General features: G+C 46.3%; 4 protein-coding genes across 4 annotated transcripts; 1 reads left to right on the top strand and 3 right to left on the bottom strand.

Annotated features, from left to right (window-relative positions):
• Window positions 1-6,780: 6,780 nt before the first annotated feature.
• LOC104303198 (tubulin beta-1 chain) lies at window positions 6,781-9,675 on the top strand. The gene is made up of 4 exons (XM_054164349.1): window positions 6,781-6,879; window positions 7,414-7,522; window positions 7,644-7,754; window positions 8,165-9,675. Exons 1-4 carry the CDS (start codon window positions 6,823-6,825, stop codon window positions 9,223-9,225), a joined length of 1,338 nt encoding a protein of 445 aa, XP_054020324.1. The 5' UTR covers window positions 6,781-6,822; the 3' UTR covers window positions 9,226-9,675.
• Window positions 9,674-29,090, bottom strand: BPHL (biphenyl hydrolase like). Its single transcript, XM_054164350.1, has 7 exons — window positions 28,971-29,090; window positions 26,124-26,227; window positions 23,677-23,843; window positions 20,703-20,856; window positions 17,054-17,185; window positions 11,756-11,879; window positions 9,674-9,782 (listed from the first exon to the last, which is right to left on the bottom strand). The coding sequence occupies exons 1-7, from the start codon at window positions 29,057-29,059 to the stop codon at window positions 9,695-9,697; spliced, it is 858 nt and encodes a 285-aa protein (XP_054020325.1). The 5' UTR covers window positions 29,060-29,090; the 3' UTR covers window positions 9,674-9,694.
• Window positions 29,091-35,168: 6,078 nt separating this feature from the next.
• Window positions 35,169-55,438, bottom strand: RIPK1 (receptor interacting serine/threonine kinase 1). Its single transcript, XM_009903803.2, has 11 exons — window positions 55,247-55,438; window positions 52,981-53,134; window positions 51,563-51,700; window positions 50,277-50,505; window positions 48,533-48,682; window positions 47,209-47,285; window positions 44,266-44,356; window positions 40,856-41,416; window positions 38,603-38,674; window positions 36,922-37,074; window positions 35,169-35,766 (listed from the first exon to the last, which is right to left on the bottom strand). The coding sequence occupies exons 1-11, from the start codon at window positions 55,396-55,398 to the stop codon at window positions 35,480-35,482; spliced, it is 2,064 nt and encodes a 687-aa protein (XP_009902105.2). The 5' UTR covers window positions 55,399-55,438; the 3' UTR covers window positions 35,169-35,479.
• A 6,137-nt stretch (window positions 55,439-61,575) lies between these two features.
• Window positions 61,576-66,549, bottom strand: NQO2 (N-ribosyldihydronicotinamide:quinone reductase 2). The gene is given in 6 exon segments (XM_009903804.2): window positions 61,576-61,954; window positions 63,131-63,232; window positions 64,076-64,189; window positions 65,162-65,292; window positions 66,406-66,525; window positions 66,528-66,549. Coding segments are annotated over 6 exon segments (663 nt in total). The 3' UTR covers window positions 61,576-61,780.
• Between the last annotated feature and the right edge of the window lie 3,539 nt (window positions 66,550-70,088).

A 70,088-nucleotide genomic window follows, 5' to 3' on the forward strand; every position in this document is an offset into this window, starting at 1 on the left:
AGGTACTGAGAGCTGGTGGAATGTCTTGGATGTAGTGAAGGAGTAGAACTGTGACTGTTTCCAGGGCTTTCAGTTGACCTACTTTACTGGGCAGTGGCATGGTTTCTGGAGTGGGCACCCTCCCCATCAGTGTGATCCAGGCTGGGCTACTCTGACCACATCAGGAACACCTCCAGCATCATGCCTTCTCAATCTCACCCTGCTTTATCCAGCTTCTTAGACATTTCCACAGAGCAAAGCTCATCACTCTTTTGATGTGTTGTAAGTACAAGGGGTAAGCCAAGTAAGATTGGTAGGCTTTTTTTTCCCCCCCTGTTCTTAAACTTGGAGTAAACATTTGTCAATAAGTGTGGCAAGCTGATCTTGAATGTGACTAAATGATTTGGGTTTTTTTGAGAGAGAGTTTTCCTGCTTCCAATGTAGAATTCCTTCATGCCAAGCTCATGCCTTTGTACTCTGGCAGTCACCTGTCCTGCTTCTTTAGTTAAGATGGGAAAGAGCTGACTATTTGAGCTCAGATAACCACCACCTAATATGGAAGTATCTTTGACTTGCCCACATGGAAATTCAGAATGGAAGCTTTTGGTCACAGGAAGCTGCCTGAGGCCATGGTACATGTGGAAAGAGACATTTCCTGGCCCTGACTCTGCTGGATGCTTGTCCAGCTGGAACCCTCTAAGCATTTGAAGCCAGGGCACAGGGAAGATATCAGGAGGAGCTATGACAGCCATTCTGCTGGCCAAGGACACTGTGCAGGTGAGGATTCTTACCTCTCCCATAGAGGTTTAACAAGACCTATTTCAAGCATTTTGTTTGTGAATGTCAGAAAAAAATGTCTCTTTAAATTGTGTTCAAAGGAGGTTATTTATAGTATCTAAGCAAAACAAAACCAAACAAAATAATAACTTCAGAGTAGGTCATTCCCTCCCCTCTACTCAAAGTCATTTTCCCCTTCCAGGCAGAATTCCACTCGCAAGGGAGGAAATCAAGTCAGCTTTGTTAAATTCTTTTTTATTAATGCTTAATTCTTGCAGGGTGGAGCTTTTCTAGCTGGTCTCAATTTCTCCACAGACAGATAATCAAATGATTTTTCTCACTTGGCTGCCTTGGTAAGCTTAAGGCACATTTTGCTTCTCCATCATTGCAAAAAGAAATGTTAATAATAATCCACCTTAAGCAGAGCATGCAAACACTTGCTGCAGAGGATGACATGGCCATCCTGAGACGTGGTGTAGCTAGTTCAGTAAATGCTTCTCTGTTGTTTTGCTTTAGTGTGGTAGAGAGATGCTGCCTGCCCTCGGAGTGAATAATTAAACAGGGTTCTCAAGCTGAATTCTAATGGTCTCCCAACAAGCTTTACAAGCATTAAATGAAATACAAGCACTGACTTCTTATTGTCTGCTGCTTCTCATGCAGCATTGTGCTGCTCTTAGGGTTAATAAATTAATTATATGACCAGTTTGAGGAATTTCAGCTCCACCCTAGCAGGAAGGAGAGAGAGCAAGCCTGGATTAGAGATTTCCAGGGCACTAAGAAAACTGCCACTGGCAGAAGTGGGGTAGCTCTGTAGACAGGGCTGGTTCAGTATCCTCTAGCTGCTAAGAATGAATGGTCCTGTTCCTCATGCCCTGCTTCAGGTTTGGCCTTTTTGTTTTTTCTTTTAAGCAGCTCCAGGGTAAGTCTGACCCTTCCACCAGCTCCTGAACTCCACAGTAATGGATAGCAAACTGTGGGTGAGAATGTAGGGTTTCCTTGGATTAGGGAGTGTACTGGAGGGAGAACTGGTGCAAAGGAGTAGGAAAAGGCAGAAGCAGGAGGGAGCAGAACAAGATGTTCAGTTGATTCAACCAGCTGAGACATCCTGAACCTTCCTGTGAGGAACCAGGCCAAATTTAAACACTGCTCATTGAATCCCACCACAAACTTCTGCATCTCTTAGCAGATGTCACAAGGTGAAGTTTAGAGGTTGCTGGGTGTCTGAGTTACTTCTAACTCTTGGGTTGCAAGTCACTCTGTCTTGTTCTCAATGACATGCAGGAAATAAGGCACCTTGGAAAATGTGATTGTTTCATTTGTTTATGCTGGAATCTTAATCCTGTCTTGACAGGAGGAACCAGTTCGTGGGGGCAGCAGCTGTATTGCGTCTCTTAAGCCATCTTAAAGGGTAGAATCATAGGACTGCCTTGGTTGGAAAAGATCTCTAAGATCATAAACTCCAACAGTTAGCCACTAATGCCCAAAACCTCATGCCCATTAAACCATGTCCCAAGTGGCATGTCTGCACCACCTGCCTGGGTAGCCTGTTCCAAGGCTTGACTGCTTTTCCAGTAAAGAAATTCTTCCTAACACCCAATTGAAACTTCCCCTCATGTGAAGAGTGGTGATCAATGGAGTTACACCCAGCTGGTGGCCAGTCACAAGTGGTGTTCCTCAGGGATCAATGTTGGGACCACTTCTGTTCAGGAGAAGTTATTGATGATCTTGATAAGGTTATAGAATGTATCATCAGTAAGTTCACAGATGACACCAAGTTAGGTGTGAGTGTTGATCTGCACAAGGGTAAGGGGGCCTCTACAGAGGGACTTGGATCTGCAGGCCAACATTAAATGCATGAGCTTCAACAATGGCAAGTGCCAGGTCCTGCCCTTGGGCTACACTACAGGCCTGGGGAAGTGTGGCTGGAAGGCTGTCTGGCAGAAAGGGACTGGTGGTTCTCTGCACTGCTCAGGCCACACCTTGAGCATTGTGTCCACTTTTGGGAACCTCAAGAAAGCTATTGAGGTGCTGGAGCAAGTGCAGAGGAGGGCAACGAAGCTGGTGAAGGGCCTGGAGAACAAAACTTATGAAGAGTGACTGAAGGGGCTGGGGCTGCTTAGTTGAAAAAAGAGAAGGCAAAGGGGAGACCTCGTTGCTCTCTACAACTACCTGAAAGGACATTGTGGAGAGGCTGGTGCTGGCCTCTTCTCACAGGTAATTAGTGATAGAACAAGAGGGAATGGGCTCAGACTGCAACAGGGCAGATTTAGACTCAACAGCAGGAAATTTATTTTGTTTTCACAGAAAGAATGGTCAGACTTTGGAATGTGCTGCCCAGGGAGGTGGTTGAGTCACCAACCCTGGATGTGTTTAAAGGTTGCTCATATGTGGTATTTGATAATATGGTTTAGAGGTGAACTTTGTAGAATAGGGTTGTGGCTGGATTTGTTGACCCCAGGGGTCTTTTCCAACCTGAGTGATTCTATAATTGAGGCCATTTCCTCATGTTCTATCACTTGATACCAGGGAGAAAAGACCAACACCTACTTCACTGCAACCTCCTTTCAGGTGCTGGTAGAGAGCAATAAGGTCTCCCAAGCCTTCTCTTCTCCATACTTGGTTCCAGTTTCCTCAGGCACTTCTCATAAGACTTGCTCTCCAGACCCTGATGCAGCCTGGCTGGGGGCAGGAGCCATCTGGCTGCTCCCCATCACATCTGCTGTGCCAAGCAGAAATAATGAGAGCCTGCATTGTCTTGTCTTTCTGCTCAGTAAATTGCTGCCTGATCTGCAGCAAATTTGTACCTTTCTGGAGTCATTTTTGTGACATGGTGTTTGTGATGGTAGCTTTGAGAGCCAAGCAAAGGGGGTTCTGCTTGCTTTGTCCTGTAAAACCAGTCACAGAAATCCCTGACTCATGGAGGTTATAATCTAAGCTGCCAAGAGAAACCATGGCCTATGGAAGAAATATGAGGTTCATAAGGAGCAGTTCTTTCCTCAAAAGGAGCAATGAGAGTTCTTTTAGAGCTGACAGTGCTCTAAACTGCTCTGTAAAATGATGTTCCCCCACGAGCTTGTCCTCTCCTTTTCTTGGCCAAACACTTGCACTGTCAGGCACAATAATCACAAGCTACTTTGAAACTGCTTTGGCTCATTCATAAAAGCCTGCTCAATGCTGTAGTATTTCATTGCTCCTTCTGCCTGCAGTGGGTAGTGATTCTGAAATAGAAATACACTTTCCTTGTTGGTGTGTTATCACTAGAATTAAACACACCTCCACAATGATTCCATCCTCTTGCTGGCATAAATATTCCTCTGTCTCAGTGCATGTGGCAAGTGCCTGAGCAGCAGTCTCCAAAGGTGACCTTGCACAGGTGGGAATATGGCAGTTACCAGGTCAAAGGCAAATGCTAAGCTAATGAGCAGAGCCTTCTCCTTTGAGTACCAAGAGAAAGGCTCCAGAAGTTGTGTAGCCTCTCTCCCACACACACTGATCAGTGCATGACATCACCCATCACCAATAAGAGAACAAAGCCACAGGCAGACATTTTGTGTGCTCAAGCAGCTTTTACATGTGTATGTTTGTGATTACGTTTCAAACAATGGGGATGGGGGAGAGGGAGGAAAATGGTGTGGGATCCCTCTTGATTCCCTTGTGCATCCATCACATGGGCTCTGCTGTTGCCTTGGAAACTGGGAAGGTAGGGATTGATGAAGGCAGGAGCAGAGTTTTGTCTGCTGAGGGCATTCCTGGGCACATGAGCTGTCTTTGTCTGGGTGGGGGAGATCTGATATAATTTGCAGTCTGAACACCAGGAAGTTCTAGAGCTCTATTAGAAAAGACATTGGGGAACAATTGAATCTATTTAAACAGCATTGATGGCTTTTGATTTGTTCAAGGGTTTGCCAAAATGGAGGGTTCTGAATTTACACTGAAATCATTGCTGTGTTTATGGATAGTCAGCACTGCTTTAGGTCAGGGAACTTGCATATGTGACCAGGTACCTCCTTTTAGGGTCAGCAGATTAAACAGAGTTACATCAGTTGGGAGTTTGCCTCCACTGCCTGCATGTGTTTTTGGGCCACCTGCTCTGGTGACACTTCTTTAGCAGGGGGCTTGAAGTAGACGATTGCCAGAGGTTCCTTTCAAACCCCACCATGCTTGGATACTGTTAATCTATGATTCCATGTCAGCCCTGTATGTTGCTGAAATTAGAGCCCCACATACACAGTTTGGTGCCACTATGCAAACCAGGGTCATGCTGCTTTGGAGTGACTGTAAACTCTGTCATCTTCACATGGATTTGCACAGGGACCCACAGGATGCCTGTGGATGACACAAGAAAGAGAGGCTCCCCTATGCTCTTGCCACGGGACAGATGGAGGGGACCTAAGAGACAAGGGGGAATGGAAACAAGTCCTTGCTCAGGGCAACATGTGAATCCCCTCCCAGCCTCCCTCACCTTCCCAGTTACCTTTACACAGCAGGTATGGGGCTTTGGCACTTGAGACAAATGATGATGCAGAGGAAGGCCCCTCCAGGGGGTTGCCTAGGGTGTGTCAGTCACCCCTACACATTTACAAATGCCTCCATGAAGGAAAAAAAGGAGAGTAACAGTCGTAGGAGATTCCCTTCTGAGGTGAACAGAAGGCTCAATATGCTGATCAGGTCCATTCCACAGGGAATTCTGCTGTCTCTCTGGGGCCTGGGTTAGGGACACCACTAGGAATATCCCTGGTGTGGTACAACCTTCTGATTATTACCTATTATTGGTTATGCAGGTTGTCAGTAATGAGGTTGTGAAAAGAAGTCTACAAGCGATTAAAAGAGACTTCAGGGCACTGGGGCAATTGGTTGAAGGATCAGGAGCATAGGCAGTGTTTTCCTCAATCCCTTCAGTTAACAGTGATGAATACTGAAAGGAACAGCAAAACACACCTGATTAACACCTGGCCAAGAGGCTGGTGGCATCAGTGGAATTTGTGGATTTTTGATCACGGGGAGATTTACACAGCATTGGGCCTGCTGGTGATAAGAAAGAGATTCTTTCGCATGAGCTCGCAGGGCTCTTTGAGAGGGCTTTAAAGTAGGTTTGAAGGGGGAAGGTGCTAAAACTGGGCTCACTAAAGATGAGCCTAGGGTGGCATGCCAGTGTTAGGGGGAAAATTGATAGCCTAGCTCAGGTGCTACATTTACACCAATGCACACAGTACAGGCAACAAACAGGAGCTAGAAGGCATTGTGCAGCAGGATAGCTATGACTTAGTTGTCATCACAGAAACGTGGTGGGATGACTGTTGTAACTCGAGTGGTACAATGGGATAGGCAATGAAGGAATGGTTGTGGGGTGGCTCTGTGTGTTAGGGAGCATTTGGATTGTATAGAGCTCACCAAAGGGAGGGATGAAGCAAAATGTGCACTCACAGAGGGAGAATCTCCCCACAGGTACCTCAAATACATACACTCATAAAAAAGAGAGTGACAAACTCCCAGTCTAAAGGAGACAATCCAGCTGCCAGGCTGCTTGCTGTGTGGAGACTCCCTCTCTCCAGTGTCTTCCTAGTGGGTTCCATTTATACCCTGTTGAGGGTGCACTAGGTTGCAATTTCTTAATGAGTTGAAGGCTGAGTCCTCCAAGCAACACAAAAGCAAGGTCAGGCGTGGGCCCTGAGGGCTAGTTAATGTCTGCCAGGAGTCAAGCAGATCTTCATCAGTTCCTAGCAAGCCTCGGCCCTTTGTCAAGCTTTTTGTGCCTGTCAGGGCGTTTATACGTGTCACAATGGTTTAACACCAGACTTGGCAGTTAGGCAGCACTTGGACCCGAGCACCCCAGAGGTCGGTCCCAGCCAAAACGAGTCCGTCCCGACAGACTCCACCCCGCCCCGCCCCACCGCGGCAGGACAATGCCGCAGCCCCGCCCCGCCCCCGCGCCCCCATTGGCCGGGCGCCGCTCCGGCGTGACGTCATGGCGGGGCGCGGCGCGGCGCCTCATTTAAGGGTGTTCGCGGGGCGCGGCTGCTGCAGCGGCGAGTGCGGGAGCCGGGGGAGAAAGCGGAGGCTGGAACCATGCGTGAGATCGTGCACATCCAGGCCGGGCAGTGCGGCAACCAGATCGGCGCCAAGGTACGGGCGAGGAGGGGGTTTCGAGGTTTGTAGGGCCCCAGGATGTCTCCCTGCGGGTAGCAGCAGCCCTGGCCCCTAGCTGAAAAGCGACTCCGGGTTCTCAAAGGCACCGCGGCGCTGGTTGCCGTGGCTGCCGGAGGTAGGATGTGGCCAGGCTACAGTTGCTGCCTCCCCACTATAGGAGGGAACGGGAGATGCTCAGCGTTGCGGGTAAGCCCTTCCGTGAATGTGCAACGGATGTTGCCATCTTCTTGTGGTGGATGGAGAACGGAGCTGTAGCTGGACAATGGAAGACGAGCCAGCAGAGATAGCCTGTGAATTCAAGCTAGGAAAGAATGACCAGCTGCTGCTCTGCCCGTTGTAAACTCAGATGCTAGGGCCAGAGAAGCCCTTGAGTACTGACCTGCCTCAACATGGGCAGCTGCCTTTCTGTACAAAGGAGAGGAGGAGACTATGGGATATAGAGACCTGCCTGCAGTGGTGTGTGTGACTGGCACTAGGTGGTAATTGCTATTCTCCAACAATTTCTTCTAGTTCTGGGAGGTGATCAGTGATGAGCATGGCATTGACCCCACTGGCAGCTCCCATGGGGACAGTGACCTGCAGCTGGAGAGGATCAATGTCTACTATAATGAAGCTGCTGGTAAGCTGCTCTGATTTCACAGTACTCGTGATGGAGAGAGCATTGTCTCTCCATGAAAACACAGGGAGATGGAAGAGCACACAACAGACCATATGTGACACTGCTCTGGTTCTTCTGGCAGGTAACAAGTACGTCCCCCGTGCCATCCTGGTGGATCTGGAGCCTGGCACAATGGACTCTGTGCGCTCTGGCCCCTTTGGACAAATCTTTCGGCCTGACAATTTTGTCTTTGGTGAGTAATTGTGCAATGGAAGAATCTAAAAGTGGGAGGGGTCATGTTCATGCTGGGCCAGGTCAATGCCAGACCATCTCAGTTGATGTCAGTTGAGACAGAAGGAAGAAATTGTTGATACTGAAGGTGGAGACATACTGGCCAAGGTTGCACAAAGAGGTGGTAGATACCCAATCCCTGAAAGCATTCCAGGTCAGGTTATGTGGGGCTCTGAGCAACCTACTGTAGTTGAAGATGCCCCTGCTTACTGCAGGGGATTAGACTTGAGGACCTTTCAAGGCCCCTTCCACCCCAAATCATTCTACAATTCATTCAATGCTTATATGAACCCTATGGGGCAGGAGATGTGGTATTTTCTCTGTTGTTCCTTGGCTGCTAACGTAGCATGCTGCTCGTGGTCTCTTCCCCAGGTCAGAGTGGGGCTGGCAACAACTGGGCCAAGGGGCACTACACGGAAGGTGCCGAGCTGGTGGACTCTGTCCTGGATGTGGTGAGGAAGGAATCGGAGAGCTGTGACTGCCTCCAGGGCTTCCAGTTGACCCACTCTCTGGGCGGTGGCACGGGCTCCGGGATGGGCACCCTGCTGATCAGCAAGATTCGGGAGGAGTACCCTGACCGCATCATGAACACCTTCAGCGTCATGCCCTCCCCCAAGGTGTCGGACACAGTGGTGGAGCCCTACAATGCCACCCTCTCCGTGCACCAGCTGGTGGAGAACACGGACGAGACCTACTGCATCGACAACGAGGCCCTGTATGACATTTGCTTCCGCACCCTGAAGCTGACCACTCCCACCTATGGGGACCTCAACCACCTGGTGTCGGCCACCATGAGTGGCGTGACCACCTGCCTCCGCTTCCCCGGCCAGCTGAACGCCGACCTGCGCAAGCTGGCGGTCAACATGGTGCCTTTCCCGCGGCTGCACTTCTTCATGCCGGGCTTTGCCCCGCTGACCAGCCGCGGCAGCCAGCAGTACCGCGCCCTGACGGTGCCCGAGCTGACGCAGCAGATGTTCGACTCCAAGAACATGATGGCCGCCTGCGACCCCCGCCACGGCCGCTACCTGACGGTGGCTGCCATCTTCCGGGGCCGCATGTCCATGAAGGAGGTGGACGAGCAGATGCTCAACGTGCAGAACAAGAACAGCAGCTACTTCGTGGAGTGGATCCCCAACAACGTCAAGACGGCCGTCTGCGACATCCCGCCACGCGGCCTCAAGATGTCCGCCACCTTTATCGGCAACAGCACGGCCATCCAGGAGCTCTTCAAGAGGATCTCGGAGCAGTTCACCGCCATGTTCCGGCGCAAGGCTTTCTTGCACTGGTACACGGGTGAGGGCATGGATGAAATGGAGTTCACAGAGGCCGAGAGCAACATGAACGACCTGGTCTCTGAATACCAGCAATACCAGGATGCCACTGCTGATGAGCAGGGCGAGTTTGAAGAGGAAGGAGAGGAGGATGAGGCTTAGGCCCCCTGATATCAAAGCAACTTCTGTAAAGCAGGCATGTGTACTGAATAACTTAATGGTGGTGAAGCATGTTCTCTAGAAGATGTGTCCCCAGTGATCTTAGAGCTTGTGACTTTGACAGGTTTCTTGGTGTAACAGCCCTTAATCCCTGTTATTACCATGGTTTTGTCCTTTAATGGTAAGAGAGCATAAAGGCATGTATTCTAGATCATGTTTTCTTTCTTAGCACTTTATTGAACAAAGAACATCTATCTGGCCCACATGTAAGAACCTTGAAGACACATAGATCTTGTAGCGCGATGTGGTGTACTTTGATCCACTGAGGTTTATGTATTTTCAGTGTATTTTTCTCATATAAATCAGTGTTATTTTATCTTATGGGATTCAAGCCTACGTGTAGCTTGAATGAAAATGGATAGCCAAATAAAGTTCCTGAGGACTAAACACCTCCAGCCTATTACAGTTCACATCAGCGTAGGAAATCTTCCACTTCCCTGTTGAAGTCCTCTGCAAAGCGTAGGTGTAGGTTGTGCTTTCCTTCTGGCATGAGAAGCAATCTTAAGAGAAAAAAGAATAATCCAATGGTGACTATAGATCTGTATGCTGTGAGCATAAGTGGTTATTTGTTGTCTTTCCCGTGATCTTGGCTCCCCAAATGCAGAGCATCTCCAAATGAAGTACAGAACTCTTGCTTTAAGCAAGTCCACTCTCTCCCTCTCTCTGTGGTTCAGAATGTGAGCCCCACAGCAAGAGTAATGAGCACGTTGCTTGCCCTGCTTTAGGGCTGGTTTCTAGGAATCTTTCTGGTAGTCTGCAATGAAAATAGGATTCCAGAGCTCTGCATCCTGGTGAAGTATGAGTGTTTTGCCTCTTTGAGAGGTTGCACTGGGTAGTGAAGACACTGGAGAGATCACTACAGAAGTGTAGATTTTGTCACTACCCAAACCTAGTTAGTGCTTGAACTTTGTCTAGTCTTCCTGGAAAAAGACAATCCCAAAGTAAATTAATTAATTAGTTTAAGGTAAAAGGGAAGGCAGGACTTCTTCAGCTTAGAAGTAGCACGTGGAGAAAGTTCAACCTTTAATAGTGACATGAGCGTGAGAAGCCCAAAACACTACTTGCCACTGCTTTCCACCTGGGAAGAACTTGACACACCAGGTATGTACTTCTAACACTTCTTTAACACTGTTAGTCTGATTTCTGATGAGGACACACATTGAGGAGCATGAGGATGTGCAGAGAATCACAATTTATTGCCTAACAACTCCTAACAGTGTTTCCTTAGGAGCTCTCTGATACTGATGCAGGTTTTGTGATTTGCCTTAGCAGCTGGAGGGTTTCATAGTTCAGTCAAACTTAACAATGATTGGTGTTCTGAGCAGGGCATGTGGCAGTACTAACCAGCAGACATGGAGTCAATTACCTGCATGTGATTGGGAAGGTTTCTTGTTCTCATCTTTCCTGTGGTGTAATTAATTCCTATGAACATCACTGAGTTTTTCAGAATAAAGCAGTTTGTATACTCTGCATTCATAGTAAGGAGGTTTGTGCTCCTAATTATTTCCTCCCATGTTAATCATCACAGCGTTGTTAAGCAATAATACCACTCTTGAATTTGTGTGTAAATCCATGAGGAAAATTCAGCTGATGAAGCCCCACCTTTTTATAGGAAGCATTTCTGGGCTTTTCCAAGGAAGCAGATGGTGGCTCGAGATTTTTCTTGGTGATAAAGTAGCATCTCTCAGCAGAGTTGTACATTTATTCTTATTCTCCTTTTATGGAGAACACTGAAAATTCATGGGACTGTTGGAAAACCAAAATCCTTGAGGCAGCTCACAGTGACCAGGCAGAGCAGACATCAGTATCCTCTGCTTCTCTAGTAACTGGGAACCTCTGTTCATAGCATTTAATTTCATTTTACTGCCTAGCTGAATGGGATAGATGGGAGGTCTTTTGCAGTAAAAGGAATGCAATGGCCATCATAGAAGTAGTTAGCCTGTTTTCATAGAATCAGTAAGGTTGGAAAAGACCTCAAAGATCATCAAGTCCAACCTGTCACCCAAGACCTCATGACTACTAAACCATGGCACCAAGTGCCGTGTCCAATCCCCTTTTGAACACCTCCAGGGATGGTGACTCCACTACCTCCCTGGGCAGCCCGTTCCAATGGTGAACGACTCTCAGTGAAGAACTTTCTCCTCACCTCGAGCCTAAACTTCCCCTGGTGCAGCTTGAGACTGTGTCCTCTTGTTCTGGTACTGGTTTTGATAAATATTAGGGTGTTGTTCTGTGTCAAGTAGAAAAAGGAAAAGGATCTAGGTGGACAAGGACTTCAAGAAGTTAATTAAAACATTATTATATGGCAAGAAAGATCCACCTATGCTGTTTGCACTGCAGCTTGCTCAGGAAGTTTAGAATACCTCTGTCTGTGGCACAGACACCTTGTCCACATCCTCTTGGTTTTTACATTGTGGGTTTGAACTGCTTCATTTCTTCATCAATGAGTGATAAAAACGCCACCATAACTTACCGAGAGCCTTTGATGTGCTTATGAATGTATTCTGCGTGAGGCTGTGGAACCAAAGGGTCTTTCACTCCATGAATTATAAATGTGGGACACTTAATATCTGGCAGCAGCTCTTGGCAGATACTACCTAGGGAGAAAAATGAAGGTCATGTTTTGTTTTCAAACAGTAGGAAACACAAACTGCTTCTGCAGAAGGCTGTGATCTCCACTGGGTCCTAGCTATTGCCTCTTCCTTGTGGACAGCATGAAATTGACACAACTGTGTAATTAGGACTATAATCAATATCTCTTTCTCCAAAATGTTTTTGCTGAAATTGGCTTCATTAATGGGTACTTGCACAAAGGGATAAAGCAAATGGAGAACTTCTGCCCCACATTCTATAGAATGATTTTCAGTTGGAAAAGACACCTAAGATCATGGAGTCCAACCATTGTCTAACCCTACCAAGGCTGATGCTGAATCATAGAACTCTTGAGGTTGGAAGAGACCTTTGAGATCAAGTCCAACTGCTTGCCTAGCTACTGCTGAGCTACTATCACTAAACTACATTCCTTAGTGCTACATCTGTGTGTCCTTTAAATACCTCCAGGGATGGTGAATCCACCACCTCCCTGGGCAACCTGTTCCAATGCCTGATAATTTGTTCTGTGAAGAAATGTTTTCCTACTATCCAATCTGAACCTCCCTTAGCACAGCTTGAGCTCATTTCCTCTTGCCACTTTTTGCATGTGAGAAGGGACTGACCCCCACCTAGCTCCAGCCTCCTTTGAGGTATTTGTAGAGGGTGATGAGGTCTCCCCTCAGCCTCCCAGTTACCTCAGTCCTTCCTCATAACTCTTGTGTTCAAGGCCCTTCACCAGCTTACTCGCTCTTCTTTGTACACATTCCAGCTCCTTAATGCTCTTGCAGTGGGGGGACCAAAACTGCACACAATATTCAAGGTGTGGTCTCACCATTGCCAAGTAGAGGGGAACAATCACATCCCTAGACCTGCTGGCCATGCTGTTCTTGATGCAAGCCAGGAAGCCATTGGCCTTCTTGGCCACCTGAGCATGTTGCTGGCCCTCAGTCAACTCAATTACATCATGCTCTGCCAAGCAGCTCTCCAGTCACTCTTCCCCAAGCCTGTAGTGCTGCATGGGGTTGTTGTGGCTCACGTACAGCATTCAACACTTGACCTTATTGGATCTCATACTGTTGGCCTCAGCTCATTTATCAGCCTGTCCAGATGTCTCTGCTGAGCCCTTCCAGCAGAAGACAACATGCCTGCCCAACTTGGTGGTGTCTGCAAACTTACTGAAGGTGCACTCAATCCCCTCATCCAAATCCTTGATAAAGATGTTAAAAAGAACTGGCTGCAGCTCTGAGCCCTGGGGAACACCACTTGTAACTGGCCACCAACTGGATTTAACTGCCTTCACCACAACTCTCTGGGCCCAACCATTCAGCCATTTTATCACCCAACATAGCATGAGTCTGTCTAAGCCACATGCAGTCATTTTCTCCAGGAGGATGCTGTGGGAAACTCTGTCAAAAGCCTTGCTAAAGCCCAGGTAGATAATGCTGACAACCTTTCCTTCATCCACCACGTGGGTCACCTTATCATAGAAGGAGATCTGATTTGTCAGTCAAGACTTGCCCTTCATAAACCCATGCTGACTGGGCCAAATCATCTTGTCCCATGTGTGAAGCATAATGTCACTCAAGATGATCTGCTCCATGACTTTCCCTGGCACAAAAATCAGACTGCCAGGCCTGTGGCTTCCCATACTCTCCTTCCAGCCCTTCTTGTAGATGGGCATGTCATTTGCTAACCTCCAGTCCGTTGGGACCTCACTGGTTAGCCAGACTGCTGAAAAATGATGGAAAGAGGTTTGGTGAGATCTGCAAACTCCTTTAGCATCCTTGTGTGGATTTCATCTGGTTCCATAGACCTGTGTGCATCTACATGCTGTAGAAGGTCTCAAACCATTTCTCCATAGAGCATGGGGGCCTCATTCCCTTCCCCTTCCCTGTCTCTAGCTCAGGGAGCTAGGAACCCTGAGAACAACTATTCTTGTTACTGAAGACTGAGGCAAAGAAGGCATTGAGTACCTCAGTCTTTTCATCATCCTTTGTTTCCTCCCACATTAAAGGATGGAGACTTTCCTTAGCTCTCCTTTTGCTCTTGATGTATTTATAGAAACATTTGTTGTATTCCTTCATTGCAGTAGCCAGATTAAGTTTGAGCTGGGGTTTGGCCCTTCTTATTTTCTCCCTACAGTGTCTCATTACATCTTTATAGTCCTCCTGAGTGGCCTGCCCACTCTTCCAAAGGCCATGAACTCTCCTCTTGTTCCTGAGCTTCAGCCAAAGCTCTCTGTTCAACCATGCAGGTCTCTTTCCTCAACAGTTCATCTTTTGGGACATGGAGATGGCTTGTGCCTGTGCCTTTAAGACTTCCTTCTTAAATAGTTGCCAGCCCTCCCTGACTCCTTTGCCCTGCGGGATGGCCTCTAAAGGGATTCTATCAATCCACCTCCTGAACAGGCCAAAATCTGCCCTACAGAAGTCCAAAGTGGCTGTTCTGCTAACACCCCCCCCCCTTACTTCCCTGACAACTGAAAACTCTTATCATTTTGAGGTCACTGTTTCTAAACATCCTCCAACTGCTACATTTCCCACAGGTCCTTCCCTGATAACAAGCAGCTGACCCAGGAGGACTCCCTCCCTTATTGGCTCCTTCAGCAGCTGTGTTAGGAATTTGTCGCCCACCCACACAAGGAACCTCTGGGATGGTTCCCTCTCTGCAGTATTGTATTCCCAGCAGACATCCAGGAAGTTGAAATCCCCCACCAGCTGCTTGTAGAGTGCTTCATCAGCCTCATCATCCTGAATGGGTGGTCTGTTACAGACTACCACTATGGTGTCTGCCTTATTTGCCCACCCCTTGATTTCTACCCATAGACATTCAACCCCATCATCACTGTGACTAAGCAGAGGGGTTGGAACTAGATGATCCTTGAGGACCCTTCCAAGCCTAACAATCCTATGAGCCTATGATACTATGATTATACATATCCCTCCTTGTCATAGAGGGCCACCCCATCACCTCTCCTTCCTCGTCTGTCCCTTCTGAAGAGCTGGTATCCATCAACTGCAGCACTTCAGACACATGAGTTGTCCCACTACATCTCTGTGGATGCTACGTCATATTTGCCTTGCAGCACAATGGCTTTCAGTTCCTCCTGCTTGTTACTTGTGCTGTGTGCATTGGATGGAGTGTCTGACACACCAGAGGGTTGTGCTGTCATTCAACAAGACTTGGACAGGCTGGAGGGTTGAGCAGGGAGAAATTCGATGAAGTTCAATAAGGGCAAGTATAGAGTCTTGCACCTGGGAAAGCACAACCCCAGGTATCAGTATAGGCTGGAGACTGACCTGTTGGAGAGCAGGGAAGGGCAAAAGGACCCGGGGGTCCTAGTGGATGGAAGGTTGATCATGAGCCAGCAATGTGCTCTTGTGGCCAAGAAGGCAAATGGTATCTTGGGGTATGGTTAGTAGGTCGAGAGAGGTTCTCCTCCCCCTCTCCTTTGCTGTGGTGAGGCTGCATCTGGAATATTGTGTCCAGTTCTGGGGCTCTCAGTTCAGGAAGGACAGGGAACTGCTTGAAAGAGTCCAGTGCAGAGCCACAAAAATGATTAAGGGAGTGAAACACCTTCCTCATGAGGAGAAACTGAGGGAGCTGGGGCTCATTGGCTTGGAGAAGAGGAGACTAAGGGGTGACCTCATTCATGTTTATAAATATGTAAAGGGTGAGTTTCAAGAGGATGGAGCCAGGCTCTTCTCACTGATGCCCAATGACAGGACAAGAGCCAATGGGTGGAAATTGAGGCATAGGAAATTCCATGGAAACACAAGGAAATTTTTTTTTTCACTATGAGGGTGACAGAACACTGGAACAGGCTGCCCAGGGTGGGTTGTGGAGTCTCCCTCTGGAGATATTCAAAACCCACCTGGATGCATTCCTGTATGATCTGAGGTAGGTGATCGTGCTCTGGCAGGAGGCTTGCACTTGACAGATTTTATTAACCCCTTTTCTTGTATTTGCCATATCTGCAAATTTTATGTAATGTGTCCTGACTTTAATTCCAAGGAGGCCTCCTTAGGCTACCCCAGGACAAAACCTGCAGTCTGATAATTCCTCATCTTTCTTGGCCATCATTTCACTTCTCCCAGTGTCTGACTCAGTCAGAGCCTCTGGGTAATTCATCTCCTTGTTACATGTCTCCATGTGTCTTCAATTTTGGACACTCCAGCTAACAGTGTCTGAGGTATGCATAGGCAGTAAAAGAAGTCACAGCCAGAGTGTCACTAGCCTGGGCTTGGATTTAACAATAAAGTAGCTTTAAGGCAGAAAGGGTAAAATAAAATCAGGTCATAATTCATTACATGACTCCACTGGGAGAAATTCTAGTACCATCTTGCTGGTCCTGTGCAAAGCTCAAAGGAAAAATAGGCAATGAAGGAATGTTTTCCTTGTAGTGTGTGTCACCTCCTGTATTTCATTCCAAGAGCTACAGAAAAACATGCATTAAGAGAATTCCATCCTCCTTGGTTTATTTGTTTCTGCTTTTGACAAATTGAAAGCAATTTTCCACTGAATTAAAACAGAGCTCCAGTTATTGCTCAGAGTCTCCGTGGCTGCAAAAGTCTATGCAAAGGAACTGCAGGAATCTTCAGAGATTAACATTTAAAAATTATAGTGCCTAATTTAACTCCTTTTCTTTCTTTTTTTTTTTTTTTTTGGGTATATTTTGTATTTTTAAGCACCTAAGGTATGCCAGGAGAGTTTTTGAAAGGTGTTTTGTTAATTGTGAGATCTCAAAACCTGAACTTCCTTCTTTTTTAACTTGTTTTCTGCTAGGTTTGAAATAGTTCTTCAGCTCCTGCTTGCTGGAACTGGAATGAACACACCTCACTTTTGGGATATCCTAATGTCACCAACTACACTGAGGGAACAGAGAGGAGCTGGAGCAGAACCTCTCCTGCTCAGTCTGCAGGAAAGCAGTGTTTTAATGCTGTTTTGTGGTGGAATAAGAAGAGAGACACATCAGCTAATGCTTTCCATAAATGTGTTTTCCTCCTGTCCTTTGCTGGTTCTGTGAACCATCTACAAAGTAATTGCTTTATTCAAGAGTGTGAGTCAGACCCAGCTTTTAATGCCATGAACAGAGTTCCTTCCTTTACTGGCTGCTAGATTTTTATCCAGAACTGGCTACTCCTACAACTGCTGCAGTTTAACTCTACAAAAGCCTTACCGCCTGGCTTTTCAGCGAAGCGAGATATTCCATCTACCCAAGCCTCACAGGTTGTGGCAAAGTACTTGTGTCCATACATCTCTTCCAACGGTTTCTTGACCTTTTCACTCCATTTTGAAACATCTCTGATACCTACATAAAATGCCATGGAAATATGTTAGGTCCTTTACAGTAACAAGAATAGAATAGAATAGAATAGAATAGAATAGAATAGAATAGAATAGAATAGAATAGACCAGGTTGGAAGAGACCTTCGAGATCATCATGTCCAACCTATCATCCAACACTATCTAATAAACTAATCCATGGCACCAAGCACCCCATCCAGTCCCTTCCTAAACACCTCCAGTGATGGTGACTCCACCACCTCTCCAGGCAGCCCATTCCAATGGCCAATCACTCTCTCTATAAAGAATTTCTCCCTAACATCCAGCCTAAACCTCCCCTGGCACAGCTTGAGACTGTGTCCTCTTGTTCTGGTGCTGGTTGCCTGGGAGAAGAGACCAATCCCCACCTGGCTACAACCTCCCTTCTGGCAGTTGTAGAGAGCAATAAGGTCTCCCCTGAGCCTCCTCTTCTCCAGGCTAAGCAACCCCAGCTCCCTCAGCATCTCCACATAGGGCTTATGCTCCAAACCCCTCCCCAGCTTTGTTGCCCTTCTCTGGACACGTTCCAGCAAGTCAACCCGGGGCTCTCAACACCTATTGTGAGTAAGTTTTCAGACTGGACTGCAGATGTGTAGCTCAAACTTGAAACTGCATGGGATGGTTATAGGGAATTCGCAGTATGGAAAGGGGGTAAAAGAAAAAAGGAGTTTTGTGATCTCTGCTGGGGTCTCTCTGAGTTGCTGTCTTGTTACTATGGTCACAAGAAACAATAGAAAAATAATCACCAAAGGACAGGTCTTCTGAGAAGTAGTTGAGGAAACTGGAGTTATTTAGACTGGAGAAAAGGAGGCTGAGGGGAGACCCTCTTGCTTTCTACAACTTCCTGAAAGGAGGCTGGAGTCAGCTGCGGGTGGGGCTGGTCTCTTGTCTGTTGTAACACGTGATAGAATAAGAGGAAATGGCCTCAAGTTGTGCCAGGGAAGGCTTAGGTTGGATATTAGAATAAACTTCTTCACTGAAAGGGTTCTCAAACACTTGAATAGGGTGCTATCAGAGATGATTGAGTATCTGGAGGTGTTTGAAAGACACAGAAATGTGGTGCTGAGGAACGTGGTTTAGCACCAGCCTTGGTAGGGCTGGATAATAGTTGGACTTGATCCTGAAGGTCTTTTCCAAGCAAAATCACTCTATGATTCTATGACTCAGTCCTAAAACTTGTGATGTTTCTTCTTGGAGGGCTTGTGGGAGAGAAGCTACAGGAGATATCTTGTGTATAAAAAAGGGACTGTTTCATAACAATTCCCCTTTATGTCCTCCAGCCTTTTGCTCTGGCTCACGGATGGAAGCTCTTCCACGCCTCCTACCAGTACTGAGAGGAAGGAAGCTCTTACTAAGGCATTCCAGCAGGCTGATATCATGGTACGTTTGCCATGGTCTTATGGAAAACTGAGAACTCTACTCAGAAGAGTCCTGTGACTCATGGCAGGCTGGCTAAAGCTGTACAAATAAATCTGACATTCTAGTCTAATCTGACTTACCTAGTTTTCCCCCTTCAAATTTTCAGCACTGTTCACAAAACAGATATCCACAAGGGTGACTTGCACTGAACTACATCTCAGCTGCACAACTCTGTACAGCTAAAACCCAAACCAGTGTTGGCATAGCAGAGAACTTGAAAGAGACCTAAAAAGCACTGAGTCATCAAACAGCAATACATGCCACTACCAAAGCTTTTAATTGGTTTCAAATGAGAATTAAGGGAAGAAAGGAGGTGGGTGCTAATTAACAAACAGAACCTGTCCAGACAAATGAGAAAGGGAGCAGTGACTGAAAGGGTTTTATAACAGCAGCTGGTTGGAAATACGTTTGCTCACCCCAGGCTGGCTGCCGCTGAACAGGTGTTTCCCTTATAGAATCTACTGGCTTATCCTTGTGGTTGGCCTTAATCTAAGAAGAGGAGGGGGAAAAAAATGCCCTTTCCTTCCTATCAAACCCTTCACTGGAGCTGATGGTCCACTTATGAAAGGCTTGTGCTGCTGCTCTGAGCCTCATCATGCAGAGAGTGATGTGGAAAGCACCAGTCCCTGAAGAAACCACAGTTCAGCACTGCAGTGGGTGCTCAGTGTAAAATGAGACATTTTTAATTAGCATTGGGGTTTGTTTTTACATTTTAGATTGTTGTCTAATAGTAACTGATAGGCATTTCATAACTGTAGGAGAAAAACTTCATACATACAAAAGAAAGCTCTTCTACAGAGGTAAAAAGCGTTTTGCCTACTGAAGTACAAAATATGCTGCTACTACCACTTGTAATTCAGCTGAAGGAAGCAGTCAGATTTCACTACTGGTCTAGATCAAAGTCCAGCTGATTAAATGAAGCTATACTGGGCTACATTTGCTGTGAGCCTGCGTGGCTAAGTCCTTGAATTTCTGGTCTCAAAAGGAAATGAGGTCTCTCTATGAGTTAAATACCAGGTTTTGCTGTTTTTCTTTAAAGTGACAAATGGTCAGGTTCTGTTTCATGTGATTGGAATAAGGATCAGAAATCCCAAGTTTCTTTGCCTTGCAAAGGTTTTGTAACCACAGTAATTAACTTGAAAGGAATGCAAATTAGAAAGGCATCCTCAGAGATTTACTTGAATGATTCATTTGCTCCCTGAACTCAAATGGTAAGTTATGAGCTTGTTTTCTTACTCTCTATGGATTATATAGGCCCCAGAGGCAAAAACCATTGTGTGTGAGCTCAGTGATTTTCTATGGACATTGCTTGAAGGTCAGTCAAGATGTGAGAATAGAAATCAGGCCTGGGGAAAATAATATTATTTGCAGTTTATCCTCATGAATTTGTTACAGCAACAAAAAATTGACTCTCTGGAAACCACTGATAAGCTCTTCTAGCTTTTGCTTTTCAGTGGTGTAAGGTGGTAAGGACTTGTTAAAAGGACTGTTGTATTACCCTGAAGTAGTTGTTAGGGAGTTTCTCACTGTGACGTAAATCATAGAATCACAGTCAGGTCTGGGGTGGAAGGAACCTTTAAAGGTCATCCAGCCAAACCTCCCTGAAGTCAGCAGGGATGTCTTCAGTCACAGCAGGTTGCTCAGACCCCCATACAGCCTCACCTGGAATGTTTCCAGGGGCATTTACCACCTTTCTGGGCAGCCTAGGCCAGGGTCTTATCACTCTCAGTGTAAAAAACATCTTCCTTACATCTAGTCTAAATCTCCCTCTTCTAGTTTAAAACCATCACTCCTTGTCCTGTAACAACAAGCCCTGCTAAAAAGTCTGTCCCCATCTTTCTTATTGGCTCCATCAAACACTGAAATGCTGCAGCAAGGTCTCCCTGGAGATTCCTCTTCTCCAGGCTGAACAACCCCAGCTCTAAGCCTGTCCCTCTCCTTAGGAACTTCGTGAATTTTGTGCCCTGCTACTTTAGGTTTGTTGTGTCCTCAGCTCTCCAGTTAGATGTGACATGGCTAAGATCCCCAGGTCAAGAAGAAATGAAAGTAATTCTTTTAGGGTAAAGTATTCAGATTGTACATACCATTATAAATTCTCACATCCTCTTGAGTAACGCTGGCGTTTGCTCCCCAGACCACCAGCTTGTGGATGAGAGCTGGATACCTTGCAGCTGCAATGAGTGCTGTAATTCCACCATCACTCCAGCCCAGTAGAGAGAACTTCTTGAAGTTCAGTGCCTTGATTTGTAGAAGAAAGTTGTAAGTAAATCATCTCCTGGTTTTATGAGCAAATAACAAGCACTGGAATTTGTAGTATGGAAAGGGTGTGAAAAAGGGAGTTTCACGATCTCTGCTGGGGTCTCTCTGAGTTGCTGTGTTGTTATTATGGTCACAAGGAGCAGTAGAAAAATAATGGAGAATGGGTCTTCTGAGGAGCAGCTGAGAGAACTGAGGTTCTTTATTCTGGAGAAAAGGAGGCTGAGGGGAGACCACCTTGCTCTCCACGACTCCCCAGAAGGAGGTTGCAGCAAAGTGGGGGTTCATCTCTTCTCCCTAGTAACAAGTGATAGGATGAAAGGAAATGGCCTCTGGTTGTGCCAGGGTAGGTTTAGGTTGGACATAGGAAAATTTTCTTCCCCAAAAGGCTGTCCAGTCCTAGAACAGGCTGCCTAGGGCAGTGGTGGTCTGCTTGTAAACCTATGCTCAAGTGAGAGACAACCTTTATCTCTTTCCTGATTTTGGCTTCTTCTTTGGTATGAGGCTCACTGTAGCAATGCTCAATACTGGATTTCACTCTGCTATGCCTTAATTACAAAACAGAAAACAGGTAGGAGAAGGAAAAAAGACATAAGTAAGAGCTAACAGCAAGGAAAGAGAAAAGCTGATCACAAATTTGCCCTGGTCTTGGCAAGCTGCAGAAGCTGGCAGCAATGCTCCTAAAGCTTAAGTTTTTGCTGTTGCCTACTGCCAACAGCAAATTATGGATCTCAGAGTGTGCTGATGGCTGGAAGAGCTGATTAAAATTCTTGTTCTTCATGACAGGTTATTTGCCAATGCTTCAGCTGAGATCTGTTTGCCTCCAGCACTTCTCTTTACTAGTCATTATCCTGATGCATTCTTTGAGTTGTCTCAGGATGCCTTTCCAGCAGGAGGAATTTAATTTAGCCTTTGGAGCCTTCCAAAAGCCAATGCAATGCAAGAGATGTGTTGGATATGGCACACAGGTTTGGTGGTTTTCATCTTGAATTACTTATGGTACAAGCCTCTGCCTAACACTGCCAATATCCTGAGGGCAGGTTGCACAGCTCAGTTCTGGGGGTGGATTTTGTGCTGCCTTTGCCCTGTGAGCGAACCAAATCTCTTTGGAGATCCATCCATTTGTCTCCTCCATCTAGGCCTGTGTGAAATGCAATCAGATGATCACATACATTGTGACAGAAGTAGCTTACACCAGTGAGTTGCAACACAACAGCACTCTGTACTGTGTGCTTCAACTGGAGCACAGGGAGCATATCACAAGTAAGGGCTGCAGCTGATCTACAAAATCATGGAGAAGCCCAAGCTCATCCTTTTCCTGGGACAGCAGCTCTGAACATCAAGAACCTCTTAAATATCCACACTAATTATTTCCATGACTGTTTTAATGCTGTTGGCCTTTGCAGCATTAGGCACTGATATGGAGTGAACTTATTTGCAAAGTGAGCTTATTTGCATGATATTCCTTTTATGTCAAGCAAGCTCCTTCACAGAACATGTATGGTGATAGAGAGCAGTGTCACCAGCGTCATGGTGCACAGTTTCAGCCTGAGTTACTTCATAGAGACCTTGCAACACTTTCAGCTCCTGCAGAGACAGAGTCATCTGAAGGAGCCTCTGAAGCCACCTACATGGAGGGTTGTTTGGCTCAGTGTAGGCCACATGATGTATGTAAACAGTGCATTGTTACAAAGCCCTTGTCAGGAGTGATGACTGGAAATTCTAGTTGGGATGAGTCTTTTAGGTTATGCTAAAATGATTTGTTGTTAGATACTTCTATCAATCACAGAATATCCAAGATCATCAGGTCCCAGCTGCTAACTCAGCACTGCCAGGTCATCACTAAAGCACATCTCTCAGCACCACACCTACCTGGCTTTTAAATCTTTCGAAGGACAGCCATTCCACCACCGCCCTAGGCATCCTGTTTGAGGGCTTAGCCACTCTTTCAGGGAAGAAACTGTTCCTAATGTACAATGTCAGCCTTCTCTGGTGCAACTTGAGGCCAGTTCCTCTAATTCTGTTGCTCCTTATCTGGGAGAAAGAAACTGACTACCTCCTTGCTACAAGCTTATCTCATAAAATACAATGTCTCATTATTTTTGGCAGCTTTTGAGGCGGGCAGGCTGCTACCCTGATGGACTGGAAGCTACATGGTTATGTGCTCTCTAGGGACAGCTCTGGTTTCTATGTTGCATTTATTAGGATTGGAACAGAGGCAGGGATGGGGGTTACAGCCATTTACACACAAAAAAATTGTCACCTATCTCTGGCAGCATCTTTATTTTCTTTGTTAGCAAGGCAAAAGAAATTGATGATATACTGTGCAGAGAGATTGCTTTTATGGTTAGAGGGCAAAACTAGGCCTTAATCCTGAGTCTACTGTCAGATTTACTTTGTTTTGCTATGCAGAACACTCAAGGAAGGCTGCATTTGCAGTTTCAAAGGAGTTTCTGCAGGATTGCTGCTTGTTACAGAAATATACAGAAATAATAACAATTCCAGCCTCATCTGGAATGGTTCCAGGGATGGAGCATCTACTGCCTCTCTGGGCAACCTGGGCCAGGGTCTTGCCACCCTCACGGTAAAACATTTCTCCCTTCTATCTCATCTGAATCTCCCTGTTTTAGTTCAGACACATCACCCCTTGTTGAATCACAACAGGCCCTGCTAAAAAGTCTCTCCTCATCTTACAGGCCTCTTCAAGTACTGAAAGGTATGTTTTCCCCACATCCTTCTCTAGGCTAAACAACCCCAACTCTCTTAGCCTGCCTTCGTAGGAGAGGTATAGAATAGATTTACCTGCATAACATCCACAGCATCTTTGGCATCCCGCTCAAAGAAATCTGGAGGGAAGTCTCGAGACGGAGGAATGGACTGTCCATAGCCACGAGGATCCCAAGCAACTATGGTAAAAAGTTGCTTATTCAGAGACTTCAGCTGTGGTCCAAAATCAGTTTGGCCGCTTCCTGAAACATCACCAGTTTTTTGTTACACCATGAAACATACATAATGTAGCACTCACAGAATCATAGAATGGTTTTGGTTGGAAGTGACTTACTGGGGCCTGGAGCTGAGCTTTAAATACTTCATTGCTGAGGGGACAGTAGTGACAGCTAAACTTGTGATTTCTCCAACGTGCATGCTACCAAAATTAGCCACAACCGGATGTTTTCCTGATGCAGAACAGCTGCTTTTATCAGTGGCTTAAGCCTTCAAAGGATTAAGAGCTGAGGTACTCCAGTCAGTGGTACTAGATCTCTACAAACACTCACATGAAGGTAAGACTGCAAGTCCTTTCTTATTTGCATTATGGTCATGTGATAATTTTATCACCTTCTACTCAGGTCACAGAATCATTCAGGCTAGAAAAGACCTTTAAAATCATCAAGTCCAACATTAACTCAACACTGTGAAGTTCATTGCTAAACCATGTCTCTCAGCACCCCATCTACACAGCCCTTAAACCCCTCCAGGGATGGCAACTGCATCATTGCCCTGGGCAGTCTGTTCCTGGGCTTGACAGCCCTTTAAGGGAGAAATTGTTCCTTGTGTCCAACCTAAACCTTACGTGTTACTAAGGAGAAGGGACTGGCACACACACGCACACTCCCCCTACTCCTGGCTCCAACATCCTTTCAGGAAGTTGTAGAGAGGGAAGTCTCCTCTGAATCTCCTTTTCTTTGGGTGGAACAACCCCAATTCCCTCAGTTGCTTCTCACAAGACCTGTTGTACAGATGCTTCACCAGCTTTGTTGCTCTTCTCTGGACATGTTCCAGCACCTTGAGGTCCTTCTTGGAGTGAGGGATCCAAAATGGAACCCAGCATTTGATGTGTGGCCTCACCAGTGTCCTGTACAGAGGGACAACCACTGTCCTAGTCCTGATTGCCACACTGTTGCTGATGCAGGCTACGATGCTGTTGGTCTTCTTGACCATCTGGGCACACACTGGCTCATCTTCAGCAGGCTGTGTTTTCTCAGGGCTTTTTCTCATTAGAAAGAGAAACATCACTCCTAGTTTAGTCTAGTTTACAAATAATCTAGAGACTAATTAATTCTCTTGAGCTAAAATCATATAGCTGGTTGCCATGACATTTCTTTTTCTGTTAACACTGTAAGTAGTGCACAGTAATAGTGAACACTTAGTACAAAGGGAAGAAGCAGGTGACAGCTGGAACATAAAGCTTACCTTGCCATGCTGCCCAAAGATAATAAACCATAACCTTAATAATGGTAAAGATACTAAGCCTAACTAGTACTGTTTGTAATAATCCTAATTGAGCAGTAGTAATGTGCACCTAATGAAAATAATATTACAACTGGTGGACACCATGAGCCAGCAACGTGCCCTCGTGGCCAAAGCTAATGGTCTCCTGGGGTGCATTAAGAAGAGTGTGACCAATAGGTTGAGGGAGGTTCTCCTTCCCTCTATTCTGCCCAATGAGGACACATCTGGAGTACTGGGTCCAGTTCTGGGCTCCTTAATTCAAGACTAGGAAGTACTAGGGAGAGAACAGCAGAAGCTACAAAGTTCCTGAGGGAACTGGAGCGTCTCTTTGAGGTGGGAAAGCTCAGAGGTCTGGGGCTGTTTAGCCGGGAGAAGAGTAATCTGAGAGGGGATCTTCTCAGTGCTGATCAAGAGCTAAACAGCAGGGATAAAAGTATGGGGCCCGACTATTTTCTAGAGGTGGTGCCAGAGTGGTTGTAAACTCTCCTTTTCTGGAGAGGCTCCAAATCTGCCTGGATATTATAATCCTGGGCAACCTTCTGTGCGTGACCCTGTTTAGCAGCAGGGTTGTCCTAGGCAATCCACAGAAGTCCTTTCCAACCCTCACCAAGTGCTGCATTATGTCTGTTAATTCACTGGGAACACATCTAGTTTCTAAAAAGAATCTGTAATTCAGTCCCTGTGTCAAATGGAGCAGACCTGATATATTTAATGTTCTGTGATTTTGCACCTTGTTTAGCTGATTGCCACATGTGCTGGACATTCCCCTTGCACATGTAAGTCCCAAAACGTGGGTGACTGTTACACAAATCAAGACTTTGCACAAAAGGTGCTCAGTGAGATAAATTAAGTCTTCAAATGCTGTGAACTAGTTGAAATAATTCTGCCTTTTCCTCTCCGTGCAGCAATCTTTTAATGCCAAAGTTGCACACAATACAAAACAGTTTTGTGCACTCAGGCTTGAGACAGGCTGTCAAAAAAGGTGGTTGCTCTACAAAGACAAGACAAAATCTCCAGACCTAGCATGCCAGGGAGCAGAAGAACTGCATGGCTTCCTTCTCCTGTCTGCTGATAGTGCAGGTGGACTCCGTTCACTTGGATTTTGGCAGATGTTACTGAAGTACTGATGGGGAAAGAGAAAGGGAAACAGAGTTAATTCTCATTCCTGCATGGTCACTCAAGGAATATGGAATAATCACTTTCTCTAGATATTAATGACAACACAATGAGATTTAAATGGGTCACTTGTCTTTTGTGAGTGTATGGAAGACTAAATAAAATACTTGTCAGGAGCAGAGAAATACTCAATTAGAATGGAATAGAATAGAATAGACCAGACCAGACCAGACCAGACCAGGTTGGAAGAGACCTTCAAGATCATCGCGTCCAACCTATCAACCAATCCAACCCAATGGTCCAAATTGTGACCATTTGTGAGCATTTGTATTTAGGTTTCACAATGCATCTAAATGACTTAAAGGGGGGGGGGGGGGGAAGTCTTGACTGAGATATAAGGAGAACATAAAAGCAGCTTTAGGTGGCTATAGAAATGCTTTGAAAGAAATCTAGTAGACAAGAAACCTCATTCTGCCTCAGCAGAACTTCTGAAATTCCGGTGTTCACCTTATAATGTGGAAAGGCTGAGAAATTTATGGCTTTTTAACCTAGAGAAGACTGAGAGGGGATCTTCTGAATGCTTATCAGTAGCCAGAGGGTGGGGAGCAAAATGATGGGACCAGACTCCAACCTCCTTTCAGGTGAATGTAGAGAGAGAGGTCTCCCCTGTGCTTCCTTTTCTCCAGGCCAACCAACCACAGCTCTCTCAGCCACTCCTCAGAATATTTGTGCTCTAGACCCTAGTTCTCAGTTCTCACCACAGCAAATGAGCACCTTGTTCTTACTAGATTTCATAGGAATATGTGATTAACTGTGTTTAAGTAGGTAAGTTGTTGTTCTATCAGCCAGTGTCTCCCACCTTTGAGAAAGGGAATAGGTAAAAGGAAAGGAGACCAATGGGCTGCAATGGAAACACATGTAATAATGCAGTAACAACTAATATTATTTAAGTAATATTAAATACACAACATTATACTCAGCTCATGTAGTGATTTTTTTTTCTTGTATTCTGATTCATAATTGCCCAAACCACTCCCAGTTTCAAACACACCAGAAATAAATGCCACCTTGTTACCTGTTCTTACCTAAGATTACCAACACCTAGTTTGAACCGACAAAGGATGTATATTCTCTTTTTCTAGTTCAGATGCTGGGGGATTTTTGTTTGTTGGGTTTTTGTTTGTTCATTTGTTTGTGCTATTTTACACAATTCTACATTTTTGGAGGTTAATTATTAACGGCAAGAGCTTGAGAATTTTGCTGAGTTTGTGAGAAGCTTTTTTGGTCCTTTTGGATTGTGTCTCGGTGTAAAGTCCAGTGAAACTGGGAGCTTAACATAGACAGCATTTTCAACTCTTTCTGGACTAAGAGCTGGGTATTTCAATGTCATGAGAAAATGGCTACAGCTAAGATAGATTTGATCTTCCTTGCAGACTTCTGAAATAACTTCAGGAGTATTCTCAGCATGATGACCTTGCTTCTGTGAAGTTTTCTTAAAGACTGTATTGGTTGGCATGATCACAAATGATGTTAAAACCCAACCCACTGTTCTGTAACTGAAATAGTAATGTTAAAGTTTAAAGCTCTCCAAGAAGTGCTGGATATGTACTGTCTAGGTTTATCAAGACAGCACAGATGCAGAATAGGCAGATCTATGAGGACACACTGAAAGAGTCAGGACTATTCAGTCTGGAGAAGAGAAGGCTCTGAGGAGACATTATTGTGTCCTTCCAGTACCTTAAGGGGGCCCACATGAAAGCTGGTGAGGGACTTTTTAGGGTGTCAGGTAATGCTAGGACTAGGGGGAAAGGAAAAAAAGAGAAATGGGTAGATTCAGATTGGATGTTAGGAAGAAGTTCTTCACTACAATGGTGGTAAGACACTGGAACAGGTTGCCCAGGGAGATGGTAGGAACCAAATCCCTGGAGGTTTTTAAGGCCAGGCTGGATGTGGCTCTGAGCAACCTGATCTAGTGTTAGGTGTCCCTGCCCATGGTAGGGGGGTTGGAACTAGATGATCCTCGAAGTCCCTTCCAACCCTAACAATTGTATGATTCTATGATCTTGTACTGTGTCTTACTGGAGGCCACACTCAAGCTCATATTCTGTAGCAGCACATCTTAAACTGGGAACTACCTTTCTGTTCCAGCAGCGCTACAATACAACCTAGTTTTTATCCCTGTGTGTGTGTGTGTAAGATGGTATTATGTCTGTCTTCCTTACTAGGATTTGCAGAATAAGCAGTATTATATATTTTATATATGTCTTGGCAGCCCCCAAGAAACACCATCGCAGGTGTCAGAGGACATTCAGGGACCTTGCAGGGGGAAATGGCAGAAGGGAGGGTGGCAGACACTGACAGAAGGGGCCTTACAGGGGGAAATGGACTGGGAGAAGGAATAGTGACAGACACTGACAAGAAAGGGCTGTGGGGCTTACACAGCTCCTTGCCGCAAAGAGAAAGCATCTAAGGAAAAGGCTTCTTCCTTCCCAAGCCAGACCAAGCTCCTCAGCCAACTGCAGAAACAGGTTACCGTCAGCATCCCCACCTTGGCACCCTCACAACTGCTAAATCACCTTGTTCACCGCTGTCCCGTCCCTCCGCCCCCGTCCTCTCCCCCTCCCCCCCCTTCCTCCCCGAATAATGACACCACTTGGGCCTGTCAGATGTCACCTTCCGAAAGCTGCGGGCTGATGGAACGGACGATGGAGCAGGGCAAAGAGGGGTAAGGAAGCGATTGTGAGTATTACCCGTAGCAGGCGGCCGGTCCCCGGGATTTGAGCGGCGGCTGCAGCAGCTGCAGCGCCCGGAGTGCCCGGCACAGGCCCGTCCGAACCATTTTGCCTACTAAGGCCACCCCGGCGGGGAAGGGGAGGGGAGAGCGGAGAAGCGGCAGAGGCCGCCTCCGCCACTCCTCCTCTCCCCCTCCCTTGCCCGCCGGGGCTGCCGCTCTGTCCTGGCGCTGCCAGCCCGCACGCTGTCCTCGCTCTGATTGGCCGCCGGCGGTGTCACTCGAGACAGGACGGCCATTATTTGGGGGCGAGGCTTTCGCTTTCGTCCCGCCTCCCTCCTCTCAAGTCGTCTTCCCCACAGGCAGTGTGACCCTTGGTCGCAGCTGCGACACCCGGATGGGAAGGGCCTGGCGGTGCTGGCAGACAACAGGCTCCCTATGAGCCAGCAATATGCACTCGTGGCCAAGAAGGCAAACAGTATTCTGGGGCACACCAAGAAAAATGTGGCCAGATGGTCAAGGGAGCTTCTCCTCCCCCTCTACTCGGCCCTGGTGAGGCCACATCTGGAGTGTTGTGTCCAGTTCTGTGCTCATCACTTCAAGAGAGACTGGGAACCACTAGAGAGAGTCCAGCAGAGGATATGAAGATACTGGTGGGACTGGAACATCTCTCCGAGGGGGAAAGGCTCAGACACCTCAGGCTGTGTAGCTGTGAGAAGAGCAGACTGAGAGGGGATCTTCTCAATGATGACCAATAGCAAAAGGGTGGGGGACAAATGGATGGGGCCAGACTCTTTCTGGTGCCCAGTGACAGAACAAAGGGCAGCAGGCACAAACTGGAACCCAGGAGGTTGCACCTAAACATGAGATAAAACTTTGCTGCGAGGGTGCTGGAGCCCCAGAACAGACTGCTCAGTGAGGTTGTGGAGTCTCTTCCAGAGAGATTCCAAACCTGCCTCAGCATTGTGATCCTCGGCAACCTGCTGCGGGTGACCCTGCTTTAGCCAGCGGGTGGGATGAGATGGTCCCCAGAAGTCCCAATGCCCACCATGCTGAAATTCTGTGGAAGCTCTGCCTTGCTTGTGGGTAGTGGGGCTTGGGGTTCTCTTCCATTGCCATTTGTTTGCATGGGACTAACGAGTCTTGGAGGACAGTCATAACAAATCCCAGCACAGAGATTAACTCAGCTGTGTGAGCATACTGGTTCAGCTTATCCCCTGAGCAGATCAAACCATTTAAGACTAAGGTCTTTAGTATGGCTAATTACAAGCAATCCACCATCAGGACAAGCTGCCTTCACTCGTGCTTAGTGACATCTACAAGCCCTTACAGTTTCACCATGAGAGGTGACAAAGAGCTGCTTTCGAGGAGCACAGGGCAATACCGCCGGATGCAGCTGTGAAAGCAGGACCCTTCCAAGGCTAGATGCATGTCACAGTTGATCTGGGGACAAAAACAGTGTGAATTTACAGCTTCAAACTGTTCAACCTGCTCAGCTCCCCAGTGATACCAGAAGGTCTTGAGTCTTCAGGTATTTGTATAAGTGATTGTTTTAAGGTAGTACCATGTCTAGCAGAAATGGTTGCACAAGGTCAAAAGAGAGAAGGATTTTAAGGGCAATGGGGCCTTCACAGGTAAGACCTCACAGGATGTGAAGCTTGAGTGACAAAAGTACTCCTCTCCATGGGGTGCTCACCACTTGGTAAATTAGAAGAGAGTCAGCCCCCCTAGGAAGCCTATTCCAATGTTTGAAAACCCTTTCAGTGAAAATTTTTCTTTTAATATCCTCTGGTGCAACTTGAGGGCATTTGCTCTCAATCTACCACTTGTTAGTAGGGACAAGAGACCAACTGCCACCTAGGTCCAACCTCCTTTCAGGGAGTTGTAAAGAGAAGTGCCCAAGTGCTGACATGTCAGTGTGAGGTGGTCTCATGATTTCAAAGCTGAGTTTGATCTCCATCCTGTAAACAGGAGCAGTTGGTGTAACTTTTGTTCAGTCAGAGAATTTCAGATTAAGAGACCTGAAACTGCTCAAATGCTCTGGTACAAAGGCAGAAAGATCTTCTGCCTTTGAGAGGCATTCAGAAGATGGTTCATGGTATGTATCTGGAAGAGATTGTATGAATCTCTTAGTGAACTCCGTGACCCAAACATCCCTTCTGGTGCTGCATTTAGTTCTCTTGAGATGTGTGGGACGTCCAGGAGCTACGGTCTGTCGTTCAAAATCCAAGCAGTATTACTGGTTTGTTAAGGTGATTAGCCTGGATTTTTCTCTCAAATAGCTCTGATCAAGCATCTCTCTGAGCTCTGTAAGCTTTAATGCTCATTATCTGACCACATCTTAGTTCTAGCAGAAGTTGTGTGTGTACCAAAGAAAAGAGGAAACTACTAAAGAGAAAGGAAGTGACCTACTTAAAGCGCAGGAGTGGGAGAGGGAAACCCAGTGTAAGTCTGGTGTCTGTTTCCCTTCCTTTCACTCAGGCAATGCATCCTCCAGCAAAAAGAAAGCTCCAAGACTCTGCACCCTAGACCCTGTTCTGGTCCTTACTCCCCCCCAGTCCTTCTGCCCAGGGGCTGTGTTACAGGTAGAGTGTGAGAGCTGCCGTTTTGTAATGAGGAACAAATGAGGAACATTTGGCTGGCTCCTGATGCTCCTTGCTGTGCTAGGAGGGAAACAGGGCATTCTGTGAAGAGCATGGTCCACACTCTCTAGAGACTGGGATAAGGAAGGTGGAAAAAATGCCTACAAGGCATTGGGGTCTAGGGGAATAATTCTTCCCTGGTGCTGGTTAGCTCTAAGGTGGCCCTGCTTGCCCTGGATGATCCTTCCCACATTGTTTCTCAGCTCTTCCTCACTATGTACATGACTAGGCAGGTTTCAGACTTGAAGATTCTTGTTCTGTTTTCCATGTCCAGCCAAGGCTGAAAGGCAGCTTTCATTTGTGGTAGTATAGGGACAGAAAATTCATCAGAGAAAGGTGACATTTTAGTTAAAACTGCTTGATCAGAGGCCAAGTTCTCAAGTGTTGCCTCTCCTTGGAAACTGGCCTCAAAGAGTCTCAACGTCCTTCTTAAACTGAGGGGCCCAGAGCTGGACACAGTACCCAAGGTGTGGCCTAACCAGTGCAGTGTACAGTGTAACAAAAATGTAAGTGTAATAGAAATGTAAGAGTATCAGAAAGTAATGTAGCAAAAAACATAGCAAAAAGTAACGAGAAGAAATGTAACAAAAAAATGTAACAAAAAAACCCCCTCATGGTAAAATAGCAAAAAGCCAACACTCCCCAAATGAACACCCTCTACCCCCCAAATTAACCAAAAAATAGCAGTAACAAGCAAACAAGAACATTAACAACCTCCTCAAAATAATATAAAGAACCCCACTAAAACTTAACAATAAAAAAAAAATTAAATGAACCAACTGTTCCCCTAAAAAACCCCCTGATAATAACAAAAAGATTAACAGAAAAATTAACCCAGAGCATTCTTAAAAGTAACAAAAATGAACCGATGAAAGAGGCATGCAACAAGAAAACCGCACAGGAGAAAAAGCCAACCAACCAATCAACACATAATCAAACCCCCAAACCCAAAGCAATAAAAACTCACCTCCCCCTCCCTGCAAAATAACCACCAATAGAAACATTAACCAAAAATAATTGATTAAAAAAACCCAAACAAACAAACAAAAACCCCCAAAACAAACCAAAATGGAGATGCAACCCAAGTGCAGGACTCAGCACTTGGCCTTGTTGAACCTCATCCCATGGACGTTTAAGATGGGATTGGATGTGGCGCTTGGTGCTATGGTCTAGTAGTCATGAGGTCTTGGGTGACAGGTTGGACTTGATGATCTTTGAGGTCTTTTCCAACCTTATTGATTCTACGATTCTATGATGTCAGTCAATCAATTCTGCCTGTCTAGATCCCTCTGTAAAGCCCTGCTACAGAGTCTAAAGAGTATCAGCCTGTGATGGAACCACAGACTAGTTTGAGTTGGAATTCACCTTTCAAGGTCATCAAGTCCAACCCCTGCCTTGTAGTCAGCAGGGACATCTTCAACCAGAGCAGATTGCCCGGTGGGTCCCAAACAACCTGACCTGGAATGGTTTCAGGGATGGGTGTCTAGGATTCAGCTGTGAGGAACACAGCCACCATAGGCAGCTGAACCAGCTAATGGGTATTTGATACCACGCTGACATCACGCCCCTCATATAAGGGAAGGGCTGGCTGGGCCAAAGGAGGATGGGACCTGGGCTTCAAGCTGTATCCTGTGATGATTCCTGTTTCTGCTGTCTCGTGTTTGTTCTTCAGCTCCTAGGTTTCTGGCTTTCCTATTCTCTGTCTCTGCCTTCCTTGCTTGCCTTTTCTGTGCTCCCTGCAAAATCCAGCACCTTTTCTGTTATTCCATTAAACTCTCCCTATATCAACTAACAGGGCTTTGTGTTTTTCTCTTGCTCTCAACCCTCCTGCCTGTCCCTGTCGGGGGGATGTGTGTGGGAGTTGCACTACAGCAACTGTGTTTTAACTCTGCTGCCAGCTGAGTCAAAACCATAACAATGGAGCATCAACCACCTCTCTGGGCAACCTGGGCCAGGGTTTCATCATCTCCAAGTTAAAAAAATTTCTTCCTTACATCTAGTCAGAATTTTCTTCTTTTGGTTTCAAGCCATTACCCTTTGTCCTGTCACAACAGGCCCTGCTAAAAGGTTTGCCCCCATCTTTCTTAGAAGCACCTTTAGGTAATGAAAGGCCACAATAAGGAAATCAAGGAAAGAAGAGTAGCAACTACATACTTTTTAAGCCCAAAATTATTTTTCTGCTTTTATTCACATCACTCTTCTGTTTAATTCCAGACAGCTGTATTTAGTAAACATTATAAAAAGGTTTAAAAAAATATTAACCTGGAGCAATCTGGGAGCATACCCAGCCTATGGAAGTATTTGCACCAATGGCAGAATTTAAGAGTTGATTTTGGCTTTCTGTCCAGGTTTTTCAAGCAGTGGGTGAGTCTTTCACATGTGGTTCCTGCTTTATTAGCTGTGCTGAGATGACACACTTCTGTTCAGAACTGAAGAAGGGACCAACACAATTCAAGACAGAAACCAGAAATGTGGTACAACATGTTCTCCTTGAGTCAATACTAGTGTGGCATTGTGGTGTTATTCTCTTTGTACAACCGTTTTATTCAGAAGGAAGATGCTCTCAGCACTGGTTAGGCCACACCTTGAGTACTGTGTCCAGTTCTGGGCCCCTCAATTTAAGAAGGACATTGAGACTCTTGAACGTGTCCAGAGAAGAGCAACGAAGTTGGGGAGAGGCCTTGAGCACAAACCTTATGAGGAGAGGCTGAGGGAGCTGGGGTTGTTTAGCCTGAAGAAGAGGAGGCTCAGGGGAGACCTTATTGCTCTCTACAGCTACCTGAAAGGAGGTTGTAGCCAGGTGGGGTTTGGTCTCTTCTTCCAGGCAACCAGCACCAGAACAAGAGGACACAGTCTCAAACTGCACCAGGGGAAGTTTAGGCTTGAGGTGAGGAGAAAGTTCTTCACAGAGAGAGTTGCTTGCCACTGGAATGTGCTGCCCAGGGAGGTGGTGGAGTCACCATCCCTGGAGATGTTGAAAAAGAGACTGGATGTGGCACTTGGTGCCACGGTTTAGTAGTCATGAGGTCTTGGGTGACAGGCTGGACTTGATGATCTTTGAGGTCTTTTCCAACCTGATTGATTCTCTGCTTATTTTCTTTTATCTTGTATATTTTGTGCCAACAATGTGCCCTCGTGGCCAAGGCCAATGGTTTCCTGGAATGCATTCAGAAGACTGTGGCAAGCAAGTTGAGGAAGATGCCATGTGAGGTCATGTCTGGAGTACTGGGTCCAGGTCTGGGCTCCACAATTGAAAAGAGACTGAGATGTACTGAAGAGAGACCAAAGGAAGCTACAAAGTTGCTGAGGGAACTGGAGCATCTCTTTGATAAGGAAAAGGCTGGGGCTGTTTAGCCTGGAGAAGAGCAGAGTAAGATGGAATCTTCTCAATGCTGATCAATAGCTGAAGGGTGGGGAACAAGAGGATGCAGCCAGACTCTTTTCAGCAATGCTCAGTGACGGGCAACAGGCACAAACTGGACACCAGGAGATTCCATCTGTGAGGGTGCCAGAATCCTGGAGCAGGCTGCCCAGAGAGGTTGTGGAGTCTCTGGGGAGATTCCAAGCCTGCCTATATGTTGTGATCTTGGGCAACCTGTTCTGGGTGACCCTACTTTAGCAGGGGGATTTGGACTAGGTGATCTCCAGTGGTACCTTCCAACCCCTGCCATACTGGGATTCTGTGCTCCTCTGCAAAACCAACTACCTTGACATAGTCTTCTTAATTTACTGGAGGTACTCACTGAAAACCACTTGGCAAAAAAAAAAGGCATTCCAAAAGGTCTGTGCAAAAAGGACAGCTCCAGAAAGCCTGTTCAAAATTATTACTTGGTACTGGAAGGTGCTTGGGGAAACCGCTCTCACTTCACCACACTTCTCAGTCAACTTACTCCTCATTGATTTGCATCAGACTCGTGAGGAGATCCAGTCTCTGACAGCCAAAGAGGGCTTTGGCAAGCTTCCCGACTGTGGCGCCTTTGGAGCCCTCCCGCATCCCCCACTTCAGCAGCATTTGGTACACTTTCTCTTTCAGTCCATCTCGCTCGTAGTCATGATCGATTTCGTCAATCTCGGGATCACAGAAGCCCAGTTTCCGGGCACAGTGCTTCCACTGCTTAGCCAGATTCTCCCTCACTAGATTCAGATGTTTCTCAGTCAGGACAGTGGGATTGTCTGCAGACAGAAAAAGAGGGTAAGGAAAGGGTGTTGCTTTAATGTTCCTTCTGCTTCTCTCCTTATCGTAACTATTTATTGTCCTTCCCCAGCTATTTATTGCTAATATCTGGGGACAGAATTTTTGTGGTAGAGTCAGAAGTGGGTTTCATGGAGACAGTGATGCCAGGCAAGAACCTCCCAGTCAGAACACGTGTATCCACAGGCCAGTTGCTGGACCTACTTTTTGAACTAAGGCTGTCATAGTTTGTCACTTAAACATCTTCAACACAGAAAGCTCCTTCCTAGAGTTCTTAGCTGACTGAGGTCTATATGATATTTTATATCCCAGGACACTATTAATTCCTTGCTTAGGAATGTACAGGAATAGTTTAATCCAGTACTGACCAATAAGATCCAATTAAATTTCTCTATCTTCTCACTGACACCCAAATGTAGTGGTCATGGCCCTACGCCTGTCAGTGTTCAAGAAACATTTGGACAATGCTCTTAGAGATATGGCTTAACTTTTGGTTTCTTGGTGCCTTTGGGGTGCTGGACTCAATAATCTTCATGGGTTCCTTCTAGCCCAGAAGGGTCTATGATTTAAACTACAAGTCAGGTGAGAACCACCAATCCTGACCTTGCTTATATCAACTTGTGTGCTGTTATTCCTCTTGTTCTTGAGGCACATAACATCTATACTCATGTCTGGTGTCTCATAAGGGGTCATGGCCTCAAGATGCAACAGGGGAGTTTTAGGTTCAATATTAGAAGGAACTTCATCATTTAAAAGGTTTTCAAACACTGGAACAGGCTCCCCAGGCATGTGGTTGAATCACCACTTTGGAGGTGCTTAAAAGATAGGTTAGCACCAGCCTTGGTAGAATTAGACAATGGTTGGACTCAATGATCTTAGAGGTCTTTTTTCAACCAAAACAATTCTGTGATTCTCTGATTCTACAGGACAAGCAAGGCTCATGGTATCACAGAAAAAGATCAGCACAAGCCCTCACTTGTTTTATACACTCAAGAATGTAGTAGAAAGGACCCAAAAAGTTATTTCTCAAATATCATTGGGATAAAGCTCTGCTGCTTTCCTACAATCCAAACCTAATGACTCTCATGCAAATACATGGGGAGAATAGAGTAAAAGTAGGAAGAGATTTCTTTTACCAAATACACCCAGTGCTTCATAATGCATGTATGGTATTTCTGTGGCAACAGGAGAAGTGCTGATGTGTTGGTTCTGCTCTTCAATCTTCATGTGATTGTAGGATCCAATCTGAATTCCAGAACTGTTGCTTATGTTGTACTTGATTGAGTCTTCTGTATAAGGGAATTGAATACTGTTTTAGGAGCAGCAGCCTGTGATCCAATATGCCAAGAAGTAACAAGAGGAGGAGGGAAGGAGGAAGAAGGTTCTGCTAATGTAGAAATGGCCATTTACTAGCAAGTGGGAGCACATTTTCATTATGCAGTGTGACATAAATGTACTGTAGTGAAAGCCCTTCCTCTTCTGTTCTACAGCAGTGTCACAACCAAGGCTTACATGGTGGGAATGACTAGATGTTCCCTGTACTTTAGGAATGTGTAGCAGCAACAGCCTGGTTTTGCTGGCTAACAGCTTCAGCTGGTCAGTCTTTACTGGAAAGTACTCTTTGTTTAAATCTTAAAGCCTCTCAGCTTTACTTCTCATAGATACTTTATGGAGAGAAGGAGGCTCAGGGAAGACCTTCTCTCTCTCTCTGAAAGGAATCTGGAGTGAAGTGGATGTTTGTCTTTTCAATTAGCAAGCGATAGGATGAGAGGAAATGGCCTCAGGTTGCAACAGGAGAGGTTTAGGTTGGCGATAAGGAAAAATTTCTTCCCTGAGAGGGAAAAGGCTGCCCAGGAAAGTAGTGGAGTCACAATCTCTGGAGGAGTTTAAAAGCTGTGTAGATGTGGTGTTGAGGCACATGTTTAGTGTTGGGTTAACAGTTGGAGTTGATCTTAAAGATCTTTTCAACCCTAAACAATTATGTCATTCTCTGACTCTTAAAGACTATAATCAAGAAGACAGAAATCTGCTGTTCCAAGTTTTCTTTAACCAGAGTGGAAACATCAACTACTTACAAACTGGGCACACCTTGAAAGGGTTAATTTAAGAGTTCAGGGTGCCCCAAACCACACAACTTGAAAGGACCATAGAGTAACAACTCCTGAAGGACAGGATGGTATTCCAGGTGGAGATATATGCCCAGAGGAAAGCTGATCAGCACAAAGCTTTCAGCTGGAGATGTCTATTACAAATACAGTGTGAGAAAGGACAAGTGTACCAAATGCATGTAGAGCTGGGGAGAGTCACAGCAATTTGGTGTTTTGTGTACACAGCTGACCAGTTTAGGTGTACAAGAGGTCTTAAAATGCCTTCATAGAATCACTTCAGTTAGAAAAAACCTTTAAGATCATTGAGTCCAATCATCATCTAACTCTACTAAGCCTGGTGCTAAACCATGTCCTTCAACACCACATCTATGTCTTTACATACCTCCATGGAGGGAGATTCAACCACCTCCCTGGGAAGCCTCTTCCAGTTTGAGAACCTTTCAATTAAGAAATGTATTCTATTATCCAATCTTCCTTTGTTTAAAAGCTCTTTTGAGCAAAAGATGTTGTCCCTGACCCATCAAATATATATTTAACAATGTGTACGGGTGCTGCCAGAGACAGGAATTTAACATGCTGGCAACATCAGCTCTGGTTAGAGGTATTGAGCAGTAATATAAATTATTTCAAGGTCCTACAGGCTCTTGCTTTACTGATGAGGATGCAATGCCTATTGGCTACAAGGACAGATGAAAGTTACACCACTTACCTGTGTTCACCCTGGGTGTGGCAGAATAATATGAAAAAGTTCCCCTTGAGAGAGAAATGGATTCCTTGTTACCTAAAATAAGAGTGGGGGGAAGTACTGAAAAATCATAAAATCATACACTTGTCAGGGTTGGAAGGGACCTCAAGCATCAGCTAATTCCAACCCCCTGCCATGGGCAGGGACACATCACATTAGGTCAGGTTGCTCAGAGCCCCATCCAGCCTGCTCTCAAAAATTTCTAGGGATGGGGAGCTTCTACCACCTCCCTGGGCAACCTGTTCCAGTGGCTCACCACCCTCATGGTGAAGAACAACTTTCTAACATCCAATCTGAATCTACCCATATCTATTTTTGCTCCATTCCCCCTAGTCCTATCGCTACCCAACATCCTAAAAAGTCCCTCACCAGTTTAAGATACTGGAAGGCCACATTAAGGTCTCCTCAGAGCCTTCTCCTCTGCAGGCTGCCACATTTGTAGCAGTATGAGTACAGTTGGTATTCTTGACTACAAAGAGAGGGCAAGCTTTTTTTTTTAACTAACAGGGTTGTATCTCCTTGAAGAACTCTGCCTAAAGCAGTGACCTTACTGTGGTTTTGCTCAGTGACTAATGGCCTTTACCAAGCCTTGGATCCCAGTGAGGGCAGTGGGCTCCCCCATAGCAGGGTGAATACCTGGCTGGTAGATGTCATGGTGGGATCACGGTGCAGTAATGGACTGAGCTGCCTCAAATCTGATACTCAAACTGAAAAACACCAAACCACCAAGCGTGATGAGACAGGTGCCAGTTTGTGTTAGCACACTGGTTTAACCTGCTCCAGGAAAAGCATGAGACATCACTGCACCTTCTGCTGGTGGCAGTAACATCTGACAGAGAGAGAACTTCCAGCCCAGGGCAGCAATTGAGTTGGGTTTCCATGGATGAGCTCTAGCTCTTCAGCTCATAAAGGGGTAGCAAGAGTGACCAGGTTATGGTCACCCAACAACGGAAGAGCTTCAGTGCTTCTCATCTGCTTCTCAGTCTGCTGCCTGCCAGATTCTTGCAAGCAGCCTCCCTCCACTAATTTCTTTTCTTAAACAGAAGGTCTGACTTTATCAGTAATGCTGACAGTTCTGACCTCTGCCTGCTGACACGACAGCTGTCAGAGTCACTTCACTACATAAACTCCCACAAACAACTAATCACAGCCTCTGCATAAATAATTTCCCAGAGTAACACCTTTGTGGCATTCTGCCTGTAAACAGCTGGCATCCCTGATTTTCCTGTGAGATGATCCAGAAAAGCACTGCACTAAAAATATCCAGTACTTAGCAGGTGCTAATGGGTCTCACGCTACCTCTAATTTATTCATTCATAGATTCATAGAGTACTGGGTTGGAAGGCACCTTAAGGATCATCTAGTCCAAGGGTAAGAATATGTTTAAATGAGATGGCTCAGCACCCTGTCAAGCTGGGCCTTGAAACTCTCTAATGCAGGGGGATTGACCACCTGCCTTGGGAGTTTATTCCAATGTTTTAATAGTTCAGATGGTGAATTATATTTTTTTCTGGCATCCAATTTGAATGTCCCCAGTAGCAACTTGTGCCCATTATCCCTTGTCTTGACCATGGGACTTAGTCATGAGCATCACATCTAAATGGGGCAGCCTGTTTCAGGGCTTGACAACCTTTTGGGGGAAGGAATTTTTCTTAATCTCCAACCTTAACCTCCCCTGACACAACTTCTTGGCAACCTGGGCATGGGAATTGGGTTATTGAAGGTCCCAAGTTCTCCTTTGCTTTCCTACAATGACTGGTAGCAGCTCTTGGGTTTTTGTATCTTGTCTGCAATGACTTTGCTGGTAGCTGAAGAGCCAGACATTAGGTCTTATGCTCCTCTAGGATACTGATGCTTCATAAAGGGTTCACTTAAGTTAACAACCTGTAACCAGTGAAAGTGGAGCAATGAAGTCAACGCTAGAGTGGTTTAGTGACCCAAATTAACTTCAGGCAAACAAAGAGCCTTTCATTAAATCAGTTTATCTCAGCACCCTTGAGCAACCTGGGCTAGTAGGAAGTGTTCCTGCCCATGGTGGGGAGTTTGAACTAGATGATCTTTAAGGTCCCTTCTAACCCAGACCATTCTATGATTGTATGTTACAGGTCAGCTCTTAGCAATAAGCAGGTTGCTGCTACAAACCTCTCTTGGCTGCTTCATTTTTAGAGAACAAGTGGGCCTTCAGAACCACAGGTGTTGGGGGAGGAGCAGTCTCACCTGTCTCTGCATCTGCATTCTTTGGATACCAGTTTGCACTGGTCTGTGATGGCTGGTTTGGGGTGGATTCAGGCACAGCAGGTTTGGTTAGGCTGAGGGTGCTGGCTGAAGCCAGTCCATAGAGACTCTCGGTGTTTCCCGTCAGCAGGCTGTTGGGGTTTGACCCATACGAAACCTCTGCGGTTCCCCATTTTGGTTTTGTGTCTGACAGGGCTCGAAAGTACAGGTGAGGGCTTGACCCTGGTTTTTCAGCTCTTGGATACAGTTCACTCCACTGAGGAGCAGGAGATGACTTTGCAAATGGATCGTGGGAAACTCTTCTCCTCCTTTCTATCTCTTTCATTTCAGGGGTGTACACGACGGGCGGAGCTGCTTTATCCATCCAGCTCCCAGACACGTGGTAGTTGAATTCACGCAGCAGTTTTCTTTCCAGGTTATCAGCAGGGATGAAGGAGGTCTCACAGCTCTCCACAGGCTGGTTCTCATAGGAAGCAGGCAGCGGGGCATTGCTAACCTGATTGGTTGCAGGCCCTGGGGAGCTGTGCAGAGAATTAGGCTGATCTGAAAGGAAGGAAGATTAAATAATTCTGAATGTAAGTGTATGTAACTTGTTGTGGTGATACTAGAATCTATTAATCATTTTTAACATCGTGGTAATATATAAAAGTTGAAATGATAATGTTACATCCAGCATGAATGCCTTCAGAGAGAAGTACGACAGGTTTTTATCTAAGACACAAGAGGATGATTTAAGCCATCAAGTGTCAAAACCTCACTGAGTCAAGCAGTGTCAGAACTCACAGCATGGCTAGCCATTGGAATGGGCTGCCCAAGGGAGGTGGTGGAGTCACCATCCCTGGAGGTGTTCAAGAGGAGGCTGGACGTGGCACTTGGTGCCATGGTTTAGTAGTCATGAGGTCTTGGGTGACCTTATTGATTCTAGGATTTTACTTAGATTTTTTTTATCTTTATCAATGATCTGGACAAGGGGATTGAGGGCATCCCCAGGCAGTTTGCAAATGACACTAAGTTGGGATTCAGTGCTGATCTATTTGAGGAGAGGAGGCTCTCCAGAAGGACCTGGATTTATGGCCTGAGGGCAGTGGAATGAGGTTCAACAAGGCCAAGTGCCAGGTCCTGCACTTGAGTCACAACAACCACATGAATGCTCCAGGCTGAGGGAAGAGTGCTGGAAACCATATGGTGGAAAAAGACCTACGGGTGTTGGTTAGCAGCAGGTGAATATGAGCCAGCAGTGTACCCAGGTGGCCAAGAAGGCCAACAGCAAGCATCCTGGTCTGTGTCAGCAACAGTGTGGCCAGAAGGACCAGGGAAATGTTTGTCCCCCTGTGCTGGACACTGGTGAGGCCACACCTTGAATACTGTGTTCAGTTTTGGGGCCCTCACTACAGGAAAGACATTGAGGTGGTCCAGAGAAGGGCAATGAAGCTGGTGAAGGGTCTGGAGACCAGGTCTGGCCAAGGAAACTGAGGTTAGTTAGTTTGGAGAAAGGGAGGCTGAGGGGAGACCACCTCATTCTTTGCAACTCCCTGACAGGAGGTTGGAGTAAGGTGGAGGTCAGTCTCTTCTCCCAGAGAAGGTTTCCTTCCAATTTTTTAAGCAAGCTTCCTCACAGGCTATTATGCCCTAAAGCCCATAATGATATAAAGCCATGATGATGGATCATTGACCTCTCCACTCTGCTTAGATCTGACCCATAATATTTTGAGTAGTGATGTGAGCATTTGTTAATATTTTCATACATTTGTGAGAATGAAAAATAAAAAAGATAAAACCCTCTTGGCTTGTCTGTTACATATTTCCACAACAAGGAACGTTAAATGATATTTATTGGGATGGCAGTGTAGTTCCAGGGCTCATTTTTAAATATAATGGTTAGTACAATAATTCCTGGAAATGTTTCTCCTCTAGTAAAACAATGAAAAGTAACTGAAAAGAATTGCAAGTGCAACTTCTGAGGGAAGGATTATTTTTAGATATTCCTCATGTCGTGATCATAGAATCATAGAATTGTTAGGGTTGGAAGGAACCTCAAGGATCATGTAGTTCCAATCCTGCTGCTATGGGCAGGGACATCTCACACTACATCAGGTTGCCCAGACCATCATCCATCCTGGCCTTAAAAACCTCCAGGGATGGGGCTTCCACCACCTTCTGGGCAACCTGTTCCAGTGTCTCACCAACCTCATGGGGAAGAACTTCTTCCTAACATCCGGTCTGAGTCTACCTATTTCTATTTTCATTCCCATCCCCCTAGTCCTATCATTACCTGACACCCTACAAGTCCCTCACCCACCCCATTTCCCCCCTTTTTTCTCCTCAAATCCCAGAGCACCTGGGCTCTGTTGCAGCCTCCTCCCACCCCAGGTGTGGCCACTTAGCCCTCCCCACCCACTGCCCTTTTAATAACTCCCAGGAAAGACCGAAGCCCTAAGCTGAGCCCATGTGGGCTGAGGGATCCTCCTCTCATCGCTGGTGAGTGCCCCCATGGTGCACACTGGGTGATGGTGGTGGTGACAACAAAGGCCGGGGGGCCACCAGGGCCAGAATTGATGACTACTCCAATACCATCCACGGGTGCTGGCTGGGCCTCCTTACTGGGGCTGAGCTCCTCCGGGTGGTGTCTTGGCTGGTTGAGGGTCTTGCCCCTGGCTCTGGGATAGGTGCAGAAATGGTGGTGGAGCAGGAGCTGTTTAGGCAGGGTGGAAGATGGTGTAGAGGGAGCAGTAGCTGCTTTGGGAAGATGAAGTGGGGGCGTCTATTGGTTGGACTTGGTGATCCTGAGGGTCTTTTCCAACCTGAATGTTTCTGTGATTCTGTGAACTGGTAGAACAAGAGGAAGTGGAAGGCCCCATCCTTGGTGAGATTTAAAAGATGTGTCAGTGTAGTGCTGAGGAACACGGTTTAGTGGTGACATGGCAGTGCTGTGTTAATGATTTGACTTGATGATGTGAAAGGTCTTTTTCAGTTGCAATTATGTGTCCTGGTTGTATTCAGAGCACTCACAAGGAAGGCTGGAGCAGAAAAAGGGAAAGCCATTGTGAAATTAAAGCCTATAGACCAAGCAGTTGCATGACTAAAAGTATGGGAAGAAAGATCAAGTAAGAAAACTAATTATTAAAGGGAGCACTGTAAAATCTAATGTTAAATGTTCCAGCATGGGAGAGAAAAGCAGAGGACTGCAAAATGAGATGGGTTCAGAGTGTAGATTGTGGCGAATTCAGTGCAGTATGTGTGACTTTGGGGAGAAGATTTAATCTTTTCAGTGCTTATGTGCTGAACCACTGAGTCTCTTCATAATCCCTTAATGGTAAGGTGACTTCCTTTGTACATGTACACAGCTTCAGCTCTGGCAGAAGACACAAAATAATGATGGGCTAGTGACTCACCTATTTGACTGCTACTGGCATCCTCTGCAACAGCATCAATCTGAAGGGACTGCATCCTATCCAGCACTTCATTTTCCTCAGGCCACATTTTCTGCATGCAAGAAAGAACAAATGATCAAAATCTTGACCAAAGGAAGTCCTGTGAAGTGACTAGGAGGACCACATCCTGTCAATGATGGAATCAGAATGCTGGGGACTGAAAGGGACCACCAGAGATCATTGAGTCCAACCCCCCTGCAAAGCTTGCAGGCTCTGCTTCCACAATTGCTGGTGGGGGGGAGGAGAAAAGTCTATGTCCAAACCCTCTAACACATATACTTCACATTGTGAATTAGTTTGGTCAAACCAGTCCAGGAAATTTGTTCCATTGTTTTCATTTTGTAGAGCTGCACTACTAAGGGTATCATAAGCAGGGACAAAGATGTCATTCTCCCACTCTGCTCAGCACTGGTCAGGCCACACCTGTGCAGAGTTTTGGTCCCTGCAATACAGGAAGGATGCAGAGAAAGGGTCTAGAGAAGGGTCACGAGAATGATCAGGAGACTGGAAGACCTGTCATATAAAAGAAGGCTGAGAGAACTGGCTTAGGAGAGACCTCATAACCATGTACAAGTACATAAAGGTTGGCTATCATGAGGAGGGAGACTCCCTTTTATAAAGAGTCCCATGGTAAAGACAAGGGATAATAGGCACAAGTTGCTACTGGGGACATTCAGATTGGATGCCAGAAGAAAACATTTCACCATCTGAACTGTTAAAACATTGGAATAAACTCCCAAGGGAGGTGGTCAATTCCCCTGCATTAGAGAGTTTCAAGGCCCAGCTTGACAGGGTGCTGGGCCATCTCATTGAAACTATTCTTACTCTGAAAGGTTGGACTAGAGGATCCTTGAGATCCCTTCCAACCTGGGGTGAATCTAGAAAACTCTTTGGGGTTTTTTTTGTGCTTCATAAACATCCCATGTTCTCCAAGCCAGAAACTTTCATTTCCACAGCTGGAGACTTGGTGGTCAGAGGAAGTATTTTAAAGATAACTGTAAATGAGTGGTTTCACAAAGGAAGTTGGTTTTCTTAGTTAAAGTAACTGTTTATCTGTACTTCTGAGCCTCACTGCACTGAAACCCCAAATGCCTTGAGCTCTCAGCAATAGCTGTCACTACTACTGCTGGCCAGGAACAGTGTGGCCAGCAGGAGCAGAGAGGTCATTCTGCCCCTGTACACTGCACTGGTTAGGCCTCACCTCGAGTACTGTGTCCAGTTCTGGGCCCCTCAGTTTAGGAAAGATGTTGACTTGCTGGAACGTGTCCAGAGAAGGGCAACAAAGCTGGGGAGGGGTTTGGAGCACAAGCCCTATGAGGAGAGGCTGAGAGAGCTGGGGTTGCATAGTCTGGAGAGGAGGAGGCTCAGGGGAGATCTTATTGCTCTCTACAACTACCTGAAGGGAGGTTGTAGACATGCGGAGGTTGGTCTCTTCTCCCAGGCAACCAGCACCAGAACAAGAGGACACAGTCTCAAGCTGTGCCAGGGGAGGTTTAGGCTGGAGGAGAAAGCTCTTCACAGAGAGAGTTGTTAGCCATTGGAATGGGCTGCCCGGGGAGGTGGTAGAGTCACCATCATTGGAGGTGTTTAAGAGGAGACTTGATAGGGTGCTTGGTTGCATGGTTTAGTTGATTAAGTGGTGTTGGATGATAGGTTGGACATGATGATCTTGAAGGTCTCTTCCAACCTGGTCTATTCTATTCTACCAAAATAAATAGATAAAATCTGTGATAAAAAGATTCCATCATCAGCCCCTTGTTCAACAAATTCTTGTTCTCTTATTTTAACTCAGGAAATAATTCTTTCTATCATAATCTATAACCCTACAGCCAGAAAAGTAAGAGAAAACAACCTGGACACTAGGAAAACTTATCTTGATTTTGAAGTTTCCTTGTTGTTATTGCTGCAGAACAGCTTCCTGCTCTCATGCAGGTTGGGACTCATTGGACACAGATTGAACCAGGACAAAAATCACCAAGAATTTACAGAGTTCTTTATCTACAAAATCAGATTCTGCCACTTATGAATCAGAATTCCAGCATGGCAGAAGGGACCTCCAGAAAAGATGTAATCCAACCCTTCTGCTAAAGCAGGGTCACCCACAGCAGGTTGCCCAGGATCGCAATGTCCAGGTGGGTTTGGAATCTCTCCAGAGAAGGAGACTCCACAACCTCTCTGGGCAGCCTGTTCCAGGGCTCTGGCATCCTCACAGAAAAGAAGCTTTTCCTCCTGTTCAGATAGGACCTTCTGCCTTCCAGTTTGTGCCCACTGCCCCTTGTCCTGTCTCTGGGCACCACTGAAAAGAGTCTGGCCCCATCCTCTTGACCTTTAGCTTTAGATAAGCACTGAGAAGATCCCAGATCTCTAGAAATAACATTGTATTTCAAGAGTGAGAATTAATGGATATATGAGAACCTCTTGCAAAGTGTTTTCATAGAATCAGAGTGTCTCTCAGGTCAGAATATTCCCTGGGAGACCACACATCCACCTCCTACTCCTGAACTCTGAGATAAGAGTTGGTAGCTCAGAGCTTTGTGCAACTGGGTTTTGAAAGTCTCCAGGTAAATGACCCAGAATCTTTTAGGCTGGAAAAGACTTCTACGATCATCATGTGCAACCATTACCTAACTCTACCAAGTTTAGTGTTCAACCACATCCCTCAGCACCACACCTACAGGATATTTAAACCCCTCCAGGCATGGGAATTCAACCACTTCCCTGGGCAGTTTCTTCCAGTGCATGTGCTGCTCTCCCCTCACTCACAGATCCAACCATTTTATCACAGAAGAAAACCAGGTCGGTCAAGCGGGATCAGCCTCAAAGTAGCAGAATGTGGGCAGGACTGGGGCTGGGGAGAGGGGATGCAGAGGGCCATCACTTTAAAATGCGTAGAAAATGACTCACTTTTAACTCCTTCAGATCATCTTCAATATTTTGTCCTAGATTTTGATAGTAAAATGGCTTGTATCTTTGACTGATTTCTGCAAAGAGGAAAGAACTAAGTGAGGGTGGTTTCCACTGATTTAGACAGTTAGTGAGGACTGAATAAAGACTTGCATGAAGTTAGAAACAGACAAATTATAAACGTATCTGGAATCTGGTACCATGACTCATTTAGCCTTAATACAGTGACACAAACAGGATGATTTCTGGGATTTTCATTGCTGTATTGATTTTGGGGATGAATGCTTTCTATGATCTGCAGAGGGGGTTGGATTAGATGACCTTCCAACCCGGACCATTCTATGATTCTATGCTCTATGGCTGTCAGCACCTTTCCTTGACTGGCCAAAAGATAGTTTGCCTCGTTTTAAGAAGTAAGATACATTCAGTTTGATAACTGACTATCCCACCTCTGCTAAAGATGAAATTACTGAAACCATCACTAGCACAGTAAATAGCAGCATTTTGCAAGGGTAAAATCCAGCTCAAGCTTAAAAGTAATTGAGCAGCAGCAGATTCTGTGGGTCAAATATGGAAGTAGTAGCTGGGTTCCTTCTGGCATACATATTTTCTCTGATGAGTTCAGTGTGTGGCTGTTGCAGATGAAGTTCTTGGTAAGCCTGTCTAAATCCAAACCTACATTTCTTGTCACATGTAGGGTTGTTTGTTGGTTGTTTGGTTTATTTGTGGTTTTGGCTGTGGTGGTGGTGGGTTTTTTTTAGGGGGGAGGGAAGGGGTTGGGTTTGGGATTTTTTGGCACTACTCATTGAGAAGAGAGGAGAGAAAGAATTTTGACTTATCTGCTGGATACTTTTAGTCTTCTATCCAGAGCATTCAGTCAAGACTTTTACTGCCTGCAAGGTTTTGGAATCTGACCATCAAAAGGATGATTAAAGGCTGTTGCATTATTTGGGGAAGGTGAAACTGGGCCACCTTTTGAAGCTAGCTTCAAGAGGGTATTTTTTTTGTCAGATCCAAGATATTCCATGTTCCTTGTTGTTACATTTAATGTGAATTACAGCAGGAAGATGATACTGTGCTGAAAACAAATTATCAGCAGGTATAAACTGTCATGGCTCCATCCACTCACTAGTATTCCCTGGGTCTGTAAGCACTGGACCAGATCCCATTATCAGTCAGGATACAGGGAGCCCACTTTACTGGGAATGTGAGTTGATACTTCTGTCTTCAAAGCCAAAACATAGTATTTTAAGATGAAAACACTCAAGCTTGTTTTGCTGCATTACAAACTACTGTCACAGAGAGCCCCAAAGTGATACATTACCTGCAAAGGTTGGCCGCTTCTCTGGCTCTTGCTCCCAGCATTGTTTCATTAAGTCAATAATTTCCTCTGGACATTTATCAGTGATCTCCTTTATGTCTGGTCTATTTCCATTCATGATACCAAAGCAAATATGGGCTTCATTTATACCATCTGAAAAATAAACTTTCTTATCAGATCCTGCTCATGGGTTTTACTGTCATTCTGTAGAGGGAAAGCAGCATCTTGTGTGCTTGTGCATAGCTGAAATAAGAGCTCAAAGAAAAGTGACTGATTTCCAGCTACAAAATTCTCACTTTAATGACTGATTCTACTTCAATGCATCAGACAGTTATTTGGAGATGAATAGATTTACTTTTATATAAATGTAAGACATGCCCAAGTATGAGCAGAATCTTAGAATCATAGAATGCACTGGGTTGGAAAGGACTCTCAAAGGTCATCTCGTCCAACCCCCCTGTAGTGAGCAGAGACATCTTTCATTGGATCAGGCTGCTCAGGGCCATGTCAAGTTTGACCTTGAATGTCTCCAGAGATGGGGCCTCCACTGTGTCTCTCAGCAACCTATTCCAGTGTCTCACTACCCCCATTGTGAAGAGCTTCCTCCTTATGTCTAACATAAATCTACCCTGCTTAAAAAAAACATTGCCCACTGTCCCATTGCTCCAAGTCCTTCTAAACAGACCTTCCCCAGCCTGCCTGTAAGTCCCCTTCAGATATTGAAATGTAGCTACAAGGTCTTCATAGAGCCTTCTCTTCTCCAGGCTGACCAACCTCAACTCTCATCCTGTCTTCACAGGAGAGGTGTTCCAGCCCTCTGATCATCTTCACGGACCTCCTTTGAACCCACTCCAGCAGGTCCACATCCTTCCTGTGCTGAGGACTCCATAGCTGGACACAACTCGAGGTGTAATCTCACCAGAATAGAGTGGCAGAATCACCTCTTTTGACCTGCTGGCCTTCCGTCTTTTGACGAAGCCCAGGATGTCATTTGCCTTCTGGTCTGCAAGTGCTCCTTGCTGGCTCAGGTCTGGCTTCTTGCCCACCAGTACCCCAAGTTCTTTTCTGGAGGGATAGTCTCTATCATATCAGCCCCCAGCCTGTATTGATAATTAGGATTGCTCCATAGGTGCAGGACCTTGCACTTCACCTTATCAAACCTCATGAGGTTCTCCTGAGCCCACTTCTCTCTATATAGGTCAGAGTAAGGGTGACAGATCCTGCTCTCTAGAAGCTGAATCTCCTTTTGCTCTGCATTGGGTACAAACAAAGTGGCCAGAGGGGGAACATATACTCATCAAAATTCCATTCAAAACAATAACCACATGTGTCTGGAATTCCCTAGCCTGCTCTCCTTGCTCTACATGAGCACATTACTGCGTGTGGAGAAACAAGTACCACACAGCTTTGTGACCCTTCCCAGTAAAACAAAACCAACCCATAACTGGTCTTAGGAGGCAGTGGACATTGAAGCCTCCATTTTGGCCTGTCTACAGTTTATCTTACCCTCTGCCACCGAGCACACTGTGTGGATGCGAATAGGTTGGGCTCACGCCTGCATTTTGATTTGGATGTTCTTATCCATGGTTAGAAGTCAGGAGTGATGCCACTAATGCCTCTTAATGGTGCCTAACAGGTGCTGTTTTCAACCACAGGGAATTTAATTGACTAATCTTAAATTTCTAACTCCAAATGACTAACTTCTAGAACCTAATTTTGTGACAGAGACCTTCTGGAGTTCACTCACATTCGTATGGCTCCTTGTTAGCAAAAATTGCCCAGATCACTATGCCAAAGCTGTAAACATCTGACTTCTCCACAGGTTTGACATTAAGACAGCGTAAATGCTCGGGAGCCATGTAGAAAAGAGTCCCAGCATTGTTCTGGCACATGCTCCTGATCTGCTTCTGTCTGACAGTCTCTTCTTGGGTCAGCCGGCTCCAGTTCTTGAAGGAGGCAACTCCAAGATCTGCAATCTGAAGAGTGAGACTCATCAGAGCTAATGCTGTGGCGAGAAGTGAAGTGTGTCATGTAGCACTCAGGTTTATAATGAACAGCTGGTAATAATAGATCTAAAAAGGCCACTATGAGAAATGAAAACAAACTACTGGTCATTTTATGGTGGCTTTATTCCTAAATAAACTGTCTGAGGATGATTAGGCTGAGCCTTCATTATTAACTTAACCCTACGTGGAACAATTGCACAACGTAAAGAGGAAGTAAGTCTGGGTTTGCTCATATTGACAGTTACATTCAAGATCTGCTTGCACTGGTTGTGGTAGAAGATCCATATGAGAAGAACTCAAGATTCAAACCCAGAAATAATGAGATGGGCAGATATCCTCCCTCTCTCACTGCTTTTTCCATTTAGACTCCATTTAACACAAATTCCTTATATCCTCCCACAGCTAAAATGATGTGATGTGTATGGCAAAGAGATATGGAAAACGAGTGGAAAGAGTTAAAGCAGAAGTACCTGGGTACTCTGTGCTTGACAAGGTGACCTTACTGAAACCTAATGGTTGGTGGTGAAGAAAGTAACTGGCTTATAAACCACTCTTTGAAGTAGTCTCCTGGGTTTTTTTTTTGTAGCTGCTGGCTGTCATTTAGAAGTGATGACTAAGAGAAAAAAGAGGGACACAAAAGAGGAAGACTTGAGAGACAGAAGAAGGAAAGGAATAAAAAGGAAGAGGTAAAGGCAGGAGGACAAAAGACACAATCTGTAAGACATCTTGTTTTGCTTCAATCTTTGCTTTTTCTTTCTAGTTGTTTTGTTATTTCCAGTTCATTAATTCTCAAAAATATTAATAATTATTTTTAATACCCCCAGTGATTTTTTTTTTCACTGTTGGGAGAAGATTCTGCAAATCTCAGGCCACCACCCTTCTGTGTCGTCCTACTAACAGTCTGTCAGTGATAGCTCACTAGACAACAAAGGAGTTCATCTACCACCGGGCAATACTAACCAATGCAGCTCAACTGGGTTCCTCAATCCTAAGCACAAGATATCTCCATTGACATTCTAATGAGTACCTTAATGTGGAAGTCTGTGTCCACAAGAATGTTTTCTGGTTTCAGGTCTTTGTGTACGAAGCCTTGCTCATGCAGATAAAGCATTCCTTCTGCGATCTCCAGCACAAAACGCCCCTTCACTGACAAAGGCAGGCAGAGCTAAGGCAAAGAAGAAGAAATACCATCTGTTCATAAAATGCTTACAACCAGCAAATTAAAAAGCAGTCTTAAAAAAAATAAATTCTCAGTCCCAAGAGTATAAAATCATAAAGACACCTTTAAGATCACCAAGTCCAAGCACTGCCAGGTCACAACTAAACCATGTCCCTCAGCACCACATATACATGACTTTTAAATCCCACCAGGGATGGGGACTCCACTGCCCTGAGCAGCCTGTTCCAGGGCTTGGTAATCACAGAATGGTAAGGGTTGGAAGGGACTTCTGGAGATCATCTAGTCCAACCCCCGTGCCAAAGCAGGATCACCTAGGGCAGTCTGCACAGGAATGCATCCAAGCAGGTTTTGAAAGGTTCCAAGAGAAGGAGGCTCCACAAATTCTCTGGGCAGCCTGCTCCTAGTGCTCCATTACCCTCACCTTAAAGAAGTGTCTCCTCATGCTGAGGTGGAACGTCCTGTGTTCTAACTTGTACCCATCGTTTCTTGTCCTATCACTGGGCACCGCCAAAAAGAGACTGGCACCTTCATCTTGACACCCACCCCTCAGATATTTATAGACATTGGTAAGATCCTCTTTCAGCTTCTCTTCTCAAGACTAAACAGCCCCAGGTCTCTCAGTCTTTCTTCAGAGGAGAGATGTTTAAGTCCTTCACTTATCCTTGTAGCTCTTTCCTTTAGGTAAATAAATTTTTCCTCATGTCCAACCTAAACCTCCCTTGGTGCAACTTGAGGCCATTTCCTCTCATCCTACCACTTTCAAGGAGTTGTAGACAGTGAGGAGTTCTCCCCTTGGCCTCCTTTTCTCCAGGCTAAACAACCCCAGTTTCCTCAGCTGCTCCTTACTGTATTTGTTCTCCAGACCCTTCACCCACTTTGCTGCCCTTCTCTAAACAGGAAGTACCTCTGCTCAGGCCATAGTCAAAAAGAACTAAGGTCCTACCTGGATCTAGATCTTTGCATTGAAGTAATTCTAGTTGCTCTCTATTTACAAACACTTTCTTCTGTAGCAAACCCTCCACATCCCTCTACAAACACTCCTATAACTTTGAATCTGCAACCGTGGCCTGGTCCTCTAATGTCCAGCAAAGTCATGGTTGTCCTCTGCTGTCTCTAGAGAAGCCAGGCTGCCACTGGCTCTTTAATACAGAAGAAAGAATGAGAAACTAAAGACTATTCTCTGGAGGTGACACTAATGTCCTGTCCCTTTCAAGCATCTTATCAACCCTAAGAAACATCAAGGGATGAAGCAAGTTACCGCTCACTTTCTGCAGCACTTTCATCATGTTCCCCCGGCTCACATACTCCATCACAAGTGAGTAGTTTCCATCTTCCAGAATAATACCTAGTAGCTTGACCACACGATCGTGCTGCAGTTTGCGCATAATCCTGCCTTCTTCCAGGAGGGAATCGTTGTATCTGGAAACCAGAAGTGACACTGGACTTAGGTGTCAGGCTTGAAATAACACAGGGAGGAAAACAGTGTTGATTCATAATGAAGAACATGGCCAAAAACATCAGCATCCCTAGAGCCACAGTAAGGTGAACCATACTTTCAGGCAGTTTAGAACTAATAGGGCCTAACTCATTCCAGGTTATGTTCTCTCAGATGCCTGGCACAGAGACTAGCTGCTCAGCCCAATTTCAAGGCCTGCTTTTCAGAAAGTGCACAAGCATTCCTTTTGTAGGTGCACCCCTGGCTGTGTAAGTCCAAACCCCTGAGCTGGGGTAGGATCAGGACAGGGCAGGGCTGACAGACCCTTTGGACAAGGAGGAGCAAGACACATTCCACTCCCTCTTGTCCAGGAAACTCTACAGGTCTCTTTCCCAAAAGTTCACATTCAGAATGAATTTACCACAAGGGATCCATCCACAAAGTGGATGGTCACAGTGTCACAGTATCACCAAGGTTGGAAGAGACCTCAAAGATCATCAAGTCCAACCAAGACTAGACCATGGCACCAAGTGCCACATCCAATCCCCTCTTGAATCCCTTCAGGGACGGTGACTCCACCACCTCCCTGGGCAGCACATTCCAATGGTTAACGACTCTCTCAGTGAAGAACTTTCTCCTCACCTCAAGCCTAAACTTTCCCTGGTGCAGCTTGAGACTGTGAATTTACCACAAGGGATCCATCCACGTACTGGATACTCATAACATTTAATAATGATTACTGGTTTAGGATGAATTAAAAGCCTAACAAGCAGTAGGACAAGAGGATTAGAGCCTCAAGTTGTACCAATGGAGGTTTATGTTGGACACCAGGAATTATTTCTTCCCCAAAAGGGTTGTCAGACCTTGAAACAGGCTGTCCAGGGATGTGGTGGAGTAACCATCCCTGGTGTGATTGAATTGCCATGTAGATGTAGTGCTGAGGGTCCAGTGGTGCTGGTTTAGTGGTGACATGGCAGTACTGGGTAAATGGTTGGAATCAATTATCTTAAAGGTCTCTTTCAAGCAAAATTACTCCACCATTACCTGGGCCTCAGGCATGGTCACAGGTAATACATCTGGGAGCTCATCAAGGGTATTAAAGCACAGTACCCAAAATTAATCTTCTCTTTACTGTTGCTCCTGTTCCAGTCATCAGGCAAAAGGCTGTGAGAAAATCTCGAGACTATGCTGCTTGCTGATGCTTTCCTACCCTGTGACTTAATAGACAACTGCTCTCTCCCTCAGTATTCCTCCAGAACTAGAGCAGAAAGTGGCTGTTTTGTTTGCAGCAGGCTCAGCTGTAAATTTGTTTAAGATTTTTGGTATGTGACTTAAGAGCCTCTGCAGTGAGAAAGTGAAAACACAGCTCCAAAATTAAACCAGGCAGGCTTGTCCACGTGAACTGTGTTCACCCCAAGCTGTTTGTGGTTTGTGAGCTACTAGAAGCTCCTAATTCACTTCCTATTGGCAGAAGAAATGCTCAGTTAATTTATTTATTATAACCTGAACTAGAAGAACTCAAACTGGGGTTTTGTCTCTCTCTAGTGGATGACTCATGAGAGAGTTTTTGGATTGTTTTAGCTGTGAGGTAGCAGAGCTGCCGTGTGCCCTGAATCCAATGATATCAACAGCTAATTCCAGTGGGCTTGACTCAGCCTGCTTCTTCTCAAGGGAATGAGGGTATTATACACACGGGGTTGGAGTCCTTCTGATAGCTCCTATGGTTTTACTCCTAGTGGCCATCCACAGCTGGACAACTGCATTTGAAATTGATCTGCGAGCCTGAAAATACCATGTGCACCCTGAGCTCCTGCATTGCCTTAATTCTGCAAGTGTCTCCCTGATGCTTAACAACTCACAGCAGCGCTCACCTTGCAACAGGAATCGGGAACTGCACTGGAACAGTGAGTTAGAACTACAAAGAAAATTTCGAGCACAGATGCTACTCTTCTCCTGTTTTCCCCACATACAGTATCTCCAGAATCCAAAAATGTTCAATTATTACACCTTATTTAGACATATCTCCACTGGGTTTGGAGGATTCCTTAGACTAAATGAAAGATTAAAAAGAAACAGAACTCAGATCTGGGACTTACTCAGTGCGCTTGGGTCCTGTGTACACTGTTTTTAATACCACATATCCGTGTTTCTTGTGGAAGCACAAAGAAATTGTCCCAAATCCTCCAGCATCAAGTTGTTTTCTTTCAAGCAAATCCTGGGTGTTCATGTGGATATCCTCCAATGACATGTTGGCAGTGTCTGGGGCTCGGTAATTAAACCCAAGTACCTTGGTGCTCCTGGACCAAAAAGGAGTAAAAAGAAGTGTCATTATAAAGCATTTAGCTGTATCACAGTATCACTAAGGTTGGAAGAGACCTCGAGGATCATCGAGTCCAACCTGTCACCACAGAGCTCATGACTAGACCATGGCACCAAGTGCCACGTCCAATCCCCTCTTGAACACCTCCAGGGACGGTGACTCCACCACCTCCCTGGGCAGCACATTCCAATGACGAATGACTCGTAAGTATCTCTGTAAGGAGTGGGACACAAGTGTATGCTCTCATGAACCTGATGAGCAAAGGGCTTCAGTTTGAGACCAAAGATGCTGTAGTTCTCACACATTATGATGATTTAGACCTAAAGACCACAATAATTTATCTTTTCAACCTGTTATGGTTATATGAAGTAGATGTAGAACCATTTCTTCACCTGGCAATCTCAAAGTGCTGTTAATGAAGTGCAATATTTAACAAGTGCCAACATGCATTATGCAAATTCTGAACACTGGTTGCTAGAGGGATTTTTGCTCATTAATACATTTGGGGTCCCTCTGGAAAGGGATAAATGTACTCGTTGGGTTTGTGGCATCATTTTAACACCATGATTACATTCTCCTTTCTAATATACAAAGGGCACAAACTCCCAAGAATCATAATGGTCACTAGGTCGCATCAGGCCTGATCACCACTTGGAAGCAGTTTGCTCTATTTTAATAGAATCATAGAATCAATACGGTTGGAAGAGACCTCAAAGATCATCAAGTCCAACCTGTCACCCAACACCTCATGACTACTAAACCATGGCACCAAGTGCCACATCCAATCCCCTCTTGAACACCTCCAGGGATGGTGACTCCACCACCTCCCTGGGCAGCACATTCCAACGGCTAACAACTCTCTCTGTGAAGAACTTTCTCCTCACCTCAAGCCTAAACTTCCCCTGGTGCAGCTTGAGACTGTGTCCTCTTGTTCTGGTGCTGGTTGCCTGGGAGAAGAGACCAACCCCCTCCTGGCTACAACCTCCCTTCAGGTAGTTGTAGAGAGCAATAAGGTCTCCCCTGAGCCTCCTCTTCTCCAGGCTAAACAACCCCAGCTCCTTCAGCCTCTCCTCGTAGGGCTTATGCTTGAGGCCTCTCACCAGCCCTTCTCTGGTGATCCGATGCAGATCTTGTGTATCCTGCACAGTTATGGAGAACTGCTGAGTGCATCAGATAGAAGAAAGCCATGCAGTAATTGCAGTCCTTTTGGTCTAATGATGCTTTCACAGCACACAAGCTCTTGAGAGGTGTTAGAAGGTATAACTGCAGAAAGTGAACAAGACTGCAAGCACCAAAACTCCTGGATACTTAGTTATTGGTCAGGAATGGAAGGGAATGACAGCTGGTATTACCCATACAGGTCACAGGAGATAAATGGAAGGGTCCCTGCAGCCAAAGACAAAAAATTACTGCCTGTGCTAGGGAAGGTTTAGGTTGGATATTAGGAAAGACGTCTTCCTGAAAGGGCTGTCAAGTCCTGGAACAGGCTTCCCAGGGCAGTGGAGGGGTCTAAAAGCTGTGTAGATGTGGTGCTAAGGGCTGGATTAACAGCTGGATTCAGTGTTAAAGCTCTCTTCCAGTCTAAACAATGCCATGATTCTATATGTGGAGGATGTTCCAAAAGCTGTCAGTGCATTTCAGTTGCATTGCTGTAACCATCACAACCTCACTCCACCTAAACCTTTCCCTTCTGCTCATCTTATTCAGCTGCAGTGAAGAACTTCTCTTTCTTTTGGAAATGGCAAAGAAAAGAGGCATGCCAGGTCAGCAGCCGGTTTCAGAGGGGATCCCGTGGGAAGGGCACTATGGAAGACGAGTGACAGGAGCAGAGGAAAGGTGAAGTACATTTGAAGTTTCACCAGGAACAGAGGGAGGGGTGACGGGGAAAGGAGGGGTCTGGGTAGCGGCTTGCAGCAGCATGGCCGTGTCACACAGCTCGTTCTGGTTTGACAGATTGTTGGGGAAGGAGCGCGGGCTGTGGGGGCAGAGGCGCTCGTCCTGCGGTGGCTAACGGAAGAAGGCTCTAGCCGGGGCCTCCCGGTAAGCTCGAGGCACCCACTCGCAGGGAAATGCAGGCTCAGGAAGCTCTAACCCGGGGGTTCTCCGGCCTAGTTCCTCGTTGGCCAAACTGACGTCCTCCTCCTCCGTCTCCCGGCGCTTCCTGCCTCCGAACCCACTTGTCCTCGCCGGGCCGCTCCCCATCGCAGCGCGCCGGGGGCATCCCCTGCGACCGGGAGACCCTCCCCAGCACCGGTAACTGGAGAAAGGGAGCGGGATGTGCCGCGACGCCTCCGGGGCGCTCTGTCCCGGGGCTCGACAGCTCAGCCCCGGCAGCCGCCCCAGCGCCGCGAACCGGCCCCATCAGCGCCGGTGCTGCGGCGGCGGGGATCTGGGTTGATCCCGTCCCGTACCCCGCCCCGGTCCGCGGTGCCTTACCGTGGCTGCGCGCCGCTCTACCCCGTCCTGCCGCCTCCCTTGGGAGGGCCGGGCCCGGTTCGACCCGATCTGCCCCGGCTCGGCCCGATCCGCCCCGCCGCCGCGCCTGCTGGGAAGCGGAGGGAGGAGGCGGCCCGGGCTCAGCCAAGGGCACGGCGGAGATGCGGAGTGACTCGAGCGACGCCCGCCTCTACCGAGAAGGAGGGTGTGAGTCGTCCCTGGGGGTGGTACTCGGCACTTAACAGCGCTGCTGCCTCCCTCTGCCTGCAGCAGAGCTGCCGGTACTGAGAATCGGAGAGCCACAGAACGGTTTGGGTTGTAAAAGATTTTGAAAGGTCTTCTAGTCCAGTAGCCCGCAGTGAGCGGGGCCATCTGCAGCTGGAGCAGGATGCTTACAGCCCTGTCCAACCTGATCCGGAATGTTTCCAGGGATGAGGCATCAACTACCTCTCTGGTCATCCTGAGCCAGGGGCTCACCAGCCTCAGGGTGAAAAAAACCTTTTTCCTTCTGTCTAGTCTGATTTTCCCTCTTTTAGTTTATAAACCATCACCCCTTGTTCTGCCACAACAGGCCCTGCTAAAAAGTCTGTCCCCATCTTTCCTATCAGTCCTTTTAAGTACTGAACAAGCCCAACTCTCAGCCTGTTCTCACAGCAGAGGTGATCCAGCCCTATGATAATTTGTGTCATTTTCTCTGGCCCTGCTCCAACAGGTCCATGTCTCTTTTGTTCTGAACACTCCAGAGCTGGACACTGCAGGTGGGGTTTCAGCAGAGTGGAACAGAGGGGCTGAATCCCCTCCCTCAACCTGCTGCCCACACTGCTGGGGATGCAGACCAGGATTTGGTTGGCTTATGGGCTGTGGGCACAGGTTGCCAGCTCATGTGCTTTTCATCCACCCCTGAGTCCCCAGGCTGCTCTGTGTCCCTTCATCTCCTAGCCTGGATTGATAGCCAGGGTTGTTCCAACTCAGATGCAGAACTTTGCACCTGGCCTTGTTGAACCTCTTGAGGTTCCAGTGGGCCTACTCCTCCACCTTGTCCAGGTCCCTCTGGATGGATCCTATCTCTCAGGCATGTTACCCCTACCACTCAGCTTGATGTTACCTGCAAAGTTGGTGAGGAAGGAAGGTAAGCTCCGAGTGCCCCCATACCTGTGTGAGCCTGGTGCAGATGTTGAACAGTGCAAACCTGTCTGTGTTACTGAGACTGGCAGCACTTTGGAATTGGGTGCATGGTGGAAATGCATGTGTGTGTTGTGGTTTTGCTGCCAAAGAAGCAGCTTTTTGTTCAGGAAGGCTGGAGGCAGGAGTTCTTGTTTGTCAACAGAATAACAGGACAGCTGCAGAAATACATAACCTAAAAGGACCACTGTAAACCATCTAGTCTATCCTTTTGTAGAGGTCATGTGTATCTTGGGCATCTCTGACAGATTTTCATAGAATCACAACATTGGTTTGCTTGGAAAAGACTTTTAAGATCATCAAGTCCAACCATTATCTAACAAGGCTGGTGCTAAGTCATGTCACTCAGCAACACATCTCTGTCTTGTCAACACTTCCAGGGATGGGGATTCAGCCACCTCCCTGGGGAACCTGTTCCAGTGTTAGAGAACCCTTTCAGTAAAGACCTTTCTTCTAATATCCAACCTAAATGTCCCTTGGTGCAACTTGAGGCCATTTCCTCCTGTCCTGTCACTTATTACCAGGGAGAAGAGACAACCCCCACACTCCAACCTCCCTTCAGGGAGTTGTAGAGAGTGAGAAAGTCTCCCCCCAGCCTCCTTTTCTCCAAATTAAACAATCCCAGTTCCTTCAGCTGCTCCTCACAAGCTCTGTTCACCAGCACCTTCACCAGTTTTATTGCCCTTCTCTGGACCCACTGCAGCAACTCAATGTCTTTTCTTGAAATAAGGTTCCAAAAACTAAACTGAGTACTTAAGCTGTGGCCTCACCAGTGCTAAGTACAGGGGTATAATCACTTCTCTGGTCTTGCTGGTCACACTGTTGCTGATACAGGCCACGATGCTTTTCAGCCACCTTGGCTACCTGGGCACATGCTGGCTCATCTTCAGCTGGCAATATGTATTTTCCTGAATGTTCAATTTGCTGTGTTACTCAGTTCACCATCCGAATCACACTAACACGTCACTCTGGTTGGGGAGCCAACTGTTAGGTAAGCTGATCAAAGCAAAACATTCTGTTGCTAAGTGAGAACCTCTCCCTTTAGAGAATTACAGAATCAACCAGGTTGGAAGAGACCTCCAAGATCAAGTCCAACAGATCACCCAACCCTATCTAATCAACTAGACCATGGCACTAAGTGCCTCATCCAGTCTCTTAAACACCTCTAGGGATGCTGACCCCACCACCTGGGCAGCCCATTCCAGTGGGCAATCACTCTTTCTGTGAAGAACTTCTTTCTAAGACCAAGCCTAAACTTCTCCCTGCACAGCTTGAGACTCTGTCCCTTTGCCATAGGCACAAAAAGAATTAGCAACTCTCAAGCACAAAATAAACCTCTGCCTTCCAGTATCTGAAGGGGGCCTACAGGAAGGCTGGGGAGGGACTTCTCAGGATATCAGATAGTGATAGGACTAGGGGGAATGGAATGAAGCTGGAGGTGGGGAGATTCAGGCTGCGCATGAGGAGGAAGTTCTTCACCATGAAGTATTCAGTATTCAGTATCACTAAGGTTGGAAGAGACCTCAAAGATCATCGAGTCCAACCTGTCACCACAGACCTCATGACTAGAGTAGGGAGGACACTGGTGAAGCCCTGGAATGGGTTGTACAGGGAGGTGGTTGAGGCCCTGTCCCTGGAGGTGTTTAAGACCAGGCCGGATGAGGCTCTGGCCAGCCTGATCTAGTGTGGGGTGTCCCTGCCTATGGCAGGGGGGTTGGAACTAGATGATCCTTGTGGTCCCTTCCAACCCTGACTGATTCTATGATTCTATGAAGTTCAGTGTAATAATCATGGATGTTAGATGCCAGCCATCCGTTTTGTCTCACTAGATTCTACATCATAGCCAGCCTGTAGTCCTGCAGCTTTCCAGGTAGGTGTTTCTCCTTGCCAGTACTAGAGACATCCCAAGAAGCCCACCAGTGCTGATGCCAGAGAGAATGCACACAGCTCTCTAGATCAAACCAGCAATACTGACCAGTACAAAGGGGGAGGGAACAGAGAGGATTCCATTTTGTACCCAAGGGTAACAAAAAGCTCCCTTTTATTTTCAAAAATGACACCCTTTACACATGGGAGCTACATTCTGTGGAGAAAGAAAACACTGCACATGGTCCTAGATGATTTTTTTTTCTTTCTCTGGTCACTGCAATAGCTTTAATCATCCTTTGTAAACACATGGAAAAGCCCAAGGCTATCCATGGGGCTTTCCAGCTGTTGTAAGTCACCATGCAACTATAGGCCTGTTGCATTACTCATCATCTGGCTTCGCAGCTCAAAGGCACAAGTGCTTGTACTTAAAAGAAGAGGATTTGCCATAACAAGGTTGAATATGGGCAGCATAGTCTTTGGAAAAAAAAGTATCAAGTGACAGCTGGTGCAACAAGTGTTAAACATGGCAATTTATTTACTGTTCCATTAGCAGCAGTGGTTTAATCAACAACTAAATATCACTTGTGTGATCAGTCACTTCTAGGCAGGATGTTGTTCCAAAGGGTTTTGCACCCATCATTGAGGAGAATCTCTCAAGAATCAATGAGGATAAGTGCTAAATTGTCAGCTAAGCTGCTAGCTGTGGTACTCCAGATACTCGTAACATGTTTGTATTAGGAAATTAGCATTCAGATATGGAGATAAAGCACCAAAAATACGGGAAGAGAAAAAAGTCTGCTCTCTGTAGTATTGTACCTGAAGGTCACTTGAAATACCACTCAGAAGAGCAGTTTATGGGCTCTTCCTTCCACAGAGTCTTCAGACGGTGGGCCCAGGCAGTCAGCATCTCCTTCCTCTGCTCCTCGGAGACAGATTCCGGAGCAAAGCATATGTGAGGTGCGAGGACTTTGACACCACAGAAGTGCATGATTCCATGCTGTATTCAAAGCAAACACAGAAATGCCTCAGTACATAGTTGGCCTTTCAGTTCAAGCACATGGAAGACTCAAATCTGAAAGTGTTTCTCTGACCCAATACAAAGCAGGTTTCCTAAACCCTCTAAATCAGGAGAAGGGAAATAAATAGCAGAAGTTCATCACCTATCCTAGCAGGCACTACTGAAGGCTAAACACTAAGCAGAGTGAAATACAATACACTGAAAAATAAGACCAAGGGCACACCCTTCCAATGTTTTGTAACCCTTTCAGTGAAGAAGCATTTACTAACATCCAGCCTAAACCTCCCCTGCTGAGGTTATAACTGTTTCCTCTAGTCCTGTTGCTTGTCATCAAGAAGAAGAGGCTGGCCCCCTCCTTGCTCCAACCTCCCTTCAGGTAGTTGTAGAGAGCAATGAGGTCTCCCCTCAGCCTCCTCCAGACTGAACACCCCCAGCTCCCTCAGACCCTCTTTGTAGGCCCTGTGATCCATGCCCCTCATGAGTCTCGTTGCCCTTCTCTGGACATGCTCCAACACTTCAATGTCCTTCCTGTAGTGAGGAGCCCAGAACTGAACATAACACTCAAGGTGTGGCCTCACCAGTGCTGAGGACAGGGGGATGATCACCTCCCTGTTCCTGCTGGCCACAGCGTTTCTAATACAAGCCAGGATGCCACTGGCTTTCTTGGCACACTGCTGACTCATGTTCACTCAACTATCAATCACTACCCCCATGTCCCTTTCCAAATGGCAACTTTCCAATCGTGCATCCCTCTATCTGTAGCACACAATAGGGTTGTTGTGACTGAAGTGCAGGACCTGGCACTTGGCCTTGTTGAACCTCATACAATTAGCCTTGGCCCATTGGTCTAACCTGTCCAGATCCAGCTGTAAAGCTACCCTACTTTCTAGCAGATTGACACAGCTACCCAGATTGGTGCCATCTGCAAATTCACTCCAGATTCAAATCAAGAGAAAGCAGCACAAAACAACTTCAAATCTACGTGGACTTTTAAAGTTGTCTCAAGGTTTTAGAACCTAATTTATAACATGCAGATGCTTGGAACTGGCAATTTGTTATGATGTGTCATAGAAAACAATAATACACCTGTTAATTTTTCTTATTCCAATTATTTTTTTTAAAGACAAATAACACCCAAATATTCATACACTATACCTGCATGGGCCACAGGAGGTAGCGAATATCACCATCGATGCTTTCTTTTGTATACATCTCTCTGGGTGCTCCAGTGGTAAAAGAAAACAGGCCTAATTTGTTCTGGAATTAAGAAACCATCGTTGGAGTTAGGCACATTTAAAGCAGAATTGGTGCTCTGGGAAACCTGGACAGCAGAAATTTCTAGGGGACATGATGTCCACTTCCTTCCCAGACCTTATGTGCAGTGGTAGATCTGAGGCAAAGCTCAACAACATGCATGGAGAGACTGGGCTGTGTGTCAGGCCTGTGGGCAGAGACAGGTTAGCAACAAAAGGAATTAGAGGTCTGACAGCTTTGAACATTTTTCTCCCTGGTGCACTTCTTGGAAAGCTGAAGCTGGAAAGCACTCTGTTACTGAGAATATTTTTCTTACAATCCTCCTTGGAATGCAGAAATTGAGAAATTACAGAGATTAATATGCAGCAAACATAAATGTGAAACTAATATTGACTGTTATTACCTTTCAGACAGTTTTAATGTGCCAGAAAGTCACTCAACATGGTTACCAAAACATTATTTCAGGAGGGCATGAAGGCAGAACTCTGAACAAGTATAATGGAACAGAAGGAACAACACCCTCAAGAACAGTGCACAAAACTTGACCTTAACAAAGCAATCTCAACAATAGGAGGAGACTTTTTACAAAGGCATGCAGAGACAGGACAAGGGACAATGGCTTCAAGCTGGAAGAAGCTTGATTTTGATTAGGAAGAAATTCTTCCCTGTGAGGGTAGGGAGGTACCAGAACAGGTTGCTCTGAAAGTGTTCAGAGTCAAGTTGGGTGGGGTCTTGAGCAACCTGGTCCCGTGGGAGGTGTCCCTGCCCATGGCAGGGGGGTTGGAACTAAATGATCTTGAAGGTCCCTTCCAACTGAAACCAGTCCATGATTCTATGAAAACATACCTTGAGCAAGCCAGAATCATAACAGTCTGGAAACTCATGAGCAAATCCTTGGACCAAGACTCTGTCCACCCAGCCTTTCATGATTGCTGGCATGCTGAACCAATACATGGGAAACTAGGAAAAAGTAAATTTTTTTTGTTAGCACAGAGTCCTGGCCATCCTTAGGATTGGTTTGTGTGCCAAATCCTGTTTTCATTTGTTCAGATCTTGCATGTGCCTTCTCCTAGTTCTCTGTCAGGAGAGGCAGTAACTATGCCTGGCAAAAATAACAGAAGTACTTGCCCCATTCCCCTCTCCTTCTGTTTCTCTTCTCCTCCCCTTTACCACCAGAACATACTCAACTTGTCTGAGCACTGTGCAGACAGGAAGCAGAAAGCAACCACTTCCTTCAGGACTTGCTCTTCTATACTTATCTCAGGAGCAGCAGTTTTACAATTATGAAGTCTTACAGTAAAATGCTGACCTGAGACATGGTCACATCCTACATTTCATCTAGAATCACCGTGAAATATATCTAGGCTATGTCTAAGGCCATCAGGCATATATGGGAACTGCAAGAGAAAGGGATAGCACTGGACTGCCTGGTAACAGGGCACAGTTCTGACAGAATTACAGTCTTGTTTTGGACTCTAGTTTGTGCTCCAAGTTGCTCAATGCAATCAGTTTGGATTCAGGTACTGCGGGATCGGTTGTCACAAACCTTACGCAATCAGGTTACTTCTGAATATTCATTTTTAAGTACTGTGAACTTTACACAGGTGTTTAAGGTTCTGATTTCAGCTGCCCTCCTACTCTAAAAAGGCCAGTGTAGTTGTGTGAAACACTCATACTGTGCCAGCATGGGCAATGTTCACACATGACTCTTGGTATTTTCTAACGTCCGTGGCATATCAGAAGAACCTGATGCCCTGAAATTGCTGCAGACTGTTTTATGTCGATGACAAAGGCACTGTCTCTTTTTACCCCAGCAAGACTGAATGTTCCTAATGAAATCTATAATCTCAGTACTGCTTTCCTATTCTTCCACCCCCTATTATCACAACTGAAGCTTTTAAAAAATGCAACTTAAAATAATGAAATAATGACCTGAAAAATCAGTAAGTCTGCTTCCTGCACCTTCTTCTGCTCTTCTACCAGGTCGCTGGACAGACCTCCTCTCTTGTAAGCTTCCCATGTCTCCACACTATAATTAAACTGCTCTGGGTTGTGCAAACAACCTGGATGTAGAAGCAAACAGTCATTCCTTGCCCTGTTTCCAGCATTGCAGTTAAATACAAATTAAATCCACATTGCAATCTACAGTTTTGAGTTGCTGCTATCCGGTTTTTCCCCACTTCTCTTTTTTTTGGTTTGTGGATATTTTGCACCATCACAGATGATGGTGATTTGATTTCAAGCTGGAGAGGACTGTTATGTCTGAGAGTACTACATCTTTCACCTTTATGTAGCAATATGAAGTGCAGTAAGACAACCTAAACTTGGCTGTAGACTGGCGATGCTGGTGTATCATTAAAGAAAATTTTGCTTACTGCTCTGCCTCCACAATAGGGATTAGGGAGAGTAACATGCGGCTGCTTTTCAGCCTCCTTACCTGGGAAACTCATCAGGGGCTAGGGAACAATACTGGCTAGCTCTGCAGTTTAGGTGAGCTGGCTCAAGTGTGTCTGAATTGGACAGTTACATTGACTGTTGATTCAACTCATAGACCATCAATCTCCATCAGAAGAGAGAGACAGTAGCCTCATGAACTAAACTCTAGCAAGTCACAGAATGCCACCAGATGGCATCTCTCATCCATGAGAAATGGACTTCAGAGACTGTGAATGTATGCTGAAGAATGTCCAGAGAAGGGCAACTAAGCTGATGAAGGGTCTGAAGAACAGGTCTTGTGAGAAGCAACTGAGGGAACTGGAGTTGTTTAGCCTGGAGAAAAGGAGGCTGAGGCGAGACCTGGCTCTCCACAACTCCCTGAGAGGAGCCTGGAGCCAGGTGGGGGACAGTCTCTTCTTAAGTTACAAATGATAGCACAAGAGGAAATAGCCTCAAGTTGTACTGGGTTTAGGTTGGATACTAGAAACAATTTCTTCCTCAAATGGATTGCCTGGAACAGTTTGCCCCGGGCAGTGGAGTCACCATCCCTGGAGGGACTTAAAAGCTGCCTCGTTAGCTGAGGGCTATTTGTACAAAATAGCAGCAGCCTTTTCTTTTTTTTGGGGGGGGACACACACACCTAACAGCACAGCTCTGGGCTGTTAATGCAGCAGGATAGAGAAGGTGAAACTTTTGTCTTGTCATTATTGTTGAAAAATGCCTATTTTGGTTCTTCTCACCAACAATGTCATTTCTGGTGGCTCTTGGCTCAAACTGCATTGCATATAAATCAGACACCGTGACACTGCAGCCCTGCTTGCTCAATTCCTCCACAGCAACATTCTTCAGAGATCCATTGAAGGACTTGGGCTCCTGATGCGCATAGACTATCAGGACTTTTCTTCCTGGAGGCAGAGAAAAACAGAAGATACCTTTAAGTATAAAAGGCAAATACAAAAGAGCTTGTGGAGCCTGTCCTTCATTGTTCTGCTGTGTGTTTTCCAAACATCACAAAACCAGAGGGAAGAGAATGACAGTGGCAGCATCTGACACTTGCTCAGCAGCAAAGAGGAACTCATTGGTAAATGCTCCCCACCCAGCAATTTGGTGGGCTCTCCAAGGTGGGACTCGGTGGACAGTGGCCATGTTTCCACAGCAGGTCATGCTGGCCTGCATCAGCAGCACCTAGTTCTTTCTCGAGTCAGCATTTGTGTTCATCTGTTTCCCCCTCCATAAACCTCGCCCAACAGCAAACAATAAACCTCGCCCAACAGCAAAAAAAAGCTGCCTGCTAGTTTAGCTCCCTAGGCTGGGTTACAGGCTGCAGCACAAGTGAGGGGCAGGCCGTGGTCAAAGCAGTACCAGATTCCCTGAGACTTGGGGCAACAAGTCCTGAAAGCTGAGAGCATCTTCCTACAGCAAAGTGGGATGCCCTCATTTTTCTGTTCAGTGCTGTGCAAATGACATCCCACTTTAGCATCATCACAGTGACTTCAATACTGTGATTTTTTCCTTTGAGAGTGAACTGCCTAGTGTATCTCCAGCTGCTGACAGACTGGATTTAAAGTACGCTGAGCAGTAAGACAGATATTTTGGGGTGGAGCTTCTTAAGCTGATGTAACAAGGTGTATGAGAGCTTGCTTGTTCAAAATGTTACTGTACATAGGCCATTCAGTTGTAATAATTCTCTAAAACTATCATTCATCACTGAACATGGGGAAATAGGTGATCCAAGGAAAAAATTTTTTTACAATGAGGGTGGTGAGACAATGGCCCAGGTTGCCCAGAGAGGTGGTATATGCTCTGTCTCTGGAATCAGTCCAGATCAGGCTCGATGGGGCTCTGAGAAACCTTATCCAGGTGGGGATGCCCCTGCTTACTGCAAGAGGGTTGGACTAGATGACCTTTACATGTCCCTTCCAATCTGTGTCTCTAATTTCAATCATTTTAAAAAGTGGTGCCTCAGTATCCCAGCTGAACATCACCAATGCACCATGGGCCACCATGCCTAGGCCTGAGGCAAACAGCATTCTAGGAGTGTTTGTCCTTACCTGCCATTTTCTGGAAGCACTGAGCAGCTTCTGTCTCGAGACTCAGACAGGGCCTACGAACTGAAACGACAGATGTGCTGTGGTGAGAAATGTCATGAAAAGGTACATGGAGGAATCACTGCTTCAGTAGGAAATGCACTCTTCTGTGGGGATGGGAGGGGTTGTGAGGGGCGAATATCCTGAGATTGCTGCCTCTGTATGTGTGTCTGTGTGTCTACGGGTGTATCTATATATGTGTGTGTGCCTGAGTGCCTGCCTGTCGCTCTATGTCTGTGTCTGTATGTGTGTCTCTGTCTCTTTGCATGTGAGTGCCTCTATGTGTGTGAGTGCCTGTATCTATATCTGTGTCTGTGTGTCTATGTATACATATACATGTGTGTGCTTGAGTGCCTGCTTGTTTCTCTATGTGTGTGTCTGTCTCTGCATGTGAGTGCCTCTATGTGTGTGAGAGCCTGTATCTATATCTGTGTCTGTGTGTCTATGTATACATATACATGTGTGTGCTTGAGTGCCTGCTTGTTTCTCTATGTGTGTCTGTCTCTGCATGTGAGTGCCTCTATGTGTGTGAGAGCCTGTATCTATATCTGTGTCTGTGTGTCTATGTATACATATACATGTGTGTGCTTGAGTGCCTGCTTGTTTCTCTATGTGTGTGTCTGTCTCTGCATGTGTGTTCCTCTATGTGTGTGAGTGCCTGTATCTATATGTCTGTGCCTATGTATGGAGATGGCTGACAAGTGGTGTCCCTCAGGAGTCCATACTGGGACCAGTGCTGTTTAGTATCTTCATCAATGATATAAACCATGGAATCAAGTGCACCCTCAGCAAGTTTGCAGATGACACCAGGCTGAGTGGTGTGGTTGATAGGCCAGAATGACAGGATGTCATCCAGAGGGACCTGGACAAGCTGGAGAAGTGAGCCCAGGTGAACCTCACAAAGTTCAGCAAGTCAAAGTGCAATGTCCTGCATCTGGGTCAGGACAATCCTCATTATCAATACAGGTTTGGGGAAGATATGGCAAAGAGCAGCTCTACAGAAAATTACTTGGGGGCTACTGGTGGACAAGAAGCTGGCCATGAGCCAGTAATGAGGGCTTGCAGCCCAGAAGCCAGATCTTGCCCTGGGCTGCCTCAAAAGAAGCATGGCCAGCAGGTCAAGAGAGGTGATTCTGCCATTCTGCTATGCTATGGTGAGACCTCACCTGGAATACTGTGTCCAGCTTCAGGGCCTCCAACAGAAGAAACACCTGAACACGTGATGGAGCGGGTCCAGAGAGGACCACAAAGACGATCAGAGGACTGGACACCTGAAAACAGGCTGAGAGCGTTGGGGTTGTTCAGCCTGGAGAAGAGAAGGCTCTGGGGAGATCTGTACTATCTCTGTGCCTGTCTCTACATGTCTGTGTGTGTCTATGCACGCGTGTCTCTCCACGTGTGCTGTATGCACACAGATACACTAAGCCATGCACTGCAGCCGCCGGACCTACCGCAGGCCAGGCCGGGCCGTACCCGGGCGCCGTTGCCCGGCGGCGGCCGGCGGGAGCCGTATCCCCGCCGAGGCCGGGCAGGCCCTCTACGCCGCCTCCCTCGGGGCTTCAACCAGCCATGGGCTGGGAGGCTCCGGCGCCAGCCTGGCCCTGGCCGCCACACACCAGCCCCGCCGGGTGCCGTGCAGGATGCACCACACTGCACCGAACCCCCTCGGTACCGGGTCTCGGCCCCTTTACCTGCTGCCCTTGTCCCAGCGTGCCCCGGCGGCGGGTCTGGGCGGGCGTAGGGGCGGGCTCGGCGGCGGCCGGGGTAGAGACGCCGGCTGCCGTTACTAGCGGTGGCAGCTAATACTACACACGGTCTGTCACTTTGGTGGTGCTGGTTCCTTTTAAAGGCTGCAGCTCGCCCCCGAAAGCCAGCAGGGCGGAACCGAGGCGGCTCATGGATGAAATAAGGAAAATCCACATCTGAGTAACTAATACATTTTATTGCCTCAAGGTCACCGAATCATAGAATCGTTTAGGCTGGAAGTGTTATTCAGGATCATCGAGTCCAACAACTAATCCAACACCACCAAGTCACCACTAAACCTTCAGCACCACATCTCCATGACTATTCAATCCCTCCAAGAGTGGGGAGTCCACCAGTGCCCTGGGCAGCCTGCTCCAGAACTTGGCAACCCTTTTAGGTTGCTAAAGCAGGGTCACCCAGAGAAGGTTGCCCAGGATCACAGTGTGCAGGTGGGTTTGAAATATCTCCAGAGGAGACTCCACAACCTCTCTAGACAGCCTGCTCCAGGGCTCTGGCACCCTCACAGCAAAGTATTTCCTCATCTTCAGGTGAAACCTCCTGGGTTCCACTCTGTGCCAGTTGCCCCTTGT

Source organism: Dryobates pubescens, chromosome 9 (genome assembly GCF_014839835.1).
Source record: "Dryobates pubescens isolate bDryPub1 chromosome 9, bDryPub1.pri, whole genome shotgun sequence".
NCBI classification, from domain to species: Eukaryota; Metazoa; Chordata; class Aves; order Piciformes; family Picidae; genus Dryobates; species Dryobates pubescens.

What these genes read in the sequence shown, in the direction of transcription:
- LOC104303198 (XM_054164349.1), top strand. Translation starts at nt 6,823, where the DNA reads ATGCGTGAGATCGTGCACATCCAGGCCGGGCAGTGCGGCAACCAGATC. An exon ending in GCAACCAGATCGGCGCCAAG is followed by an intron (nt 6,880 to 7,413) that starts GTACGGGCGAGG and finishes AATTTCTTCTAG; the next exon opens with TTCTGGGAGGTGATCAGTGA. An exon ending in CTACTATAATGAAGCTGCTG is followed by an intron (nt 7,523 to 7,643) that starts GTAAGCTGCTCT and finishes TTCTTCTGGCAG; the next exon opens with GTAACAAGTACGTCCCCCGT.
- BPHL (XM_054164350.1), bottom strand. Translation starts at nt 29,059, where the DNA reads ATGGTTCGGACGGGCCTGTGCCGGGCACTCCGGGCGCTGCAGCTGCTG. An exon ending in GGACCGGCCGCCTGCTACGG is followed by an intron (nt 26,228 to 28,970) that starts GTAATACTCACA and finishes TTTCCCCATCAG; the next exon opens with TACTTCAGTAACATCTGCCA. An exon ending in AAGCACATCAAAGGCTCTCG is followed by an intron (nt 9,783 to 11,755) that starts GTAAGTTATGGT and finishes TTTTCTCTTAAG; the next exon opens with ATTGCTTCTCATGCCAGAAG.
- RIPK1 (XM_009903803.2), bottom strand. Translation starts at nt 55,398, where the DNA reads ATGTCATTGGAGGATATCCACATGAACACCCAGGATTTGCTTGAAAGA. An exon ending in TGATGAAAGTGCTGCAGAAA is followed by an intron (nt 51,701 to 52,980) that starts GTGAGCGGTAAC and finishes TCTTTGCCTTAG; the next exon opens with CTCTGCCTGCCTTTGTCAGT. An exon ending in ATGATCTGAAGGAGTTAAAA is followed by an intron (nt 44,357 to 47,208) that starts GTGAGTCATTTT and finishes TCTTGCATGCAG; the next exon opens with AAAATGTGGCCTGAGGAAAA.